Below are 72,089 nucleotides of genomic sequence, written 5' to 3'. Positions count from 1 at the left end.
ATTTCTTGGAACTGAGTTTTGGGGCCTGTATCCAAATACTGTATGGACTTGGCATTTATATGCTTTTTTGTGTGGGTTTTCCTTTTTTTCTTTTTCCTTGCTTTCTATTGAGACTGTATTCAGAACAGACTGTAAAAGCAGATTATTTCTTGTTTGCTTTTTCTCTTTCAGAGTCTTAAAAGTTTTGACCCAGGTGAAAAACACTTTTGTAGCACTTCATGGAGTGATGTCTCTCCTTGGGAGTCTGCGGGCAAAAGGAAGGTATGTATAGTTGTGATAGAGATTCTGGGTAGATGTGTATGTGGAGTTGCTGAATTTTATTACTTTGAGAAGTCCTGGGAAAGTTAAAATACACCTTTTTATGGTAAAAAAAAAATCTAGCTTTAATGTCTGTTTTCTAAGTACTATTAGGAATAGTCTTCCATTTCCTCTGTATTCTTCTCTGTAATGCAGCTGGTTATAAGGACTATGTATACTGTTTGCCATCTTTAAGGATGCAACCTTGAACGTCAGTGTTTAAGATGTCATACTAATGTTCTGCCTTTTTAGCCTATTCTGATGTGTAGTCTTCACATGCTCTTGCATACAGCTTGTTTCTTGTTTCTTTGGAAGGGTGCAGATGTGGTTGTTTAGATGAAAATGGATTAAGGTGAAAGTGGCTTGGGATAGGGTTGCAGTGGAAAACATGTTCCATTTAGATTGGTGTATGTGGAACAGCTTTAGTTCTCTATGGCTGGAATCTTGTGTGGAGCTAATATCTGCAAGAAAGGCAGGGTTGAGATGAACAAACCAGTATAATTTTATATTCTAGCAAGTTTGTAAGATGCTGTTGTAGAGCAAAGGAATATATCTAGAGGAAAAGGTAGGCTTTTCTCAGTCTTGCTGAAGAGTCTTGGGGTTCCTGATTGCTACCATGAGGAAGGCCTGTCAACAGCATGTGAAGAGCAGTGGGTCTGTACTTTTCATCCTGAGTCCAAAGGAAATGGTTTAGAACAATATGGTGGCTGTTTGTCAGGGTTTTGGGGGCTTTGTGTGTTGTGTGATTATTTTTTTTCTTTTTTCTTTTTTAATTTTATTTTTTTTTTATTTTTAAATGTGGCATGACCATCTTTGAAACAAGCAGAGGCTGCCACATGCAGTAGCTGTATGTTTTAAAAAAGCCTGACCAAACAAAGCCATTCAGTCTTTGTCAAACTATCATTCAGTAGAAGGCAACTCTTCCTTCCCTTTAGGACCTTTGTCTGCTTTGTCTCCTAGTTCTCCTTTCCTGCACTTGGGTTAACACATTTGAGAGGGGAAGTTCATCTGTTCACATGAATTTGTGGATAAGAGTCAAATGTGACTTGTTCGGCTGAGTCTGCAGAGACTTGGGCACTAGCTTCTTAGTGCCTCTTCGGTTAAGGCTTACAGTTACCTTCAGTAAAGACTACCTTTAGTTTAGCTGAATGGAATAAATCCTGTTAATGGTTGCACTGGTTCCCTCCCCCACTTCTTATTTATTCTTTATGCACATGGAAAATGTCTCCTTTTATCAGGTCTCCTGGCTCCAGTCAGCGTATTTTGAGCTCTAGCCTTGCTGATTCTGTCTTTTTTTTTTTTTTGCCTTTTCTCTTAGTCAGTGGACAAAGAAATTAGTGTTGGGAAACCTTCTGTGTCAGATAAGCAGGATAGATTCTCCCTCCTCCCCAGACACAAAACAGGGAAGAGGAGGATGAAGACAGAGAAAGTAAAGCTTCTTGTTTAAAACTTAAAAAAAAGTTGGGCTTTGGGTGGTGTGTGGGTGGTGCTGGTGTTTTTGTTGGTGTTTTTTTATTTTTTTTTCTTTTTTGTGTGTGTCCACAGTCCTTTAGGAAAAAAATTAGCCATTTCAGTGACAATGGAAAAGAACTAAAAATCATGCACTAGAGTGGGAATCTTTCATCCCTATTGTCTGGAGAAAGACCAGGCAGAGAGACCTGATTCCTTACCAGAAGGGAGAATGTCCTGGGTTCAGCTGTAACAGTTATTTTTCTCCTTCGTAGTGGCTGGTGCAGAGCTATGTTTTTGTCTTTACTCTGAGAACAATGCTGATAACACACTGCTGCTTTAGTTGTTGCTCAGTAGCACTTACTCTGATTGAGAACTCCTCAGTCTGTTACGCTCTACTGGTGTGGAGGGGCACAAGAAGCTGGGAGGGAGCAGAGGCAGGACACCTGTCCCAAACTGGCCAAAGGGGTATTCCATACCACAGCACATCATGCCCAGTATAGAAACTGGGGGGAGTCACCTGGAAGGGCACATTGCTACTCCAGTCAGGCTGGGTATTGGTCAGCAGTTGGTGAGCAGTTGTATTGTGCATCACTTTCGTTTGGGTTTTTTTTCTTTCCCCTTTTAGTTTTATATTCTCTCCTCTTGTTATTTCCCTTATTATTGGTGGTGGTAGTAGTGGTTTTGTATTATACTTTAGTTATTGGACTGTTCTTATCTCAACCTGTGGGATTTACATTCTTCTGATTCTCCTCCTCATCCTTCTGGGAGCGGGGGGGATAAGGGGGAGGTGTGAGTGAGTGGCTGCATGGTTTTGAGTTACTGGCTGGGCTTCAACTATGACAGAGAAATACAGATCCTGACTCAGCTAATCAGCATGACCAGTTGTATCTGTATCTGTCCAAAAAAAACAAAGATGAACTTCAGTGTAGAGTTTGTAATCTGTTGCTGTGGAACAGATTTGCCAAGCTATGTCTTGTGCATGCTAAAGCTGCTCCTATCTGTTTTCTTTAAACAACCATGGTTCCTTGAAATACACTACTCGCCTATCTCTGCATCATGCTGCCTAGATTTGGGAGAAAAGAAGTTGGTCCTTCAGGATGTTCTAGAAGTTCTTGCCATAGGGGATAATAAGTTGTTTGAACTACATTGGAGACTCAGTAGGCTGGAGATAATGTTTATTTAGATGAGTTGGTGGTTTTACCATTAGTAAGGGAGACATTGATAATTATGGAAGAACTTACGTTTTTTGGAGGCTATTGTGTCTTTCTGCTTGTCTCTAGGTTGTGGGGAATGTGAGACTGCACAACGGAAAGTGTTACTGCATTATGGGGTATGTTCTTTGGAGTGGCACTCATCGAGTTTTCCTGAATGCCTCTAATAAGCCTTGTTGAATTCCATTTGTACAGTTTAGGGTTGTGTTGGTCAATCTCCTAGATGCTGCTTTTGGGGTTTTTTTTCTGGGTGGCCTAGAATTCTGTAAAATTATCTATAAAGCTGAGATACTTTTAGTTGCACTTATGAACATATAAAGCAGCTTAAAGCGTATGCAAGGAGCATGTGCTGATGAAATTATTTTCCAATAACACCTATTTTCTAATGTGCCTGTGTGGAAGAGTTCTGTTTCATACAGAAACAACATGAAAGTAGCAGGCTTTCACATACTTCTGCTGAAGCAGAATTTTTGGGATTTTTTTTTTTTTTTTGGTTGGATTTTTTTTTTTTGGTTAAGTAATAGAATTGGAGGTACAGGTGTTTTTTGTTTTTGTTTTTTTTTATTTTGTTTGCTTAAGTGTCATGATTCTTACCTCCATCAAAAAATAAATGATCTAAGAAGGCATGGAACTTTATTTCCCCATGACCTACCAATATGCAGGTACTGGGGTGGTTTCTTAGTAGTATACTGCAGTGCTTGTTTGTGTAAGAATAAGAACATCGTTACTACGGAACAGTAGATCAATTCAGCACTTGGGCCACTTACTTGTAGAGCGGAGTGTTCTCACTGTACCTAACAACAGTTCAGACTTGGCAGCAAAGAAATATTGCCAGTGTATTGCACTATGATATAAATTTATGGATACAGAAAGACCCAAACCATAGATGGGGTAAGGGGAAAGTAAAAGGCAGTATGGGCCCAGTATTTAAAAGCATACAAGCTTTTCTAAGCCTCGGACAACAGATTAAAATAAGCAGTCACCTGCCTTCTTCAGAAGTAAGATTAAGGAGGTGCAGCTTTTAATAATGTTCTGTATGCTTCATTAGTGCAGTGGTGCCAGTGGCCTTTTTCTATGCAGTATACTTTAAAAGTAAGATTGAGGCTTCTTCTAACTTGCTGTAGTGCTGTTTACTAGTAGCTGAGACCAGACACCTAAAGAGTGTAAGTAGGGGATAATTCTCTGATAGCTTCACAGTGTACTCTTTATGTGACCCAATCTTTTGAATTTGGAGGTTAGGTTTTGGTTTTCATCAGGAGCTAGTAGATGACACCTTCATGGCTATATGAAATGACAAAAAAAAAACTGCACAAATTTTTGCTACAGTTCTTCATAGTGTGTCTCTGACATATATGTGGGTGATGTAGGTAGGCTGGATGCTGTGGTGGTGGAACAGCTTGTTCCCTTTGTGTTTCAGAAGGGGCAGCAATAAGGTGAAAAACACATCTGAAGGAACAGACAAGTTTTACTAGATATTTCAGAGTGCAGCTTTGTCACCTGGATGCTGCTGTGACTGATGCTGTATGTTTTGGCAGGAGCGAGGCTTAACTTTGTAGGAAGATGGTAAGAAAAAATGGTTGACAGGTCTATCAGCTTTTCAGGAAGAGCAAATAGTGTGCATGTGGATATGGAAAGTAATGCTGTCAAGTGACATGTAATCAAGGCAGCAAACTGCTGTTTAGTGGAGGATAATTAGGTTTATTTTTTTATAATTAAAATATTTTTATGAGAGAATCTGTATGTTCTGTAGTGAATGTACTAGAAGAAATTTCTTAAAGAAATTACAGTGATGGGATGTGCAGATGTTGAGATAAATCAAAGAGGTCATTGCTACTTTATCATAAAAGGGGTTTCATTCATTTTTATTATTAGTATGACTCCAAAAGAATGTTCTGAAAAAAAATTAATCTTTTGTGGCTTTTGGAGAGCTTTCAGTGAAGGTAGGGTATTGAAATACACAAAAAACCCTCACCCCTTCTCTCTTTTTGTCCATTAGATAGAGGTGGTTTTGACCTAAATAATGCTTTAAAAGTGTCATATTTAAAGGGCTGCTATTCCTAATAGTTAAGGCTTCACCTCCTGTGTACAAGTGGCATTCAAATTCTTCTTAGCTTGTTTTGTGATTCCCATCTTTAAAAATGGGCTTCAGAATTACATCTAGTGAACTGGAGTAGAAACTAACTCATTTAAGGCTTCTTAGTAAATTATAAAGAAGCAAAAGGGCACAAATGTTTCTCCCTTTAAGTGTGTCGTCTTTAAGTCTGCTTTTCAGAGACAGAAGAAACTGAGCAGTTACATGCTATACATCCAGTGAAGGCATTTTTGACAGTTGATAGTGCAGGCTTACTTTCAAACAGATAACAGGGATTTAGGAACTGGCAGTTTCTAAGTGGATGTTTTTGTTTTCTTTGCAGAGGTACAGAACAAAGCCTTACTGCTGTAGCTTATGCAAGTTCTCATCAAAATTGCTTACTTCATTCAAGAATCACTTGCACCGCTACCATGAGGATGAAGTGGACCAAGAGCTGGTGGTTCCTTGCCCGAAATGTGCATTTGCTTCTGATCCCAAAATAGTGGGAAAACATATCCGTATGTTTCATTCGTCTAATAGAAGAATACAGAACTACACAGTCAGTATTTTGGATGGCATGAAACAATTCAGGAGTGACATCATAAACTTTACGTGTCTAAAATGTCACTTCACAGACACATTGTATTACAATATGAAGAAACATGTGCTGATGAATCATTTTCAGAACTTAATTAGTACGTATTTTGGCCAGAAACCTGATGAAAGTAAAGAGAATTCTGCGGAGCACTACTGTAAAAAATGTAATGCTTCTGCAAACAGCCAAGATTCTTTAATGTATCATGTCTTGACAGCTGAAACACACAGAGATCTGGAGAACAAACTTCGGTCAGTGATTTCAGAGCATATTAAGAAACCAGGACTTGTGAAACAAATGCAAATTGCTCCAAAGCCTCTCCAAAGTGTGGCAGTGACTTCTCCATCTGCAACACCTGCCGCTGCCACAGCAGGTTCTGTCACGGCTCCACCTTGCATCCAGTTTGCATTTCCACAGAATAATCAAAACCAGAGTGTGGTGCAGCCAAAAGCCATTCAAAACACAGTTGGATCACTGACTGTTCCAAGTGCCTCTGGTAGCCTTCCACATACAACTTCTGCTCCAGTTGTTACCCCCTCACATGTTACTCTTGTATCTAATAATCTTTTTGTAGGTCAGAATAACATGAATATTCAGCCATCACCTTCCCAGTCTATCATTGTTTCTCATACACTCCCCCTTAATCAGCCTGTGGGGACTGTGGCCCCTGCAGTTCTTCCTCTTAATCAACCTGTCAGGCCTGGGCTCTTTCCTATTAATCAACCCATTGGTACCATAAATGGTACGGTTGCAAGTGGAACACTACCTGTTACTCAGCCTGTCAGCCCTGTCAATCAACCAGTTGCACCAGGAGTTCTCTCTGTCAACCAGTCGTTTGGGAATGTGAGTAGTCCCATTAGTCCCAGGGTCCTTCCTGTGGCACAGACGGTTGCGTCAGGTGTTCTCCAGCTTAACCAGCCTGTTGCTTCTGGGCTTGTTCCTGTCAGGCAGTCTGTCAGACCTGGTTTTTTTCAGCTTAATCAACCTGTTGCCCCAGCAGTTATCCCAGTAAACCATCCAGTTCAGCCGGCAGTTTCTCAAAATGCAACTTTTTTGACTCCGGGTTCTATACTTCGGCAGTTGATTCCAACTGGTAAGCAGGTTAATGGGATACCTACGTACACACTTGCCCCAGTTTCAGTTACTTTGCCTGTACCTCCTGGTGGGGGAGTAGCAACTGTTACACCACCACAAGTACCCCTCCAGCTAATGCAGGCTGGGACAATAACTCAGTTGTCCCAGTCACCGGCTAGTGCACCCTCTCCTCCAGTGGTTTTAACATCTCAGAATATATCATTACAAGCCTCCCTCCTTGGTCTTGGAACAAGTCAGGATATCAGACAGGCTAAGCAGTGGAAGACTTGCCCTGTTTGCAATGAACTTTTCCCATCAAATGTCTACCAGGTGCACATGGAGGTGGCCCACAAACAGTGTGAATTAAAAACGGAGAAAACCCCAGCACCTGACAAGCTTGCAGCTTGCGCACCCTTTCTGAGGTGGATGACAGAAAAGACGGTCCGGTGTTTCTCTTGTAAATCATTTCTCTGTGAGGAAGAGCTCATGAAACATCTCTTGATGCATGGCTTAGCTTGCTTGTTTTGCACAGTTACTTTCCATGACTTAAAAAGCCTTGTGGAGCACAATAAAACCACACACAAGGGGAAAAAGCAGTTACATGCAGATTACAGCAACAGAGGATTTCAACTAGGTAATGATGCTCAGGGTGACCTTGTATTTCCTCACTTTGATTTCAGTACGGTGTTACCAAAAGAAGACATTGGTGAAAGAGAAGTACATTTGGCAGTGCTTGCTGGACTAAATTCAAGGACACTTGTCCCCGTTTACATCAAAGTAACAGCTCAAACAGCAGAAACGAACAGCAGATGCATCAAAAAAGCATTAACCTGTCCCTTTTGCTATGGTACGTTTCCTGGTAAAGAAACCTATGAAATGCATTTGAAAGAGAGGCATCATATAATGCCAACTGTACATACTATTTTAAAGACTCCTGCTTTCAAGTGCATCCACTGTTGTGGTGTGTACACTGGAAATATGACTCTAGCAGCTATCGCTGTACATTTGCTCCGTTGTAGAAGTGCTCCCAAAGACAGCAACTCAAGTGTGAAGATGCAGCTTGAGCTTACTGAGAAGAAAGAGCTACTGTTTGTAAATGGTGAAAAGCATGATTCTGTGACACTGAAAAGAAAACAATCGGATTCCTGCTTTGTTGCAGAAGACCAAAGGAATAAGGAACAGCAGCCTCTGAGCTTAAGTACTGGCATAGCTCTATCTGCAGAAAAAGAAGTGAATTCAGGGGTAGTGCCTTTTAAACGACAGAAGATTAGGACTGATATGAAGAAGCTTCCTTCTAGTGAGGATCTTCGTCTTCTAGCAGTGGATCCTAAGCAGTATGATCACAATTCGTATGAGGCTCAAAAGCAGTTTTTGACAGACTACTTTCACAAGAGACCATATCCTTCTAAGAAAGAGATGGAATTACTTTCCTCGCTGCTGTATGCATGGAAAATTGATGTTGCATCATTCTTTGGAAAAAAGAGGAATATATGCTTAAAGGCGATGAATAATCACAAACCATCTGTGCTGCTGGGTTTCAGTATGTCTGAACTAAAAAATCTTAAGCACAGTTTGAACCTAAAAGACAAAGCATTAGATATGTAAACAAGCTTTTTGTAACAGCTAAAAGCAACCCATAATTGCATAATTATTGATTTAGCCATTTCTTGTATTATTTGTTTTGACTTGCAGACTGGCCTGTCAAAGGGTGCAGTAGTACAAACAGTCTTGTTCAGTTGCGACTTACTGTGAAAGGCACACGTAGTTGTGTATTTGAAAAGCTAAAACCTTCAGACTTACACATCTGGAATTTATTTTAGCTTTTTACTTTTTATGGAGTAGGTTTTTTATTTTCATTTCTCCTGTTCCCTTTCTTCCCCTCCAGGCTCCCATTACACTTTTTATACCACCATGTAAAACATTTGTCCTGTTAAAAACAAATTTGATTTTATTTTTCTGCAATGTCATCATCTTTTCTAAACAATAAAATGTATAATGTTGGTTAAAATACAGAGGTAAACTATGTGAAAACATATATTTGATCATTTGGGGGTTTAAGTCCTAATTCTTTTAACCTATTTTTGTTTCATCTGCTGAAGAAGTGATTGTAACCTTTACGTCCATTGCCTTTTCAGATTCCCGATGCACTGGTAGCAATAAAATAGACGGCAATCTTTATTTTCCCTCAGCCAAAATATCTGTGCCAGTTAAATCTGGTGACTTGTAGTATCTAGCTAGTACTAACTTGGTGGGGATTGAGTGACTTGGTGGTGCCCACTGAAGTGTTATCATTAACTGACTTGAAATGGTTGTGTGTTATCTGTTAAATAGATCTTGCTAACCAGAAGTGTTTTTTCTTTGGTGTTGAAGCCTGGTTGTTTAAATACCTGTTGTTCAAAGCTTGTGCAGCTATTGTAGCAGCGTTTGGTTTATTTTCTTTTTCAAAAAGCAAAACCGCATTGGAGGGAGTCAGATTGCTCTGATACATGGAATGCATGACTTCGGTGCACATCACTTACCTGTAGAAGCCCTATCCAAATATCAGCAAAGCTTGGTGAAAAATGCGTTTTTTATTTTAAATGGCTGTTACATGAGGTTAGTAGGAGGAGGCATTGCACCGAGCAGTGCCTCCTCCCCAGCAAATTAGATATATGGCTTGGAGTCTTTTGAGTCAGAAATTGTACAAACTGCAACTGGATGAATTGGTAGCATCAAGACTTTAAACTGTTGAGTACTTGAACCAGTGATACTCATGTAGTAATTGTTCTTTTTTGTCCTCTAGAGAGCATAAGAATAGTATAAAACCCAAATAGACCAGCTTGTTCAATATAAACTACCATCCCTATTACAGATTATGGAAGAGCTGTTGGGAAGTTCACTTGAGCTGAAGAACAAGTAGTATTGGTGGCCACATTGAGGCTTTGTTTGGTACTGTTCTTCCTTTCCGGATGTGCTTGGTTTCATCTTGCTTGTCAAACAGTGACTCCAATATTCATTAATGGCCAGTTATATAATAAATAACTTGAAATATGCATTATTTTTTCCCTACTCTTCATCCCCTTCTCCCCACTTGTCTTTCCCAGAAGAGGAAAAAAAAAAAAGAGCAGGCTCTCCTGTCAGTTCACTTGTGCCAGTGTTACAAGGAAAGGGTGATGTGCAAGCTTATTTCTATTTTTTTAAGCAATAAGTGTACTTTTGCCCTGTGCAGTAGTTTTTAAAGTAGACACAGAATGTTTTTGGTGCAGTTTCTAAAATGGCATGGCATTTTTAGCAGAATTTGGTGACTGCCCACCTGAGGTTCTATAAGCTGTTCGAAATTCTATTTTGGATACAATCTTGATATTTTCATATTGATCACTTCAGAGAGTTTTGATGTATATGCAACATATGGTTACTTAAACTGGTAGAATCTGCTATTTGGAAAAACCTAGTTATTTAATAGCAGTGCTGAGCAAATGTGAACACCATTTCTGGGAATGTCCACACATCTCAGCGCAAAGAGTGATGGTGAATAAGAACCAGTGTGGTGTTCTAGCTTAACAATAGCTCATTAAAAATAAAAATATGATATTTGGGCATAGCACAGTTCATCAATCAGTTTGAAGGGCTGTGAGTGAGGAAGGAGGATGGATGCTGTATAGAAGTTCTGAAATCTAGGCACTAAGTTTCACTCTTTAAAACCTCAGTACTGTGAGCTCTGTCATGTTTGGGGTGGTTTATGCTGTTATCAGTGTAACTCCAGCAGGGAGGAATTTGGCAGCATGCATACAGGGAAGGCTTGCCGTGAATGGTAAAAGATTGTTCTTGAGATAAGAATGTGGCTTGGAGTAGGCAGCTGGGAAGTCATTTCAGGATTCAGCCATGCTGGGAACTCCAAGGGAACAGTCCAGTCTTACCAGAGTTTTCCTGCATAGCCTCCAGTGGTGATGTTAAGCATTTTCTTTATTGGACTTCGATTTCACAGTTTCGAATAAACCAGCTTTCTAACTTTCTCTTAGATGTGTGTGCAAATGACTACCTATCTCACTGCTCCCCTCCCTCTGCTTTAATATATTCAGGGAACTTGGTGTGAAAGCTTCTTTTTGCTGCAAAATAGCTGTTAAAAGACAAAAAAGGTAAGTCTGACCTTAAAACATTGATCCAGGTGCTTTAGGTAGACCTTAGTGCATTATATTAATATCTTTTATTATCTCAACTGACAGTTACATATTTTCCTAGAGACTGATGTTCTTACATCTTGGTACTAATTTGCTGTCACTAAATGCTTCTGCTCTTACTAAGTAAGGACTGTAGAAATAAACCAGGTGAATTTTGTTATGGGATAATGACTGAGACATAGTCATGGTTTTCAGGAAAGCCAAGGAGCCTGAAAACAGACAAATTACATCGGTGACTTTAACTACATTAGGCTTTTGCGGTAGGCTTCTCATGTGTGAAGTCACTTGGTTAGGAAGCGTTAGTCTGGAAAGATGCTGCTGCCCCTGTCTAGGGCTACATGTGGGCAGTGTGGTAAATGTCTCTCTGTCACTTTTAAAAGGGCTGAGCCTGACACAGCTGGTATAAGCTGTGGGGGAAACAAGTCTTCCAAAGCAGCTGCCCTCTGCAGCAGACTTTCTGAATGCAGGTCCGTAAATCACATGAGTGAAGCTCTGGTCCACTGTAGACAAAGTCCAGTTGGGAATACTAGTTGGTTTGCAGGATGGCTGTATCAAGTACTTGTTCCTTATGAGAATCATTAAAAATATCTGTATGTATTCTGCTTCTGAAATCTGTTGGTCTGGAGAAGTCTCTTTGTGTTTGAGAAATACGTTGTTGTGGTGTCTTCAGTTTTTGAGCAGAAAAATTTGCTTCTGAAATAGTGTGACAATTTATTATTTGAATATATAGTAGGAAGGGTTATTATTATAATGTAATTTGGTCATGTTTCTTCTGTATACGTTTATGTGGTGGGATTTATGTTAACATTTTTTGGTGAACCCAAACCACCCTTGTGATTGGTTTTCAGTACTGCATTCTTGTGTAGATTACTGCAGTTCACCATTGCATCAGACTTTTTTTCCCCCCCTTCACTGTTCTTAGTTGCTCAGGAAAGCTCAGGGGCTTATTTAAGTAGCTGTTGAATATAACCTTGGGTGTGCAATTCCCAACAAATATCTCTGTAAAACTACACTGCAGCTGGCTGTGCCATTTTCAAACATAAGCGTGTCAAACTTAACTGTGGACACATTTTCTAGGAAGAATACTTGACGCTAACTAGCAAAGTACAGATACATGGAAAAAAGCTGCAGTCTAATAGCAAGAGAAAAAAAAACACCCCCCAAGAAAAGCCTTCATAAAATGTGTGTAGCTTATGTTAAGGGTCAGAAGAATTTTCACTCCTTCCTTTGCAAAATGTATGTGAAAAAGATAAATTGGGGGTATTTGTGATTGAAGCAGAACTTTGCGGTGCTGCATTTAAAGTTCAACACTTTGCTTTAGTGCCCCTGTATCTCATTTCAGCTGTTCTGACTTGACAGGCAAGCTGCAGTTGGGACAGTTTCTCATTTTACTTAGGTACTAGATCCCAAAACATGAAACATGTGGAAGACTGTCTCTTGTGGACTGGGCTTGTTAGCTGTCCTGTCATGCATGTGGTATGCCAGCTGCATCACCTGTTGGAAAAAGTGATGCAGAAAGGATGCTAATATATTGAGCCTCTGTGAGATACTGTCTTTGGCACATAAGTATCTAGTTCCAGAACATGCATTGTGAAATAATTTCTAGGTCATGAAGGACAAGTGCCATAACTTCATTTACTGAGTCATCTTGCGTAGCAAATGCATGCAACATCATCCATCTGCCACAGGACTGGCATCATGCTATGCTTAGAGACAGGACCAAGTCAAGCTTTTCAGAGCGCTCAGAACAGTCTCCTCTCCTGAACTCGGCAGAGAATTATGGTTGCAAGGGCATTACTAACCTGAAAACAGATAGTTACCTTTGAAAGCACTGCCAGTGCTGTATGTGTGGCCATCCATGTGGTTGAGTTCTGTCTGGTTAATGCTACAGTGGCCTCACGTGATCCTCAATAGAGCTAATAGGGTAAGGTGGGCTGGTTAGCAATGATCCTACATGTAGCATTGTGTGTAGGCAGAGATAGAAGGCAGAGTGTAAGCTGTACAGCTGAACCTCCTCTGTCTTGGCTTGCTTATTTTGGAATAAGCGCTCATTTTAAAGTAGCTTTTGGGACTGATCTTCTTAATGTTATAAATGATGTGAAAAATGCGAGTCTATTAACCAAACTTGTTAATGGAAGAAAAGCTGTCAGGCAGCATTGGTGTAGAGAAGAGCCAGTATCGTATTTGAAGAACTTGTATGCTGGGAGTTAATACAACATCATGATTTATAAACACACATGCATAAGGGTCAGCCAGCATAGATTCTCCTACTTGGCTGCTGCTGCTGCTCAAGGCCAAGGATAACCTTGGCACAAACAGAGGTTGGAATGTGACCACATGTGTGTTCAGTGTGGGATCGTACAAAACCAGAGCTAGGGTCAGGGCCATAAGATTCAGAATCAATGGGTGCAGTTTGAGCAAAAACCCAATTTTGAGGTGAACACAAGCACTTCAGCTGAGGGGAACTGTGTGAGGTGGCTGCCCCTGGTAGAAAGGAGGTGGCTGCCCAGGGCTCAGGACTTGGCTGCCTGTGTTCTCGTGAGTGAGTTGCCAGCGTTACCGCTGGCAGGAGCATGCGACATCCCTGGCAGTGTTCAAGGCCAGGTTGTTGGATGGGGCTTGGAGCAACCTGGTCTAGTGGAAGGTTTCAGTTGGTAGCAAGCACAGCACAGTGCTGGGCAGTGTCCGTAGGGACAATTGCCTGCTGATTCCTGGAAAAGGATCTTGGTGGCAGGCTGAAAGTGCAGCTAAATGAGGGCAGGGCACTTGCTGTGGTGGTTTTGAAGTGGAGTGAGAGCTCCCTGATAAAAACTCTGCGAGGGATGGCTACTGCAGGCGAATTCCCAAAAGGCCTGTCTGTGAGGGTAGGGGGCTGTGCCTCATGCTTGCTTTTACTTTCTGGGATGTGTTTGGAAGGGCCCGGGTTTTGCTGGCTGCGGCCTTGACGGGAGGCAGGTTTAAGCAGGTCCCTGCAGAAGTGAGGAGTGTGACAAGGAGCTGAGGTTCCTAGATGCCACAAGGGAGCCTCTTCAGAGCCACTCTGAGGCATGAGACTGACTTAGTCAGTGCTGCTATACTGAAGAGGTCTCGGGCCATCAGGACCATGTCTTCACAGGTCCTTGCAAGTGAGACCTCTGCCACTGGATTTTTCTGATACTGTTTCTGTTCTTTATCAGGTGTATTAGAAATGTTGGACTAGAGGCTTTCTAGTAAAAATTATTCCAAAATGATATTCTTCTAACAAATAAAATGTGAAATATTTATTAAATATAAACCTTAAAAATATTCCAATAAAAATATTCAAAAAATTGCATGTACAGTTCTGAATGCTTTAGTTTGGGGGAGGAGGGGATGAACAACCACAGCAGCAATGAACTCCTCTTAATACTTCAAGGCTCCTGAGGGAATAGAACTTAGAAAAAAGATGTATTTAAAAAGAAAAAAGCCTTCATTTTCTCCAAAGCAGATGCTTCTGTGTGCTTCTTACATTTTCTGTTGCTCTGATGCACATATATCTCTGGGGTAAGGAGGTCAACTGCTCACAGAAATAACCTGAAAGTATTGCTGTCGGTTTCACACTTCGTATCCACTTTCTGTCTGGTTTTGGAGTAGGCAGAAGAGAAGTGGAAACTATGCCAGATAGTTGTTATTTGCCTAAAACTGTTGCTTTGTATTACTTTGTTACTGAGCACTGTCAGATATACTTGTGCTTTTGCTGGCCAGGTTTTCATGCTGTAGATGGAGTATTTGCATCATGCTGAGAAGTAGAGATTTCTCTTTTGGAATGTGCAGCTATAAAAACATTTGATTACAGTGGTGTTACTATTACAAGATGTTTAGCTGCTGGAGCCAGCTCTCTTCCCTTTCTGTGGATGAGAGGTGGATTTTTAGAGGAATTAGAAGGGCAAAGATTTGCATAGGCAGTTTTAGAACAATTGGCAGACCCAGCTGGATAGGAGGAGTAAGTTGTCCTGGAAATACTATGTTGGTGACAAGCCCTGAGCAGGGCCATAAACCCTGCAAGGATGAGTTTTTAAGCTTGCTTTCCCTTCATGCTAAATAAAAATACACTATTTCTGCTTGCATGACAAGTCAGCTTTGCCTCACCTACCCTGTGTCCGTGCAGGTTGTGAGCTGCAGTCTGTGACACTGGAGGCGTCAGTCTGAGGCCTCCTGAAGTTGGGCTGGGGTCAGGCATCCAGTCGAGGCTCAGCCCAGGAATGTCCATACCTCAACTTAATCCTTTTCAACAGCAGATCACATACATTGTGCCCAGGTGGCTGCACATCAAACAGTTCAACATTGCTGTCACTGGAATGAGAAGTGCTGTGCCTCGACAGTCAGGGATGTTCAGTTCCTGAACCAGGGCTGGATCCTGTGCACCTTGGCTCCTCACCATTCCTCCCAGTCCTCCCCTTGTGGAGGCGCCCTGATATCAGAGAAGAAATGGTGCTGACATCTGGTTATTACTCAGATGTTGATATACCAGTAACATGTAATGTTCTTTCTGATGATAGACAAATGGTCCAATAGCTCCTGACATTGTCAAACACACTGTGCAAGGTTTATCTTCTCTCGTCTTTCCTGGTCTTTCCTGGTGACATCTCCAGCTATAACTTGGTTCCTCGTTTGCTGGTTTTCCCTCTTCTGAATTAAGACAGTAGTGGAGAATTTACTGTAATTTGTGATATTTTTGTGTCTGTGCACATGATGAACAACCAGGGGTTTCTTAAAAAATCTTAGAAATACTTCTTTACTCAAAAGGATTGGAACCTTGAGAGAGAGAGTGTGTGTCTACATCTGATTAGCCTCTTGAAATGCTAATTGTAGATGGCTAGTGACAAAAATTACTGACATGGGTTTGGCTCACTTCCGTGTGAACAATTGAATACATCCATACATGTCCTTGATGTCACATGTGCTTCTCAAAAGGCATTCAAAAGCAACATGCTAGTTTAGGTACTGGAGGGCAGTCCTGAATTCAAGGCAGAGCTAAAGCTGTAGAAAAGTGCTAGCTTAAGAAAAAAATTCCCCAAACGGTTGCATTCCTTCTAAATTAAAAGCAGAAGCCTATGCTGTGATGCCACCTGTGGGATTTCTGTGGGGAGCCCTGGCCACAGTGTTTATATTTTTAATCTTAGGGTTGCAGTTTGGTTTTAAATCCACAAGAACACGATGTCCCCCAGAGTCTACTAAAATAAATGTTTGCCACACTGTACCTAGCTATTTCTGTATGTAATTTAAGGGAAGTTATATTCCTTCTCGGAAACTCTGGTATACTGCCTTCAGCAAATATAAACCTGAGCCAAACACCTCATACAACTTGTAAATGGCTTTCAGTTCCTCTTAACAGTCCACAGAAGCATTTCTAAAAAGATCCTTAGCACAAACTGGATGTTTTGTTTAAAAAAAAAATAAAAATCAAATTAATACAATCTTTTGAGCTCCTGAAGACGTAACAGCAGGAATTCTGAACCTGTGAAACTGATTTATGTTCTGGAGAGGATTTCTGTGTTATTTTTATAATGCATTTTCAACTCACTTTCTTCAGTCACAGAACTACTGTTGCTAAAATTTGGTTTGCATTCCCCAAGTAATACACAGAGCTTCTGTTCAAGTCAAGACCACTGCTGGATGTGTAGCCACTTTCATTCTGGCAAGTAGGGACTGGACAAATTCAACCTTCTTGCTGAGCGAGTGCCTTTTTTTTTTCCCTAAGGTGTCAAATACCTGCGTGGTGGATGTGGCCCAGCGCTGTGGAAGGGCTGCAGGTGGGTTGGGTGCACGGAGAAAAACATGTCAAAGATATTTCGTATTGGTTAACTGGTATGTGTTGCTGCAATGGGATTAGTTGATCTGGAATTAACTTGCTAAGAGAAAATATGGCACGGTTTAGAGCTTCAAATACTGGAAATAGCCACATTTAAAAAATGCAAAATAATCAAGGAGACCAGCAAAATTATTAACATGTATAGTGCTACTTTTCAGCTGCTCAAAGCTTTATTACGGAGTCATTTAATGGGGGAGGTGGGAATAGACCTCTTGGTCAGATCATGCTGCCAATACCTTTATCTTCATCTGGATTGGTTCATGTCTGACATATATCACTGCTGTACACAGGAAACTCAGGTGACCTATTCAGTTTTGGAAATTTTACTGTGGTGTTGAGAACAAGTACTGAATAGTTATTTCATTTCCAGAGTTTCCAAGTGATGTTCACAGAATCATAGAATAGTTTGGGTTGGAAGGGACCTTCAAAGATCATCTAATCCAACCCTCCCCCAATGAGCAGGGACATCTTCAACTAAATCAGGTTGCCCAGAACTGCATCCACCTGCACCAGGTCCTGCAGCACCTCCATTTTGACAGTGAATCCTTCAGTAACCATCCTTTGATAATTACAAGGATTTCCAACCAGTTTCCTACCCACTCACAACAGTTTCATCTTAACCAAGCATCCCTAACCTGCTTACAACAATGCCATGTGTAAGAGGGCCAAAGAGACTTACTCAAACCAAGACGCATGGCATACGATGCTTCTCTTACTCCAAAAGGCCTGCTATCCTCTTGCAGAAGGAAAATGGGTTGGTCCAACATTACCTTCTCTTGACAAATCCCCCTGCTGACTCACTGTCTTCAGGCACTTACACGTGGTTGGATGGACACAGCACACCAACAGAAAAGGTAGAGCCAGGAGGCATCGAATGTGATTATAAGAAGCCTAAATCATTGTGTGGACAGATGATAAGCAGATTCAAAAAGGCACTGAGAGACAACGCAGTCTCCTTATTAATGTGGGTATTTTCTAGTTTATCTTCTTTGTTGAGTGTCAGTGTGAGTATGTTCCCAACTGTGTAACAGAAAATGAATACGAGGTATAATGGATCATGAGTTACACCATCGGAGCAAGAAGGGGCACAGTAACTGGTAACAGTTTGTGCTTCAAGCAGTGCTTCTGTACTCGCATATCCTTGATGTGGCAACAACGATACGAGAAGTTCAAAGAGAATTTCCAATTGTTTGGCCCTTGCCTGCACCTTTGTTATTTGCCTCTGAAGTTTTTTAAACACTTGCCAAGAGAAACTCTCCGTGAATGTGACGGATGCGTGTTACCAGATTGCAATCAGGCCCTTGCATATTTTTGAGTATGCTTAAGCCTGGCTAAGAATTGTTCTAAGAATAATGAAAAGCATCATGATAGATTAGATAGATAGACAGACAGACAGACGTGCACTGGAGATGCAGAGTGCATTATTTCTTAGGTTGGTGAGAGCAGCTCTCCTCCGGCCAGATGACCAGACAGGCATTCCCAGAGTGCAGTCTTTCTTACCATGTAACACGTCTTTAAAATACATCAGATGACTCATCCTGAAAATGCTTATTTCTCTCCATGGGCAGTGTTGGAACCATAGGTGGCTCGTTCAGCCCCAGGCCTTTGTGGTTTGAATAGCTAAACAGTAAGCAGGTTAATCCAACTTCAGGTTCAGCTATGCTACTAGAAAGCATTTGATGACTAAAAGAGAAATTCACCTCAGACTTGCAGAATGGCAACTGTTATGAAAGGAAGTAATGACAAAATAATGGAGTAACATAATTTGGTATTTACAGTCAAGAATGTTAGCAGTTTTGGCATCACAACTAACTAACCTGGGAGACTTGTAACTTAGCTCCCCATTGCACCCCACTGCTTGCTGTGTTACTAAAGCTACAGACTTCTGCTGTTATCAGTGCTGTTATCAGTGCTGCTTCATTCTTCTGTCTCCCAGAACAGGGCCGAGAAGTCCCTGCTTGACCTTGCTGGTGATGGTGCACCTCCATTACATCACATATGGATGGAAATAGTTTCTATTTCTCTTTTCTGTTGGCCTTCGTAGTAAGCATTGTGCTTTAGGGTTTCATTAGTCTGACTCTTTCTGCTTGTACAGTTTCTCCTGTTGCAACCCTCTAAAGCTAGGAAGGCAATCTTTCATAATTAATACATTTTGTGATATGATTAGGGACTATAATTACACTGGCTTTGACTGAAGAGCTAAACAACATGAGTGAGATTGTGCTTGAGGTGCTCAGGCAGTCACAACTCTATATCCTGTTAATACCATGGTGGTCATTAGTTGTAAAATAACGAGAGCAAACCTTGTACTACAATAGAAGAGTAGGTATCTGTTACTGCGATACCATGTTTTAAATATGTTATGACTTGCTAGCTCGGTTGGGCTAAACACTGGAAAAGAGTTTGGATATCTAACAGAATTCCTTTTTTTTTTTTTTTTTTACACAGTATTGTAAGCACGGGAAGTCTGCATCTGGGATCAGAATTCAAACAATGTTGTGAAACCACGGCAGTTGTTTCACTTGGGGGAAGAGAAGAAAACCAACAACAAAAAGACAAAACTTGGAGAACTTCATTTGTGACTTGGAATGTGGGATTCAACAGTGGAATATGCCGTGCCACGCAACCAAGTACCTTAACAGTGCTAACTTTGCAGTTTGGAGGTAAGACAGGTATTTTACTTCTAGTTTAATATTCTACAATTTTCAAATCAATGTGACATAGGAAAAGAACTGCTGTCGTAACAAAACACTTCTATATACACTAGCATGAACCCAGTTAAAAAGTTGTTGCCCATACATGCCAGATACATAAGGCATGTCCATTAATTATGCTGTAACATCAGGTTAGTTAACTCAGGTACGATAAATTAATGGAGCACACAGACTTGTATTTTCATCGGAGGAGTGCCCTCTGTTGAGGAGGAGATGAGCAACTTCTGTTTTTAAAGAACAGGTTTTTCTAAATTGCTGTTAAACCCACATAGCCAAAGTTTTTGTAATTATTAGTGCTGTGTAAGAAAGGTTCATTGGTACTGGCAAGGAAATGTTCAAGTTGCAGCTGCTGCAACTAATGAAAAAATAAAAGCTGGAAATGATGGTGGGGATCTATGTGCTCATGGAAGTTGTGGGAAGCTTTGAAGAGTATGGAAAATGAGAGATCCGCCAATCTTCATATTCTTAAAATGACTGTAATGAACCCTATGAATGAACTTTCCAGACTTTTCCAGCTGTGCCCATAGTCTTCGCTGTGCTGCAGCAAAGCACACAGCAACAAGGAGCAGCGATTAAGGGACATGGCGTATGATTTACTTTCACGTAGCGCCAAGTGCGTAACTGTGTTAACCTTAAGCTGAAGGAACAATCAGCAATTCCAAGTAATGTTTTTCTTTTGGGAAATAAAAAAATCAGCAAACTATCCTAGAAAATTCAGTTATAAAAGCTTTGTAAGTACCAACTTCTGGTTCTGTGGTGGTATCCTGTGCTTTTACGAAAATCAAGTTTCAATCAAAGGAGATTTGTGAAAACAGGGAAACTAAACCTACTGGTTTTCCATTGCACAGAGAAGGCCAGATCTGATAATATTTTAAAGACAATATTTTACCCAACACTATGGTTACTTCACCACTGACAATTTCTATGCTGAGAACTGCAGAGGGTGCTACTGTTGATAAAATCTGTGTAGCACAGCACTGGATTTAAGGATCCATGTTGTCTTAGACTGTACTAGAAGCATTCAGAGATCAAAGACAAATTCACTTCATATTTTTGGGGAAGGTTAAAAACTAAGTAAGTTACTTTGTCGTCATGACTGTTCTAATATGAGTTAAAAATACCATAGGTTTTTCTTTTTTTTTTTTTCCCCACCTCTAGTTTTGAAATGTGCATTTGCATTTCTCACATCTTCTTTGATTCTTCTGGGTCTTGAGTGAGGTCTTAAAGCTGTGGCTCAGGGCCACAATAAGTCCATCATTATGGGTGTGAGCAGCCTTTAAGAAAACATTCAGCTGTGAGATACCGATCCAGAGTTTACATTGCCGCTTCAAATGTGTTAAAAAATCAAAATGCACACAGCCTAACAGATTTAACACATGCTCAGAGAATGTGATTATGACAGCATTTGTTTTCCAGCATAAAAACCAGACAGGCTGCTCCCTGTATCTTGTATTGTGGCCAAGTCATGTGCCTACTTCTGATCCGGATGAAGTTGGTGCTCAGATCAGCTGGGGATGCTAATGACAGTACAGCCACAGCCTTGCTGGCAGCAGCTCTGTTTCTGTATGGAACTAATGGCTGCAAATATTTAAACTTACTTTCTCATGCCAGGGGAACTGAACTGTTCCTGATCAATGTCAGCACTTGTGCTGGTACTTGGAAGCTGCTCTTGTTCTGACCAGGAGGGACTGGAGTGTTGCTAACTCAGGGCAAAATGAACTACTGCTGATGGGTGCACCTTAGAACACAGAAACCCAGAGATACCTTTTTAATCTTTTTGTGCTCCTATAGCTAGACAATGCCATGTGTACATGACAGAAATCAAACAGTTTGATCCTGCATCTTTGATGGTAATTTGTACTTGAAATCCAAACTGAAAAGTATTATTACCTGCTAATTTAATGATTTAACCCTCTAGGGTTGTTCGTAAGTGTTTTAGAAGACTGCTAGCTTAGAAGGAGAATCAGAACTGGAAAAACAGATTGAAAACCTGTGCATTTATTGCAGCTGATGCTGAGATCCAAGCACAAAGTAGTAAACTGAAGAACCTTGCCAAATACAACAGAAAGCCTGCGCCAGAACACAAGGGTGGCTCTTTACAGCAAGAATCTATAGGGTTATTAAGTACTGTCAGAGCTACAGAACCATCAAAAGCCTTTGGCTCAGGTTCCTCTCCTTACTGGACCTGGCCAAATGAAGCAGAAACCAGCTTTTAAAGAAGGCAAACCGGAAAATATTTTGGGGAAAGAATAAACATACTCTGTTTTAAGAAGGGACAGGTAGCAATACAACAAATTGGAAGGTCATTTAATGGTTTTACATATACCTGGATTTAATAATCAGCATAGTTCTGATCATCTAATGAAAAATTTAAGGTGACAATCTTTCTTTATATAAGCGATGATAAGGTTTCTGCATTATTGCATGAGTTTTTGCATCCTGAATGGGTTGCCCAAGGAAGTTGTGAATGCTCCATCCCTGGCGGTGTTCAAGGCCAGGTTGGATAGAGTCTTGGGAGACATGGTTTAGTTCAAGATGTCCCTGTCCCTGGCAGGAGGGTTGGAACTAGATGACCTTAAGGTCCTTTCCAACCCAAACCATTCTATGATCCTCCGGAAAAGGCTATCCTTTATTTTTTATTCTCCTTTATGTCCTAGGAACTGCAAGGAGAAACCCGACCCTTTTACATGAGTTTTCACTTTTAAACATTTTACTGCTGCCCTTTGGGTAAGTCTCCTTCAAGATGTCTAGCATGAGTATGTTTTTGAATATGTAATTTTGTTCATGTTGAAGAATGCAGAAGGGGGAATGTCAGTGCACAGGAATTTGTAGCAGTGATGTGCTAAAGCTACATGTACTAAAAATACATGGATCTATTTCTAAATAACATTAGCCCATGGTTTGAGAATAATGGACTAATGTAAAGGTTTGACCTCCTCCCCTCTCCCCCAGAGAGCACTGGAGAACATAAGTAGAAGAGAAAGAACTTACTGATTATAGAAGCTGTTGCTATGTTATGCTTGCTGAAGTCTATTTTAAATCATTCACAATTTAAATAAAACTTAATGTGTTTCAATATATTCTAAAGGCTTTAATGTATGTATTATGAAGAAGGTTGTCTGAAGTAGGAAATATTAATTATTTTATATGTCATTTTGAAAATGATAAATGAATCAGTGTTTGTAAGAACTGAAAATGATTTAATAAGCTAAAAATTTCCATGTACTGCAATTAGAAGTATTTCTTTAATCACAGAACCTTAGCCTAGGTTGGAAGGGACCTCAGATCATCTGGTCCAACCTCTCGGTGCTTTATAGAATCATAGAATCATTATCTAGCACTGTGTCCAGTCACATCATGAAAAACTCAGCTATGGGGGACTCCACCACATCCCTGGTGACTGATTGTTCTCATTGTAAAAAGTTTCTTTCTTATGTCGAGATGAAATGCACATCCTTTTTTCCATCTAACAGTGTATGTACAAAGCCCACTAAAATGAAGAAAGGTCTTGCACTATTATTTCATACCATACTGGTCATACACAACCAGTCTCCATTAATACAAACGTTGGTAGTATTAAATCTGTACAGAACTGATCAGCTTCAAATATAATAACTGAAACCTTCAGCAAAAGTTGATGTACTACATAATGCTAAAAGCGTATTGTTTTTACTGTAGTAAAAGGGTCATAAAACTGAGTGAGGATAAAAACACTTCACTTTTCAATCAAGATACACACCTGCAAATCTCCAAGTTATGACCCTGGATAAAGTAGCATAAAGTTAGAGCATAAAGAGGAGTGGGCGATAAAGTGACTGTATGGTTCCAAGTGATGATTTCATGGCCTCTCACAGAACTGACTGACCAGCATCACATGAGCAGAAAGCGTAAGCCAGAAATCTCTTGTTCTTATTTGCTCTGACATTTGCCCTTATGGCTGATCCACTCCTAAGGGTGTACAAGCAAGCACTGCCGGCATCTCCGCTTTGCTGTCACCCTGTTGAAAAGAGCCAAACTAAACAAACTGAAGCAGAACTGAAGCATCTCTCTGGAGCCAGTTATTGACATGAACTCGGGTTTTCAGTAGACAAGAAAATAATGTTTTGTAAATGTTTCAGCTGGGTTCTTTTATAAAAGCAACAAACAGGCTTGTGCTGCTTTGAAGTGCCCTTGTGCTGTCTTCATTCCTTCTTAAGTGAACCCAGATTTCCACACAGATGGTGACAGAACATCATGAGGACTTAAAGGAAAAACGCATCTGGAACCTCTTTCAAATTTGCCACCATTTGGTTCAAATTTCATAACTTGCAAATAAAACTCCTTTGAGAGGTAGTCTAAGGTCTTGATAAAACCTAGATAATACCGAAGTACTTCTGTTCATCCAGCAAAAAGAACCTTAGCCTTCTACACTGTGGATGCTGAACTTAACTTACATCCAAGAACTTACAATTATATGAAATTTCACTGTACGGAACGTACATACTTAATATAACCACTCAAAATTTTCACTCTTCTAGCAAGTACTGGACACTCACATGTGAATTCAGAAATCTCTGGGCTTAAATTCTGCTTGTTCCAGATTCATTATACAAACAGAAGCAACTTTTTTCGGCACCATTTTTCTTTGAAGAAAATCTTCACAGACATAAAAAGATAAAAATCGCTATATATTTTCCCACAAAAAGTATGATTTTAAGCTTTTAACTAATTTTTCTAGTGTGGCCTATATATATGTGTGTGTATATATTAACACATCTATAATTCCTTTCATTTTAATAAGCATCACATTGCTTCAGTTAAATGCTAAGCAAGCTAACAGACTACATGTTGAAGCTATGTACATTAGCTACATACTTGCTAATGATTTGGAAAAAAATAAGGAATTCAATAAACCATCTGAATTGCTTGCAGTTTCTGGGGAAATGATCTAAGCTATTTAAGCTCAAAAAGCTTTTTTGATGCATTCATTATACTCTTGTATCCAGGTTTCTAAAGAATTCACAGAAGAAAATTCAGAAACAGATGGATTATCAGCATATTCAACAAGTATTTTCTGTCTGGACTTTGATGAGTATGTATGTGAGTCTTCCTGGAGTTATTTGGCAAGTACACTTCCAAAGATTGTCTGCATTTGTACTCATCTACCAAAAGCACTCAGAAACGATATTTAGAGTAGAACTGTACCTCAAATATAAAACTGCTCTTGACTCATTAAAAGACAAAAAACAACAGAGATATACTTAGAAAAGCAGCTGATGGAGGGTTCAAGGAAACTCAATCTGTCATCTTGCAATTATATACATCTAGTCTCTCAATTTGCTTTGGAGGAGGTTGAGCCTTAAAGTCTCAGTACAAGTAAGGTAGTAATTCTGTCCATAACAGTTGTGCAGATTTCCAGCTGTAGATGAGAAAAGTATCTTCCAAATCAAAACAGAGGATGACTGTTACCTTACCCAAGAAGGTTCCATAAAGACATCTACGTTCTTCTTCTGTAGCTAATTGAGTCTGACACTTATAGCATAAACATACTTGCATGTGACACAGATTTGGTTAAACAAACAAAAAAAACCCCAATCAGCAAAACCCTAAAAACCTAACCCCAACCCCCTCCTTTGAAATATACTTTATTTGAAAACATTAAACTGTGTGTCACACACGTATGTAATTGCAGTTTTGTAATTGCAGTTTTAAGTGTTGATTTGAGAAAGTACAATACACGCTGTATTGCAGAATTCTCCAAAATTACTTTCATTCGTATACAAGGATACATGACAAAGTGTTTTTATTAAAATAAAAAGCTTTAATACTTTTGCATTTAAAAGATTTAGCAGAAAATAATTGCTACAAACATGCTACAACAACATACATGTTCAAAAAGTTTTCAGTGCTTTCTTTCAAAAAGTTCAGCATTTTGGTAAAAATAAGTTTTTCTGTATATACTTCAAAAGTAGGCTATCATAATACTGATATAAAATACTTCATGTAGACTAAGGTCAGGTGCATAAAATACAGTAAGTAATAAAATATACTGTTTGTATAAACATTTAAAGTATAAATTTCATTAGATAACATGCAAATACTGCAATATTTTAAATGGCACTTAAATATAGATACTGAGATTCTTCATAATTTTGCATCCAATATGAGTTTCTGAAATGTACAAAACTATAAAAAGAACATATTTCTTCATTGAAGTCAGGTACTAGTATAGAGCTTGATTGTCATTTTACAAGCATTGAGCCCAATGTCCTGCAAATCTTCACTAGTCCAAGTAAAGATGTCTACTGAAATAGGCCCAAGGCTAGTTAGTTTTCTTCATTATAAAATATGAAAGCATATTTACATGAGAACAAACTCTTAAATTTTTGGTAAGGTAATTAAGTAGCAGCGATTTGTTTCTTCCAAAAAATGATGTTTAAAATAGGTGTGTGTTCTTCGTTGTCACTGTTATGCATCTAAATAATACAGAATTAACATTCTTCAATAAACTCAAAACACTGTTTTCTTCATTGCTGAGAAAACCCCCTGTAAGATTGCTTCTTGCACAAACCATAAATCCATAATGTCAGAACCTTCCAAAGTATTTTTGTTTCCAAGATGAATGGAAAACAATCTAATTGTGCTGAAACAGCCATCTGACTAATAACAAATAAAAGAATAATCTTTTCAACATTATTCCAAATACAACAGTTCTTCATTGAAAAATATTAGTTCATCAAATCTTCTACAATTTTTGTTTCCTGGTTTAGTGACCAACAGTTCTGAAAGTCCTTCACAAGATAAAATCCTGCCATATTCATGCATCAAACAGTTATATATAATATATTAATGCTGACAAAGTAAATAGAAGGCTTATGAACAGGGAGCGCAGAACTGGCACCACTTTAACAGAAGGAGAAGAAATGCTAAACGAAACTTGTACTTGAGACGCAATTAGAGCTGACAGTGGCACATGTGATGCTAATGTTGGACTGTCTGAATTTATCAGTGACTCTATCTTTTCTGCTTCCTTATTGCAGGCTTCAATCTAAGGGGAAAAAGAAAAGGTTATTATTTCTCTTCCTGCCATGGAAGAAGACATCCTCACTGGTTTTGCACAGGTTAACAAGCAGAAAGTAAAAAAACTGATCAACAGCTCCAGGATGATAATAATGCAATACATAGCCAAAATCGTCCTTCTATTGCTTGTAACTGCTCCTAAGGAAATACTCTTGAGAACTCTGAGCTGCATTGGTTGGTTTACCTTTAGAGTTTAGTAGTGTGAACATTAAGTTTTTGTTTGCTAGAATGAACTAGCTATGACACAGCAAGCTGGGCAGCTTATCAGAACGTTACTTCCTTTTTAAGGTTGCAACAGCATTTTGGGATCTCCCAGCACATTTTACTGTAAGTTGGAAAGGAATATTAAATCCAGAATGGTTTCAGGATAGTATTAACAGATCCTCTTTGGTATGAAGTACTGCTTGACATCAAGATGCTCACTATGTATTAATATGATCAGTATGTATGATGTGCTTCAGCCTAATATCACATATGCTTGAATCTACTTTTAACCGTGACACCAGAGACAACCATTTCATATGCAAGTATACATTTAACATGCAATTAATATTGATTTAAGAGGCCAGTAAGTGTATTTTATTTTCATCAGTTTATATTTTCTGTTATTTTAGCCATAGAAAGTTGAGAGTTCTGCATTTATTGATTTTACAACAAAAATCATACTACTTTACCCTTGGCCTTCTTTCACCTCTCCCCTCTAATTACCCACACTCAAAAGCCTCTTATGAGAAAAGCAGAATTTTCAAGACACATTTTACCATCCATAATAGCAGATACTCAGATTTGGGTCACTCAGATTCAGTACACAGAAAAATGCACAATTTAAAACCTCCTATACTGAAAAACAGTGAAGTGTACAGACATAAAAATGAAGTCCATGCTGGGTGAACAAAATACCATGGTCTACCTGCAGTGGTTTGGGGTTCTGATCCACAGGAATGATGAGAATCACAATTTCGGATTCTATGCTTAAGTATCCAAACACATCGCACTGTGGCACTGAGACATGCAGGCGGATTTTTTCAAGTATGTCAAGTACTGTTATAGGCTTTTTATTTGTTACCTGGAACAAAACAAATTACTTCATGCGTGATGTGATAGTATGGAAGATTACATTTCTCCTCTTCAGTTTTAATAACTTGATGTCATGCCAGAAAATTTGTTTCAGCCATTAAATGACTCAGTTCTAATCTCTAGCAAAAACCCTAAATAATGCAATGATTCTAAAAATACCCCAAACCTAAACCCAAACCAAACCCCTCCAAACCCATAAAGAAGTGAAAGGAAGAAGGGGAAAATGTATTTACTTCTTAAATTAACCATGGTTTTGGTATGTATTATTCTCCACCTTCACAGTGTGTATATATATCACGTACCTCAAAACAGTGTAAATGGTGTCTGTTAAAGCCGCCTGTACTCCCATGTTGGGAAACAAGAGGCAGAGCAGCCCTACCAGCTGGCATTTCTTTACCATCACAGAACCCATTCCAAGAGCCACCAGAAATGAAGAGATATGACATTGTAAAGTTATATATATGTCTATATATATGGGAACATGTGACATTTCAAGATCACTACATAAGTACTGAGTAAACACAGTTTCTTCTTATAATTCTCATCTCTGTTGTGCTGTCTGTATCTGGCAAACACTTTGATGGTCGATGCTCAGTCTGTTCAAGGAATGCCAACACCTTAAAGATTCTTCACCTTTTTTCCAGGTCATTTCTGGATATGTTGAACAGTGTACACATCAACACAAATACTTGTGACTTCTGGTCCTTCTGTTGTGTTCTGTTTTCTAGCTTCAGCTGCAAGAATTCCATTCTTCTTACCCTACTGTGTTTCTTTTAAGACCACTGGTACAGGACCTTCACAAATGGCAAACTGGGAAATCCGATTAGACTACATGAATCAAATTTGCAAGGTGTCACGCAACACGTTTTTTACCACATCTCTGAAGGATTTGTGTGTCACAGCCCCATTAAAATGTAGTCTGACATATTGATTGATTAGCAATCCCTGTTCAAACAATCTTAAAACAGAAGCACAGTGTCGAACTTAGATTTTAATGTCTTAGATTAGAAATCTAGTAGATCATATTATCATTTTAGCAATCTCTATTTTTTTTTTTCTCTGTATTGATGCTGTATTTTGTTTCCTGCTATCTTTACAAAAAAGGCCAGAAAAGGGGGGTATGTATGGGTGGTGGGAGGGAAGGGAAAAAAAGTCAGATTTATGTAACTATGTAACTCTGCAGTAATTGAAGCAGGTTTTTTCTCTCCTGAACCACCTGTCTGAACTAAAATAGGCATACAATGCTACTCCTTGCCTCCTTGGTTTGGTTAAACTGTATGCTAGCATTTCTAGCAGTGATTTCATCTATCTAAAACTTAAAGCATCTCCAGTACAATGGACGTATATGCTATATGTGTACGTACACTGTCAAAAGCAAGAGCTGCACACCAGTCCTATAGCTTTATTGATGAAATCAGAGGAGATAATGTTATTAACATTAATTTAATGTAGATGAAATATGTATCAAATCTAGTCAAATACACAGCTGAGCATTCTCTATGGTATTATTAGGAGATATTAGCTGGCCGGAGTAACAAAGGCACAGAGCTTCTAACTCTCTATGCTCAGGCTAGTGCCACACAAGGCAGTCTCCAGGTGGCTGTGACCAGTTAAAGATGGTCTCTCGGGGCTTACTGGACGACCTCTGAATGAAGTTTCCAAAGGAGAAAGCTTCAGTCGAACTTCTGTAATTTCCAGTATGTGCCAAGAGAATGCCGATTTCAATGTTTGAGAGATCACATATTTTAAATGTGAAGAGATGTGTATGTTTATATATATGAGTTCTGATAACTTAAAGACTGTATTGTGGTGTTAGGTGAGCAAGAGAAGAGAAAGTCAGCAAGACTGCCCTGCCTCCCCTCCTTGAACTAGAGTCCAGCAGCATTCAGCTTGTGGAAACTACACGCCTGGGGTGTTAAAAAGTCGGCTGAACAAGCTGATCTAACTGGAGTTAACCTTGCTCTGAGCAGGCGGATGGACTAGATGATCACCAGGGATCATGCTCAAGTTAAATTTTTCAGTGTTTTGACAATTATCTCTATTTCTAAACATACAAACAAATTAATGTAATTTTATACTGTTTTGGTGAAATTCTTTCTTGATATTTAAAAACCATAAATTGTGCAGATGAAAGCATGAATTGTTTTGCTTCACTAAGCATGATTGTCATATTATTCTATTTTGTTGTGATCTCATGCCAAAAACCCAAGAATTCTGCTCTGTTCTATATACTGAAGCATAATAGCAGGGGCCAGTGAAGTACAATCCTTTCATACACCACATGAGGAGTCTGCTGTGTAGCATATTGTATTCACTAATCAACATGAAAAGATCCATCTTACGCTGGCGGTTTTCAAAAAGCAGCAATGAAGGATGCTGGTGCCTAACTTAGGGAGGTGTTAAATTAAAATCCAACATTTTAGCTGATGAGCAACAAAATGAGTGGCAGCTATGTAGATAACCTAAAGAGTGTAAAACAATCCCACAGACAATGTCAAAACTACGTTACCTACATTAGGAAATAGTGAGGTAGCAGAATAATCTTAACAGGAAGGTCTTAAATAACAAATATACACCTTATTTTACAACCACGAGATAGATGCATTTCCCATCTCATTTGTCTTTACTACTACAAGTCATTTAAATTGCAAACCTGAATGGGCTCATCTGTGCCTACTCTGTTTTGCTTTGCATTCTAAGTCAATTTCTATACCTCACACTGGGAAATAAAGGAAAGTATGAACAGTATAAAGAAAAAAAAACCAACCCCAACAAGCCACACACTACCTACTGAAAAATAACTGGTTTTATAATGTGTTAACTCTCCAGGAGAGAGTATACAGTAACTAGACTTTTCCATGTACCATTTAACATAAGGCATGATAAACTGTTTACCCTTGCGAAAGTATCCAGCTTGTCTTTGTCATATAAGATTCTCAGCATTCCAGCACACAGTGGACAGCAGGCTCCTATGTGAATGAACAAAAATATCGGGGGGTGGGGGGGAGGAAGCAAACAGACTTTTCACTTTCAAGTAAGCAGAGGTCAATAATTAAATGTTAACTGAGAATGAAAATAGCAAAACTACCAAAGCAAAGTAAATGTTTCAATTTGATAGCAGAATTGCACTATTTCTAAGATTTTTTTAATGTTGAAGGCATAATACAAAAACAGTCACCTTTCAACACACAATTACTACCATCAATATGCAGCAACAGGATGAATTTTCATTTGTTTAAACATGATACATTACTGTGAGCTAAGAACCACAGGCACTTGGTGTACAAGACAAGGATTTATACGGATGCATGCATGTGCAGCTACAGAAATGATGCAAGATCTGAAATACGTAGGACATGACAGAAACAACTAAGCACATTGCAAGCATTAATTTATGCAATGATACCATGTTGGAGATTAGAATTTTTATAAAATAAGGAGGGAAAAACATCTTGTCTGACAGATTTAACACAAAAGTGTGTCATTTCTTCTACTGTCTTTTCTCACCACCTCAGAAACCAAAGGGCTAATATTTCAACTTTCTATGACTATGTATTTGATTTACCCCCCCAACTATTACTATAAAGCAATTTTTATGCTATTAAACATAATACCAAACCACAAAGATCCCTTTTCAAACCGGTAAATGAGAAAAATGCATAAATCTTTTCAAAACCTAAGCTTTCTTTGCTCTGTATATTATGTGTTGATTAGTTACTGTTTCATAAAGGAAGTATTTGTGATAACAATTAAAAAAAACAGTTCAGAAAAGCACAACTGCAGAACTATTCATACTGTTCCTCTTTCACAGTACTGTAAATACATATGGTATCTTACTCTGTCTTCTAATTAAATATCATCTTAGTTCTTCTGGGAACTGTACTTTGATGACAGTTTGGCATTCCAATGTGGTATCTGTGCTGCCACTTCTTAAAAATTACTCATTTAATTCCCAGTGACATTCTTCCCTAGACACTACATACATCATTTGTTTTCCCCAAACCAGTCCTACGGGTACAGCTGCAAGTTTCTAGACTGAAGGAGCATGACTCCTAAAGCCGAAGCCTTTCCCCTTCAGAATTACTTGGCTGAGTCCTAATACTGGCTTGTTCTAGCTGTAAGTGAAGATCGCTATTTTATCTTCTCTCTTAGAAGTCTCAAAGACATTATGGAACATAATATTTTAAAGCGTAAGTTTTGTTCCAAATAATGCATCTATTTTTACACATAGCCTGGAGACTCCTACCTGCAGTAAACTTCAACAACAAATTAACATACCTGGCGCAATAACCGGTTTGCAGCCAGTAGCAGAAAGCTGGGGACATTTAACAAAAGCACACTCTGTATGAAAACTGTAGTCTGAGAGAACTCCTACAGCCTGACAGTGTCCATAATAGTCAACAGCTACACGGTCAGAATAGGCAGCACAGACACTGCTGTAGGTTTCGCCGTTATGTCCACATACAGGTTCCACTGATTTGCAAAATGGCTGAAATACACAGAAATGTTTCAAAGCTCAATTTACTCATGCTACAGAAACTTCAGAGTAATTTTAACATTAGGAAAAACAAAGTTAATGGGAATTCGCTGCTAATATGTCTGCTAAACATTCAAAAAAGTAGGAAATCTAGTGCAAATAATCTGCCAGTTTATGAATGGGTAATAAATGCAAAGAATAAGTACTTAAAGAAGGTGACAGAAAAATGTAAGTTGGAATCTGAGAAACGTACAGTAAGACATGTTTTGGGAAACAACAATTTTTGTTCTGTGTTAATGCTTAAATAAAATGACCATGTCATCTACATTCACTTACTTAAGTTAATAAAAGATTATTATAATTCTAATATGCAATAGTGTATTTTATTAAAATGAACTTACCAATGAAACATTCATATTTTAACGTCTTATTAATAACTTACTTATTCCTTCTTCTCTGCGTGTTTTTGTGTTCTTAAAATCTAGTGTGCGCATGTATTTCTAACACATTATTTGAGAAGCTAATTTTACTTCAAAAGAATAAAATCCAAGACACCTGTCAAAATATTTCTTGTTGAGACCTTTACATCTAAAAAATACATTTATTATGTCTATTTTCTCTCAGAAAAACATATCTAGCATGTCATTTGATTCACACACATGTAAAAATCTAAGAAAATAGTCATATAGTTTCTTCCCCTCCTGCCTGTGCACATATATTAGTTCAACACATTCAGAAGGTCGAATGCCAATAAACTTAAGCTTTTAAACATGGACAGAAGCAAATGGATTGCTGACTCTTTGCAGACAAGTTATGACTAGTACTTTTGTCCAAAGCCTTATGACACAACTCATTCTGTAATTTCTTGCTAAGGTCTAAATATTTTGTTAAACTAACTAATATTTCAGTAAGTCACTATAGCTATTACAATTACTGTGTATCCTCTAAAATAGCAAGACAATTACAGTTTCTATGTTACACACCTAAGCTAACAACAAAACAGAGAGAGGACAAGTAACTGTGAGCACTTCAAATACTTTCATATCTTGCAGTCATCTTTCCTATAAAAGCAAGAGCGAAAACTTAAAGCTACCGGTGTCAAAAACTTTGTGAACATGATTACAACTAGACATACAGCTGCTGGAGAAAAAACACAGCCATGCAACATTCCTTTGATTCTTACTGTTCAAGGGCTGAACATTCTCTGAGTATCTCATGTGGTATCTGATGTGCAATGAGAAGAATTATCTGTACTTAACGAGGTTGCTGAAAAAGGGCAAGAAAAAGAAGGTATAAAGACAGAAAGGCAGAAACTAAAAGTGGGTTAAAAGAGCAATAGCATTTATAATACAGAAAAAGCCTGAGAAAATGTCCTGTACTTATAAGAATATCTATCAGTTGAGACCAAGAGAATGTCTCAAATTAATCTCCATAATTTGAGAAAAACCTGGAGACACACAGCCTATCAATAGTAAGGCCAGCAACTTTGAGAAGAGTAGTTTCTAACTTTTTATGTAAAGTGACAGAAATAGCTGTCTATTAACACTGTAGGAAGTGGTGGGATGGAAGAAGTATATCTAATCCTAATCTTTCTCAGGGATTAATATGAAGACTAATCCAATCCAGACTAAACAAAGTATTACAGATGGCTTAGTTTCCAAGAAAACTTAGGTGTAAATAGATCCTGAACAATGAACTTGATAAACCTGGGACACAATCACACATAATGCTAAAGACTTTCTATGACTAGGCATCAGAACTGCTCTAATTACTGCTAACATACCTCAGTGCAAGCTTTAGTAGTGAAAAATACAGGAAGACTTAATATAAATATCAGAGTATTATTCCTGAGAAAAATTAAGCAAAGATTGTGATTGATTCTGAGACAACTGTTAACTAAAGCAAAGAAACACCTGACAAAATTCTGAATATAATTTTGTAAGAGTATTTTTTATACTAGTCAAGGTTAAACTTCTAAAGTATTTCTTTCAATGAAAACATTTTGTAAGATATAAACCCCAGACTATTGCGAAGTTGAACATTAAAGAAAGATTTGATATTTTTTGCTAGAACCACTTCCTACCTGGCACGGTCCTCGGTATGCTAAAGTTTTTCCTTTTTGGTACAAAGTGCACAAATTATTGTATTCCACATTGTCTGTGTCACAAACAGGATCCCGTGTCTGGTCACAATTTAACTGCCTTGGCACACATTCATGCTGGCTACATTCGAACTTTCCAAAACTAGTCAGGCAAACTTGTTTCTTTGGTATGCACCTGCATAAAGTAATAATAATTTTATATTATGTTATAGGTTTGGATTTCTTTTTTAAGTCTCAAAACATTCAGGGAAAATATTTTCATTGAAATCTTCTCCAGTGATTTAGAGCTAACTATGGTTCAGCAAAGCTGCAGGAAATACAAATGATAAAACATTCTGAATAGCCAATGTCAGGTCTCACCACAATCCTGGAAATGGTTCATGCCATGATTAGTCAATGAATGTGAACACAACTACAGTTTCCACTAAAATTTAACTTTGACCAAGTATTTTTGAAAAAGGCTTGGATAAACTTCTTACCTACTCCCAAGTTTTATTCTGTAAATGCATATTTAAGGAAAACTACAGAAAACGTGAGAACACTGAATTGCAAGAGAAAGACATTATATTGCAGAGGTCCGGCCTCACACTGCCCTGAGAAGGTAGTGAAAACAAGACTTACAAGATTATATGCTTTCAGTTACAAATATTAATTGGATTCTAGCTTTATAGGTTCAGTATATTATATCACATCCAATCTTGGGGATGACTGCAAACAAACGGAAAAATCTAGTATTAACACCATTTTCTTTTTTGGCATGTCATCCCTCTCAAGCCTTCACAGATAAGAGCAATGAACAGCAGAAATTCTTTCCCCTTAGTCTTATCTGCAAAACATTTGCCATGTACACTGCAGGACGTCCCTCTGCTAGAGAAATGCCAGCCAATAGAGTTTGATGAATAGGCTGATTAAATGTCAAATGGCTTTTTTAACAATCTCCTTCTCTTGTATATGACAACAGTGCTACCACCGGATTATTTCCTCTGCACGCTGCTGGCCTATGTATTACACATATTCCTTTTATATTACGAAAGACTCAGAAATTCTGAGATTTAAACACTTTACAACAAGTGGAATGTAAGATCTTAAATAGATTCTAAGTGTTTCAGAGATGCTTTAAAATGAGCATGTTTAGTTTACGCTATGTTATCAGACTGAGCTAGTAAATGTGTACAGTCCCCTGTTGAACTACAAAATGAGGTTCTAAGCATAATGGTATTCTGCAACTGAAAAACCTCTCTGTTAACTTCCAAATTAAAAAAGATGAGACATCTATATCCACAATGCAGCTTTCAAATTCCAATTTTCAATGCCATAACAGCTACTAGAGCTATAAAACTACAGTGCTTTTGCTGCAGTTTTCTGCATCGAAGAATTTAAAATGCAGAAAAAGGGAAAAAGATTGCTACAATTGGTTTTCATGAAAGCACAGTATTACACAACTTCTTATGGTGGCTTTCTTTCAAAACAGAAAAATGTACAAATTCAAAGGAGACTGCAGTATTGCACAACAATGAGAAAATTGAAGACAGAGACCAAGATTATGAGCCACAGACTTTGATTTCTCTAAGAAAGGTCAGATTTTCTTTTCTCCAAGTACATTAGGAGACACTAGTGCAGAGCATTTTGTTTTAATATGTCTATACAGATTTTGCTTTTTCTGACATTAAAACCCCAGATGTTATCCAGACATAGTTTTCAAAAGGTATCAATCTAATTAAAAGAAACTCAAGTGTCCCAGAATGATAGGTATTTTCCTATTTTAGAGATAAGAAGCATGTATTATTGACTGAATAAGCAAGACTGACTCCAAGTCAGGTGTGGGTTTTTTGTTTTAAACTGTTAGAATGTGTGAACCAAAGGAGTAAAAAGATACAGCCATTTCAACAAAATTTGATTCTCCCACTTTTGAAAAGATACATCAATTATCTTTTGCTAAAACTGGTATCTGCATAATGAATTAAAATGATATAGCACTACAGAAATGGAACCAAGAACTAGCAGTCATTACAGTCCATTACTATGATAAATATAAAGTAGCTACTTCAAACAGTTATTTTTATTGGAGTATCCCAAAAATAGAACGTTACTGCAATATACAACACATTGAACGAAAAAGTAAATCTGCTTTACAAGTAGAAGATACCAAAGAAAAGATTAAAAACATTCTGCTTTTACCTCTGGTTTTTATTACAAGGGTTAGGGTTACAAGGATCCTTGGAAATACATGATCCAAACTCAAATTGATTGTCTTGGAGCCCAACACAACGAGCTATACATGCACTTGGATATGTGCGTCCATTCTGACCACATACTGGTACAAACTGATCTACGCAGTTACACGGTAAACCTGCAAAAGCAACACATAAAACAGGAATTTCATTCACACTTACTTTCTATGAAAGAAGATACACAAAGGGTCACTATGACATCTTTTCCTTCTAGCAAAAGGAAAGATGTGCTGTATCTTCAGCCAGTTTCTCCCTCCTGTAATTTAGCAATGCTGTAGCACATATACGCTTGTAAGTAGTGGGAAGGGAAGACTGTGTAGTGGAAAGGGAAGTCTGTGCCCTGCCTCCTTGATGATTCTACTCAGCTTTCTCCATTTTCTCCCTAAATTCCTTATCTCTTGTCCTGAGTGGCAGTACCTTGTCTCTATCTACTTTTAGATACTACCTGAAGTTTTATTTTTCAGTACTGTTTTTTTTTTTAGATGCGTGTTTTTTCTGCAGTGCAGGTTGGACATGAGACAAACAAACAGTTAAAAGAATGTAGTAAGTTATCAGGTATTTCCCATTAATACTGCAGATATAATTTAGAAGCTAATCCTTGCTCTAAGATTATTAAGCTTACAGTTTCCATAGTTTGGAAAGTTACCTGTAAACTTCCGACGTTCATCTTCTGAACTGTGCTCAGTTAGACACTGACGTGTAGAACATATCAAGTTTCCAGCAAAACATGAACAGACATTACAATCTATATTAAAGGATGTTCCATGGCCTTAAAATAAAAGAAATTAAGTAAAAGTGCATATAGTAAATGCAAATATACCAGAACACTATATACTCATATGTATTACATAGATATAACATTTTCATTATTAACTGTCCATGGGGTTTCCCTTATTCAGTTTATTTTACCACTACACTTTTTTTTTTAATTTCAAGTTTTACTTTATTCATTTAAAGTTTGTTCTCTGGTGTTTTTGATTAAATGAGCAAGCACTTTATCCTTTCAAAGCTTGTGAGTCAGGTTTTCTCTTCCTTTTTTAAGAACAATTTAAAGCTGCAAAAAGAAATACACTCAGAAAACAAAAAATGGTAGATAAATTCTGGCTAGCAAGCTCCATATTTTTTTAAGGCAAAGCTTTTGTAAAGATACATTCATCTCCTAAATTAATTTGATGTGAGACTGCTGAACTTTCAACCATAGTCTCATACATTATGCAGAACTCTGTGGTAGTGCTCATTTCTTCCCTTTGTGTGTACTTTTTGTCAAGAGGTAAAGAGTGCCAAGGCTTCATTCCAGTCTTCGTTGTTTTGCAATATCCATTAAAGTCGTCATTTCAGCCTCAACAAGCAGTACGAGTTATAATGCAGCTTTGTCCAAAGCAGGGAACAAGAAAGATTGTAGCAAAGCTGAACAGAAACCCAGATCTAGATTCAGCTCAAGACACGCACAAATACAGAGAGGTCTGTGTTCAACCATTGGCTTTCGGAAAGGAGCTCTTAATAATGCAACTAACACAACCACAGCTGCTTTTTAAGGATGGAGCAAACTGCCCAATTTCGCCTTTTATAAGTCGGTAACATTAACTTCTGACACTCTTCATTCAGATCCTCTGAGTCTTTATGTGTACCTCAAAATTCACTGTTATTAAGTTCTAATACTTACTTTTTCTCTGTCCTCCAACAATGCATGATTTTTGGAGGTCAACACAATGCATTTCCATGCAGTTTTCTAGCAATCCACTGTGTCCACAGGTGCAAATCTTGTAACAACCAACATCACCAGCTGAGGATGGTACCTGAATAAGTGTACCTTGACGGACAATAAAATCTGAGGCTTCTCCCAGTTTGCAACCTAAGTACAATGAGAAATTTTAACTCATATTTAGTAAATACTGTGACAAGCACCACTACCAAAAATAACTACTATTCTTAGACTTGTGAAAAAGATAAGGTGTTCCTAAAGCAGCCTTGCTCTTGCCCGTTAGACAAATTCACTCATTTCATAGAGGCAAGATGTAGCAGAAATAGAAGATAATTGCTTGAGACAATGTTCTGAAGTACATGTGAAAATGTCACTTTTGAAAGAAAGACTGGTAATTCCAACAATTCTGAAGTAATTTCATTTCCCACAGTTCTGTAGTAGTATGACGCATATGCGATATAACAAATACCACATATGCTTCACCCTCTCCAATACAGAATCTGAATTAAAGGGTCTCACAAGCAAACCCCAGCCATTTCTCTTCTCTCATGTATTTTATTGTGTCTTTCTTCCCTACTTGTATGTCTTATGTGAACACTGACAGACACTTATAAGGTAGACATGAAGAGAGGAGAAAGTGAGAAAAAGCAGGAAAAGTAGGTTAAAGAAACAAAAAAAAGACTAAAAAGAAAAATTGTTTTAAAAATTGCGAGGAAAAAGATTATGAAAGAAATAGTAGATTAAAATTACCCTAGAAGTGATGAACTACAACAAATTCCCCAAAGCTTTCAACCAAAGATTGAATTCAAACATAAAAGTCACCCTCCAACCTTTGAGGGAAGTAAACTGCCTCTTCAAAAGCTCTGAGTGAGCTTGTTTTCAGATCATTTTGAATTACTTTTTCAGCAAGTGAAGACAATACAACTGCTATAGTAATAATGCTTTTTCTAATAAAGATATTATGTTTCAGTGGGCAACAAAAACACAAATACATTGAGAAATGAAAAGGGCAAATAGGTAGGCTACAGCTTTTGAAAACACTTGATAATTGTGATAATCGTTCCTTTGGGATATCAGCAAAACTCACATTAAAACTTTCAACAAAATTTAGGTAACATATGTTTATCAATCAGCAAAACTTGGGTAAATAAAAATCCAAAACACTCCTTACCTGGCACACACAAATACGGAAGACACAGTTCTCCAGACTGACATCCTTTTCTATTTACTTCACATAACTGATTAGCTGCACATGGATTCGGATTACATGGATGCGTAACATCTTCTACAATGTTACCTAAAGAACTTGGGCCTGAAAAGAGAGTATACAGCATCTATATGGACTTAAATGAGGTTTATTTTTCTTCAGTGAAGTATGGCATTTCTTATATTCAGTAAAATAGCATTTTTACCAATTCTGTTGAATATTTTTTCTACCACTTTCAAAACGACCTTGCTACATACACCCAATACAAGAAGGAAGAAACTAATGAGCTATGGCAATTAGAATTTCCTCTACTACTTTAAAAGAAGTAACAACAATTATTAAAAGCAACTGCAAGCATTTAAAGTATCTTGGTTTCTAATTTTGTTTCATAGGTATGTTGGTACTTACTCAGGTATGTATCCAGTGGGATACAATTCTCCAAGTCATCTGTTGGAGATAAGAGCTCACAAATACTTTCAGCTGAGTGGCCTTCAGGGAATTTATTATGATCTCCACATTTCTTCAGTATTTCCACACAATCTGATCTTCAGATAAATAAAGAAACATAACTTCATGAATACTACTTGAATCCACAACTTTCCCCTTCTGCCTCACAAAGTTTATATATATATAAAATATATATACACACATATATATATTTATATATACACATAACATTTTACATACAGGGGAGGAACAAATTTGTGACACAGAGACAGGAACTAATGCTTATACTACTTTTCTTCTACTTTGGGCTTGGTGATCTTTATTATCTATGGCATCATATGCATTTATCTTTCAAGACTAAACATTTCCTTGATTTACTGATGTCTAATATGGGTTGAACTCTATCTCACTACCTGTACTAATTATTAACTGGCTTTTTTCTACCCAATCACTTACTTTCAAAATTTATTTAAAAGTACCCCAAAAACCAAACTTCATTTTTTTCAGACCTTTCTGTCAACTGAGAATCATCAGTAGGTCCCAAAACCAAAACAGACGGTAAGCTTTACACATACCACAGAGTCAAATACCCACCAACAATAAATCAACTTTACAATGGAAGCAAATACATCCGTCTCATTAACTGGCAAGCATCTTCTATTTACAGTGATGGAGATTCAAGCAATGTCAACTAAGCAAGCTCATATTCTGCTTGTGTTTGCCTTGCCATGTTTTCTTAACATAAGTCAAACACAGTCCTACTTCTCATTAATATCCTTAGCAGAACCTCAAAATTGTTTTTCCCCCACAGTACTTACTTGCAGATAATACTTCCTCTAGATTTGCTGTGGCAAGGTTTAATCTGCAGTGAGCAGGCAATTGCCTTCCACATTTCTGGTTGGCATTTTTTAATATCAAGCACAGGAATATTTATAAATGGCATCTTAATACTCCCTTTTTCCCATAGCTTCATGTCATTCATGGCTCCCTGGTCTGACTGTGTATTGCAGCTCCTAAAAAGTTCTGTTGGTCTTAAAAGAAGATGTTAAGATATGGCATGTATACAAGAAAAAGAAAATACCACACATTCTACCTTTCACTATATTAGTTCTGCAACCCTTATATGGCTTGCTTTTTGTGGCATAAAGGAAATAAATCCCTTCCACAGTGAAGTAAGATCAAAATCAACTTGAATTCTGTCTTTAAGGAAAATAAGCTCTTTAAAACTCAAGGCTGAAACTCCCTTCTCACTATACCTCTTAAATCAAACATTACTTAAATTTTTCTTACCTGAAGAAAGTTCATTTAATAGCAAGTATCTTACATATACTGAATATTTGTGCAAATGTTTCCTGGTGAATCACTAACATAAGGTGGTTTATCATTTATATTTGCCGAGGCTGTATCTATCACATATGTGATTCTGCTACTCGTGTAACACTCATGTCACTGTGTACTATTTCAAATAGAAGCCAGAGATCTCTAATAGCTAACAATTTTTTTTAAACTCAAACTATTTAATTTGTAACCTTGTAATTACTAATTCAGATATCACTTTTAAATCATCCATTTTACCCAACAGAGTATAAAACCACAGAAATATCTATGAAAGAAAAGGAATTTTGAAGAAGAGTAACATGTAAATTTAACAAGCATTTTAACCTTATTTATAATACACAACATTCCACCAATCATGGCTTACTTGTTTATACAGTACAACAGGGAAACATGCTGCTAATACATGATGACATTTTACAAGTTCAAGGGTTAGCTTTTATTCTTGTAAGTTTTGTTATGTCTGTTGTCAAATACATTTCCAAAAGTTTATTCTAAAGGAGAGCTATTTATTTTCAAAGTATTTAAAAAACAATATTTGCAGAAAGACAGCTACATATGATCTCAAAATATGCCTGAAAAACATTTTATTTCATGTTTTAAATCAAAGCACAGGTATTCCTTTATAAAATATTCAGTGTCTCTCTCCTACCTGTTATTAAAATTAGTGCAGTAAGTAAGATTTCTACAGCCCAGCTGACAAGGTTCTCGTACATCTGCTAAACAGGTCAACATGGAAACTTCAACTGCATTATACTCACAAAAGCGATCAAATTCTTGCCAGCTCTGTGAATTGCCCCAGCTCGTGCTATAAAGTTTAGTGCAGAGCTCCCTGGGGGAAAAAAAAAGCAGACAAAGAAAATAAAATTAAAAGAACAGGAGCCATTCAGATAGAGCAAAGCCTATTGTTTCTTAGCTGATTACAACAGCCTGTGCTCAGTGTAGAATATTGTGTTAGCACCCCCAAAATCTGCAAGGGAACAGGGTTCTTTATTTGCTCTATAAAGCAAGATTTGGGCAAAGACCTGATGCAAGACAAATTCTGAAGCATTTTCACAACTGGAAATGAGGGTAGGGAAACACTGACCTACATGTGGAAGAATTTGCTTTAGAACAGCAATGGAGCTTAGCTCCATCAAGACCTGTTGAAGGTGGAGGATGCACAGTGACTCCTGGGTGAACAGATCTTGAACTTTCAAGAAAACATTGCCAAAGTGGATCCTGAGGGAGAGGCATTGTTTTACAGCCTTCTATAAGTCCATCGACAATTTCAAGCTCTGTTTTCATTGACATTAGAATTCTTTTACAAGCAGCCTGACATGCATAGTCTTCTGCTCTATCACAGCAATACAAACCTGTTGAAAAATTAAAAATAGTTAATGATCGAGCATATGATAACAATCAAGATGCATGACATAATAGCCCTCACGGAAAAAAAAATGCTATAAGGAGGTTTCCCCCAACTAATCTCAAATAACATTGCTGCTTCTAAATGCAAAGCGAATCAACTCTGGAAAAAACCAGCACCAATATGCAGAATTAAAAAAAAGTATATATCAATAATGCACCTACAACCAAGAGTTACCATTATTTGAATTCATATAATTGCAATTACAATACAGAAACACATTAATACAATTTATACAACAGACTAATACAGTAACACATTTTATACAAAAAGTGTATACAATTCTCAAACATGTTCAGTATTTTTTATAACTTTTAGTACAGAAGGATTTCTTTACACTTACTATCTGTAGGATTTCTCATTGGGTATGACTGTGTATAGTTGTTCACACAGTGTATAAGCTGAGGGCTAATAGATGCACAGTAATTCTCAACTGCTTTAATTTGTGAAGGACCAGGAGAAGAGTCTGTCCGAAAAATTGCTTGACAATATTCCCGACAGTTTGTATGATGTCCTGCATAACTGCAACAGACTGACCCCACTGGGGAAACAAACAACAAACAACAGAAAATCTATGGGTTCCTACACAGAGAAATGAAGAAACAAGCATGTCTGTATCACACATGATGATCAAGGTATTATAACCTCTGTCTATGGAATGACTGGGAATATCTGTAACTGGACAAATTGTATTTGTTTGTTTGGCTGGAGAAAAAAGTCCCTAAAGCTGTCTTGAACTCAAGTTCACTAATTTCATTTTATATAGACAGACAACAGGCAACAAAAGACTTGCGAGATTTCACCTATGCACTTAGCACTCATTAAATAAATGAAGTAGAAGTTAAAAATGAGCTTCTAAGCAATTATCAAAATAGGACAGAAAAAAACAAATACAGATACACAAATTAAAAACTGATATAAACTATATGAACAGCCCAATCCCCATATCACTTGAGCAAGGAAATTTATGCATGTGGTTTGTTCTATGGAACTGAATCCATGTTATTTGCGTATATGTACATCCACAGAATTTCTTACATTTTAGAGAAAAAAGGATAGAACGATATAGAAGAAAAACAAAAAGACAAACTATTCATTACATACTTACTTTCATTTCTGTTAATACAACTAAAGAGAGCATTCTGAAATCAAAACAAAAATAGTGTTATAAGCCAGAAAACTTCAAATAAATATTTAAGTATCCAGTAATTTCTTAGAATGAGCTAATAACTTTATTATTATTTGTTCCAATTAGTGTTTTGGATTAAAACAAAAATGCTATACAAAACCACTGAAAGTAGGAAATTAAAAGATCAGGGGCGATCTGAGTTCTGTGTGCACTTGTAGTAAAATTGTTAAATATTCAAGCAAGTGGATAGGAAGACTTTCCTGGACTAACTTACAAACAGCACACTACAACAGAATGTCCCAAAATGTTGTTTTGGTTTTTTTTTTTCTTTTTAATTACAACAACTTCAAAGGGGGGGAAGGGGGGACGGGACAAAAAAACCAGAACAAAAAAAAACAAACCAAAACCCCACAAAAACTCTGCACAGCTGCACACATGCAAATAGAAAATCTCAACAAACTTACTCAACAACAATGCATCTTAAAAGCCAAATGATACTATCAACTCCTTCAAACTGTAGCCAAGAAGTACAGTTAGGGGATATCCACCATGTTAAATGACAGAAGAAGGGAAATACATACACCTGCTGTTTTGATACAGTTGGGTTGGAAGAGCCCGTCAAAGGTCATCTAGTCCAACTCCCCTGCAATGACCAGGAATATCTTCATCTAGATCAGGTTGCTCAGAACCACATTCAGCCTGGTCTAGAATGTCTCCAGGGATGGCGCATCTACCACCTTTCTGGGCGACCTGTACCAGGTTTCAACACTGTTCCAGTGTTTCATCACCCGCATCAGAAAAAAATCTCTTCCTTGTAAAGCCTGAACCTACACTTTTTACTTTAAAACTATTACCCTTTATTCTATTGCAACAGGCACTACGAAAAAAGTCTTACCCCATCTTTCTTATAAGTCTCCTTCAAATACTGAAAGCCATAATAAGGTCTCCTGGAGCCCTCTTCTCCAGGCTGAACAACCCCAACTCTCAGCCTGTCTCCAGAGAGGAGACAAACAAATAAAACCCAAACCAAAACCCCAACAGATACCACGTATAAGCTTTCTGGGACTCATGATGAAGAAGTCAAGAAGGTTGAAATCCCAAATGCAGTTGCCAATTATCAAAGACTTTTAAATTATAAAAAAAAAAAAAAAAAAAGAGAATTTGAAGCCCCTGCACACCTGACCTCCACACTTGTCAGAACACCAGGTTATAAGAAGTGATCAAATACTTTAACATAGTGACAAAACACAATCCTCATCTTCATAAAGTTCCTGATCTCCTTCATTTCCCTTATCCCCATCATTAAACAAATGTGTATTTTACACAGGATCTAGGAAGAAAACAGAAACACCCTCAGACTGATTCACAAACATAATGTGGGATTAAAATCTTGCTTCAGTACAGCAAAATATCAGATGTGCTACTACCTCTACATAAGAAAAGGAAGAAATCTCAAAACGCACACCTAACTTAAGCTCAGTAGTTCACTAGATTCTTCATCTAAGTTAGTTACTAGTATTTACTGCTCTGCAGAGAAGTGGGCATACCCAAGATTCTTTAGGCTATTCTTGTGAAGATTTGTGCTGCTGCAAACAGATGGAAGTGTTACATTTTTGAAGTGAAAGTAGAAATGTGTTAGAGATCATCTTGATGTTTTTATTTTTCTTTTTGTCTTAGAGATTGTTTAGACTGCAGGAGTTTGTTTTTCAATTCACATTCTCTACTTGCTTTCTTCTCAGAGATCATTTGAGTCAATCTGTTTTGGCAGTATCCTTATTTTCCCCCCTACAGTCTGGGTAGGACTACACAGAAAAGCAAAGTAAATACCAAAGTGATCAAAGCTCTCAGTGACTCATAAAACCACCAGTAACTACAACATCGGAATTCTGAGGATTTCTTCTTGAGCAGCTTGCTTGCGCTTGGTTATGCTGAACAGGGAAGGGTAAATACAGAACATCTCTGTTCACAGGAGCAGCAAAAACAGCCAGACTCATCTCTACTTGGTAACTTCGGTACATAACCCACCCCTTGCTTTACCTACTCACCATCAGACATCTTAAACCCTGTCACCTGATCAGTACACATTATAGAGTCCCAACTTCTTATTTTATTGAAGTGCCACTCATGTATTCCACTGGATAACCAGAGAATTCTACAATCCCATTTTCACTTTGTTAATTTCTTTTTTTCCTCATGAAAGTTTCACAAATACCCAAGTAAAACATGATTTTTAAAATGCTGTTCTTAGTTTTAACCTTCACCCTTTTTTGTTGTTCATTTAAGAGTGAGCACTTCAGAATACAGATCAGCTCTCTACGCATGAATTGGCAATCAAACGAATTAGCATTCCTGCATAGACAGTTCTGATAAATATCTGAAGAGCCAAAAGAATTATTTACTGTACCAAAAGATGGACAACTTACATTTTAACTCAGACTTGAAAAGCCCCAAGCCTTGGTGTTTCAGTTTGTACCATGCCATTAATGATTTTATTTTATGCTGTAATTTAAATCATAAGTTCCAACTTGCCAATTACTCTTTACGTCATGTAAATCATAGTGCCATAGTCCTGTTTTCTACTGTCTCACAATTATATCATCTTTTGGATAATATCTTTCTGGGTAGTGAAGTATGTTAACAGTCAAATCCAGTATTTTACACAGGACAGTCCCAATACTGTAGTGAGCAGCATTGCTTTCTTCTGATTACAGTCAGAAATGAATTTAAACTATGGTAAACCATGACAGATGTAGCACTGAAATATTGACCCTAAGAGAATAAACACAAATCTAACTCGGAAATGTAAGTTAGTTTCCCATGAAACATATAATTTTATTGCTCACAAATAAAAGCACAGGTCTATTGAGAATACCTCACACAAAAATTCAAGTCTGTCTCACAGACATGAGCCCAAAACCTCACAAAATCAAACATTTTATTTTCATTCTTCCAATATTCTCTATGAAATTTTAGATCTTTTCTCCCAAGAGCATAGATACTGCATAATTTCTCCGAGAGTGAGAATGAATTTGCAGCAACATTCCTAATCTAAGCAGGAAGTTGTCATCTGATTCACTTCAGATTTTCCTTCTTTACCACCTATCAAGCAAATCCTGTCACTCATTCATGTGTGTAACGCTGATGAGAATGTACAGAAACAGATCAGGTAGACAGAGCCACCATCCTACATCCATAAAGAACAGATTTCTACTGCTGCCTAAAGGCTCAGGTAGTTTTTATAGCACCATATATCCTTTTCTATGGATGCCAGACAAAGATTATCAGAAAGTCACTGTTTCAACATGGCCACCTGGTTTCTTTGGGACCTTCCATTTATGAAAAATGTCAAACAGGAACCATATACACCACCACTCTGATTCAAAACAGATTGTCAGAAGGTGCCGAAATTAGACTTCTCCACAGCCACCCTGGTGACATAAAAACCAGCCAGGTAGAAAGCAACACTAACTTTACTAATTAATGCATTTAGACAGTAGAGGGTCCTGAAAATGCTGAAGTTTGTCTGTCATGGTTATACTTAAGTACTTGACCATTCTGTTAGTACAAACAATACTTAGAATCATGATGTGATGCTGCTATAAACTTAGCTAAAAATTGACATGTTACTTAAAAGTTGAATGTTACAAAAAAGTTATTAAAAAGCAGTTCAGAGATAACAGTGTCACTAGCTCTGTCAGCTCAGACTGCAGTTTATGAAATAGAGAAGAATGTTGAGAAAATTATCGTGTTTACGGACATTCCTCATCTATAGATGGGCTCAAGTTGAGACAAAATTGTCTTCTTACAGCAGCTTTACACACCATTTTTATACAGGCAGAATGCTCTAACCAGATAAGTAGTTGTCTTCTTTCTACATTTTTAAATTACAGTTCCACAGACTACTGAATCTCGTATTTCTGTTAAGAGAAGGTGGTCTTCTCTTTTCCACCTTTTTTTCTCAACTCTTCTCTTCCTGTTCCCAGTTATATAGTCTTGTGTATGCCTTTACATGAGCTCTGGCACTAAGCATCTTCTCATGACCTGATTTTTCTCTGTAACCCTGCTGAAAACTCTTCCCAGGAATTTAAATCAGCATATAATACTAAGTTAGAATAGAACAGGATAGAACAGAAAGAACAGAACAGGACAGAACAAACCAGAACAGAACAATCTTTTAGACATTGTCTTTTAGATACAAGCTTTCAGAAGGACCTGCCAGATGCCAGAGGCAGAGTAAGGTAAGGAGAAGTGTTTTTGTATGGCTAGCAGTGAGAGGGAATGTGTGTGGAGAAAGGGCAGCTGCAGGAAGGAACAGGAAGGACTTCAGCTGCACAAAGCTGTTGAAGCAAGTCCCTGTATTTTATGAAATTATAGTACCTGTAGCCACCACAGAATACAGTACTAGTCAGGGTGCTGACTTTGCTCTTTGTGTAGGTCTGGATAACTGTTCAGTTTCCCAGAAAATACGTGGGTACATATGTGGGGAGTGTAGCTACAGAGACATGAGAGAACCTTAGATATTCGCTCACAAATAAAGCTGACAAAAGCATTAAACAGTCTGTCTGATCTGAATTATTAACCATAATTTCCAAATTATGGTAATTAACCATAAATTTAAATTTAAACGGGAAGTTTAGATTAGCTATAAGGAAGAAGCTCTTTACAGTGAGGGTGGTGAGGCACTGGAATAGGTTGCCCAAGGAAGTTGTGAATGCTCCAACCCTGGATGCGTTTAAGGCCAGGCTGGACAGAGCCTTGGGCAACATAGTTTAGTGTGTGGTGTCCCTGCTCCTGGTGAGGGAGTTGGAACTAGATGATCTTAAGGTCCTTTCCAACCCTAACTATTTGATTTCATTGCAGAACACGGGGTTAATGCCCATCTCTACTGAAGTAGCACTCGTGTTTAAGAAAGCAGCAGCTTTTCTGCCCACTCAAGCTTACCTTATGAATCTGCTAGGGAACTGGCAGAAGGAAAAGACAGAGAAAACAAAGCAAAAGATAGAACAGTGATATAGGTAAGAAAAATCAAAACAAACAAAACCACACAAAAAAATCCAGAAGAGCAAACAAATGGGTTCTCTTTAAAGGAAGAACTAAGTCATCAGGATCTGGGAAAATGAGGATAAAAAGGCAATACTCGGTACCTACACAGAATCTGATACTCCATTTTCAACTTGTGAATATTAAGTGAACAAAGATGGAAATATTGAAATTTATAAAACATACTGTTTTTATTTGTGCATTAATTTCATCTTTCAGACTTCTCTTTTTTTAAAGTCATATGTTGCGGAAACTGGTGATTAAAGCCAGTGAGACTACAAGCAGAAGGAATGGAAAGTGGCAGGCAGACACAGGCAACACAACCGTGTATGCCTTAAAGAAAACTGTCTCAAAGATCTTTTGGTGTTACAGAAATTGAAAAAGGTAGTTGAAGTTTATCCAGCAGAGAACACTGTCCAGTTTTCCTCACCAGAAGTTCCTTGAAGAAAGATTTTAGCCAGTACTGCAGGACCTAACTGGTTTCGCTCTTTTTGGAGCTCATCAGCTGCAGGTAACGGCTCAAAAAACCAAAATGCATGCACAGAAATACAAATAAAGCAGAACACTTTGCTAAAGGAGTAAGCCTTCCCCATTATAGGGCTTGCATTTATATTATAAGCGTTTTTTTCTAAATGGCTGCCTCTCGTGCCTTGAGTGAAAGGTGACGGAAGCTGTTTTCACACCAGAAATTAAGAGTATTCTGCTAAAAATCAAAGATAATTTTTCTCTGTAAAAACTATCATGGTATTTGTATTCTACTAACTCTGGCAGAAAACAAGTTTAGTACTGTCCTCTTTGGCAACCTAACCACATTCAGTATTTGAATATAGATCATACCCAATTAGGGCCATCTTAATTTAGAAGTATTAACCACAGTTAACAAATATGCTAGGATGCAAAATGCTTCACTCTATGCCATGAAAGTCCTGTTAATCTCTCCTTGACTTCACAGAATCATAGAATGGTCTGGGTTGGAAAGGACCTTAAGACCATCTAGTTCCAACCCCCCACACTAGCCTTCATTTAATCTTCAATTTGTCAACAGAAGATAAAAGTCAGAAGGTAACATACTAAGGTTTAGTGGAGTCAGATGAAGTTTCAAATGATAGTGGACATCTGTTAAGAACTTTGAAAACTTGCAGTAATTAACAACTGAGGCCAAAATTACCCTCAGTTACATAAACCACTACAGAAGTGATAATACTTGCATGGTAAGGTAGAACAAAATTACTGCAGCTGCAATTTTGGCAAGATCATTGAGTGTTCTATCAGCCTTCTTTGAACAGTAGAGAATAGAGACAAAAAGCACCACCAGATAAGATGCCAATAATATTAGCTACAATGTGTAGTATATGGTCAGAGTCCACCCTGAATTCATTAAATAGTACTTCCAGAGGCCACACCCAGCCATGTTCCTTAGGAGTTAATGAAAACTGTTTTGGAAACTTCTCCTAAACATCATCTTTGAGCTATAGTCTAGTTATAGCCTATTGTCTCTGAGTAATCCACACAATTAGATAAGACCTAAAAAGTGCTGACCACATTTTTCAGAAGAGGTAATAAGTAGGCAGCATTCACTAAAACCTCCGCATAAAGCAGGATCGTATGGCCCTAGAAGATAAACCAAGCCAATACTGAAGCACAGTGAATATTTTTCCTAATCCCTTCTACTGCACATTTAAGCTGCAGGCACTGCATTTGAAGTTTCTGTATTTAAAAACTGTAAGAAAACAAAGTCAGATTAAGCTAATCAGTGCTCAAATCTGGGAGAGTAAAAATACCTGTAAGCAGTCCAGGGACATCAAGGTGTTTACTACTGTGTGTCAAAAATAGTTTTCAGAGCAGAAGCTAAGTAACCAGCACCATTTCCAATTACATTTTGACTGCATGGCAGGTGTTAATAGTGCTCAGCTGTAGCAAAGCTCTCGATACCAATTAACTAGAGAAGTCTGAATGTCTCATTTAATAAACGAGATAAGAACTGGAGTTCTTAATGTAAAGAGGTATGCAGTGTAGAAACTGATGAGCTGCAATCTAATGGAAATTTTAGTACTACCCTTTCCATGCACAGAAGAAAGAATAGTGATCTTTCAGAAATAAAGCCTTTACAGCTTATTTCGAGCTTTATAAACTATTCTCAGTTACTCCTCTGAGCATCTATTCCATGTAGTCTTTTTTAAAAAAAGAACCTCCACTTTACACAAAACTTAAAAATAAGTAAATCCTACATAAAATTCATACAGTCTCCACTTCTCTTTTCTTCCTTGACTACTACCTACCTTCTTTTTAGAGGAAGATGAACAGGACAGCAGAAAGTTGAAAGAAGTACTGAAAGATAAGAGTTGAAATGCACAGAAGGAGAGGGAAAAAAAGAAGATGACAAAATGAATACCTGAGAAGCAGAAGATGGGAAAAAGGACTACCAGAATAAAATCTTTCAAAAGAAGGCAAGTGGAGTACATTTCAGTAACACTCAAAAATACTCAGCAAGTTGTGTTAATTTTTTAATTTCTGTATGTAGTGCTGTTTGAAGATAAAAACTATTTAATAGGACACACAATCTTCAAGGCAGTGATCAAAAATGAATAAGTTATTACAACGTGATTTATTCCTAAAATGTGTAAAATCTCTAAATTAGAAGCATCACAAACTTCATGAATATTTATAGTAAAAGTAATCCAGAAACATACGATGAGCAGAAAAAGCACATTCAATTAACCTTGTGAAAAGCTGGCACATCAATGTTACAGTGATTCTGCTACTCTACAAAGCTGAGACTGCGCTTAGCAACTTCAAACTTTGTGACATCTCCTGCTTCGAGACTGGGGTTTTTTCACTGCTCTGAACACTATGCCCTACCCTTGAAGACTTACCTTTTTCTTCGTGCTCACTAACTTAGTGGGAAACTGAAGGGTAATGCATGAAATTGCTTCCCCAGTCTCAAAAGATTAAAGAAAAATACTATGCACAGTTCAGTCAAGTATTGTATGAAGCTTGTGAAAATCCTCTGGGAAATCCTTAAGTAAGTATACTAAGTAAGCTAAGAAAGTTGGTAAGCTACTAGAGTATTCAAAAAAGGAGAATTATACTTTTATATTCTTGATTCAGTTAGTTTTTACTTACATATCATGTACTTATATATTCAATATCTCAATAACAGAGCTGATGAACAAGCCCTATCATCTATATTGTAAACTAATTCTCAAATTGGATCCTCATTTTTAGTAAATGAAGTGTGAATTCTTAAAATCAAAGGCAAACACAGTATGTATAATACTGCACTTATGTGATTGACAGGCTGGTTTTGATCTTATGTCACCTCTTTCAGTTTTAACTAACCACTCCCTCCCCAGTTACTCAGTTTCTTCCCCAGCCAACCTAACTGAATACGAAGCATGGTACAGGTCACAGACACAGAAGCTACCTACAGACTCCCCCCAGAAGTATTTTTTGGAATCTCCTACCTTATACAAAACTTCTTGGAATTTTATATAACCAATGGCTCTCTTGATAGCATTGTAAGTACTATTTTTTATGAGTACCTGTAAGCCTTGATACATAGGAAAACCTGTCATACAAAATTCTGTAATAACTGAAGATCATGCCAGATGCTTAATTTCTGTCCCTAACACAATACCTGTATCTACTACTCCAAGATCTCATTTAAAAAGTTCTTTCCTTCTTCACTAATCAAAAGACTGATTCCTTCTTCCACCACTTTTCTCCCTCTCCTCTTTTAGTGTTGGCACAGATAGAAAAAGTGTTGAGAGTTCTGTACAATAACGGTAAGATTATTCTTACATAACAGTAAAGGACTCACTTTCCAAAATTCCAGATAAAAATCAGAAAAAGAAGAACTAGGAAACACAAATAAGATGACTATCACCATTTTGTAGTCATTCTTTAATCTCTTACCTTTCCTCTCCCGTTCTCCTTCAACCCATATTGGCCAACTTCCTACAGCAATGCAGAAATCCAGAAAAAAAGAAGGAAACAGACCAGCATAATAGAGGAGAAGCTTACAGATGTTGACAGAAGAGCATATACATAGCACGAAAGGAGACAGAACTACTGAAAATGAAAATTCATTTTTTAAGAGAACAAGCTATGGTAACTTCAACAGTGAAGAGTCTAGAAAAATACTGCGTAGATTGTTTAGATAACAGGACCAAAGAAAGAGAAAACCGGAATTTAATGTTTCCTGGAAAAACAGGAAACCTGCTACACTTCTGCCCAAATCAAGAGAACAGAGAATTGTCCAATATCCTAAACAGCTGATCAGAATTTATGCAGGACTACCTAATTTAGGACAGGAGGAAATAAAATGAAAAAGGGGAGGAGGAATCTGACTTTTAATTAAGAAACAGATTGAAAGGAAAGAAGTCCTAGCAGAACAGCATTTCTACAAACTGTGTTATAGAAATATAGGTAAAGACAGACTCCTGAAAACATCCTGATGATTGATTTTAAGAGCAGAACAGCAACAATAATTGCAAGCATTAACAGTTTCACTGATGTTACAAAATCTATTAATTTGAAATTATTTACATTAGAATGGGATACTTAAAAGGTTACTCTTTCCTGAGTTTATGTCTTTAGGTCACTTTTAAGCTGACTCTTCCACTGCAGAAGCAGAAAAGTTTCTGCTGGAATGGATGCTCATATGCCAACTTTCATTAAACAAACTGTTTTGGAACTCGTCTTCATTTTGAAAGTTTCAATTCAAATTAAGATGTATGAAAGCCTAAGAAAAAAAAAGGCATTACCTTTTTGCAGAAAACATACTTTTACGGAAATTGTAGTGATGTAGAGATCCATTCACTTTTGGATGAAAATGAGTATACCCAGAAACATGAGTATAAGACGATTGGACTTTCCCTCTTCTCAGAATACTTTTTACAGAATTTCTAAACGAGTTGATTCCTAGTAATATATATGCAGATACATATACACATACCTCATATTCCTTCCTGCAGACCTTTAAAACATCATTCTTCGCAGAAGCCTGAAAGACAGACAGATTTCTGCATTTGTAGTAGAAAATAATAATAAAGATGATTCTACCTTCATATTAGATGTATTATTAAATGTGACTATATATTAAATGTATTATTTAATACAAGTATTTATATTAAGTATATATTAAATGTATTATTAAATGAGATAATAATGATTCATTATCTGTTTAAATGTTCCTTTTCAAGAACCTAATGATTCCATGTAAAACTGTAAGAAGAAAAAGCAGAAACCATGACCGTCAATCACAGAATCAACTACATTGGAAAAGACCTTTAAGAACATTAAGTACAACTGTACACCAGGACTTCCAAGTTCACCACTAACCAGGTCACTAAGGGCTTCATCTACGCTACATTCAATTAAAAAACAAAACCTCACATTTCCACACCAAGTTAGTCGATACTGGGAGCACACAAAGCAACCTCATTTTCATGAAAGTTTTACCAGATAGAGAAGAATACAGGAAATATTTACTAAATGGGAGAACTTGAACACAAACATCTCCCCATTTTGCATGCTCAGTACCACTTATGTGCCTCTTTCCCTCCTCCTCCCTCTTGCACATACTGTTCTCCAGTTCCTGTTGTCAAAGTTGCAGAAATTCTCCCTTCAAACTGCAGATCAGTTTCTTCTGTTGAGCACCTCTTGTTCCTTTTTCATATGATAGATGTTCAAAATTATTACTACTACTAACATACTACTAGGTACCTTCTCCTCCAGTGATTTAAAACACCAGGATAAAATCTGACCTTGGACCTATCATATCACCTTCTTCAAAATGCCTCCAAAAACCTTTCGAGTTTCAAGAATCAAAATTAAAATCCGAAGATCTCCTATAATCCCTAATATCTGGCAAGCATCTATATTTTAGTTTAAATGGAAATCATAGGAAATGTATCAACCAGAGTCAGCTAATGTACAAAATATAGCCAAGATACTGAGACAGTGTCTGCAATCAAAAATACATCAATCTGAGTCTAAGACTAATAAGAAATGATGTAACAATAAGATTAAATTAACAGAATTTCACAGGACAGTACAATAAGTGAAATTTTTATCAGGTCTGGAAAACACTTACACATTAGAATAGATTTGAAAACTTGCTAGAATTCCATTTGGGAACAGATACAGGTACCTTATTTTCAGAACATCAAAAGTACATAGTTTGCTTACTCACTCCTCTTTTCCACACTACTCAGTTTGTGTAGTCATTGCTCACCTCTTGCCAAATATTTTAAACTATATGCTTTTGGGTGAAGGTAGCATCTTTATTTTTTTGCATGACAACAATCTGCAGTAGGCTGCTGGTCCAAGATTAAGATTACACAGGTAACATGCAAGATACTACACTGAACTTTTAAGTACATTTGTGCTCCAGAACTGAGTTACAAGGATGATGATAATAATTATATGCTCTTTGAATCTCAAGATGTTTTTGACGTTACAAGCCTTTTTTTTTTTTCTTCTGGGGCGGGGGGGAGAGAGGGGAGGGAAAAATCATGAAATGCTTCACAGATTTCTTAATAAAAAGGTCATTGCTAAATTTATGTATTATGCTTCAATTGTCACTTGACAAAAATAGTGATATACTGAGACTAATACCACCTTTGTTCCATCTGATGATTAAAAACCTCTGTGAAGAGGCACAAAAATCTATTTAGGGCTGTAACCACAATGCTGCATCACTAAACATTACACTGCAAAGAAAGAAAGCAAGCTTAGAAACAGCCATATGTTGTCTTCCACTCAGCATTATTTTAAAATAACTTTAATGTAGAGATTGTGACCAAAAAATTTCAAGAAGTTCAGCATAACCAAAGAAAGCTTCAGAATCTTTACTGATTCATTCAATAAATGACTACAAAGTAAGAAACTAGAGCAATAATCACATGCCTACTACTTGCAGACATGAAGTGGATTAGCTCCATTTGCCAAGTGCAGTAGTGCTAGGACAAGACTGCAGCCAAGGACCGGAACTTCTGTGTTGTCAAAGTTACAAACACAGTAAGATTTAATCTTATCTTCATTACTGAGTAATTAAATGTGGCATCAGAATGGATAAAAAAGGCGAAGCTAACTCTAAGGTCTTTGAATTTCTTCTTCAGGCTCATCAAGTCATAGCAAGCAGCCTAGTCCTACAGCACAGTTGAAAATACCTCAAAAAATCCCTCCCCAGCCCACCACTAATTTTAAATTAGATTTTCATTTCAGTAAACTTAACTTTTACTTTTTTTTTTAATGAAAAATTCCCTTAAAAAATATAAATTATTTTGGGTTTAGGAATTTGATTGCCAGCATTTATCACCAGTAAAGCAGTACTTCTGGGCTGTGTATAATCATATGTTGTAATCTGAAAAAGAGTTTATGTGATAATTTAATTTTGCTGTAAAAATTACATTAAGGCTGAAGTTCATAAACAGTAATACAAAAATTAATTCAACATGACATCATTTGACATTAACCATAGAAAAACAATGAGAAAGCCTTACCTGTTTACAAGCTTGCCGACATTCCACAGCAATAGCTAGCTCACAGCAACCTAGACCAACCCACCCATCAGACTTCTTCAAAACTCCTTTGAAAATAAGATGACAGTACGTATAAGAGTAGAAAGAGGAACTATGCCATCATTTTCCCTTCCCTCCCTAGGAGCCAGTTACTTTTCAAATTTAATAATCCTGTTCTCATTAAAGAAGCCTATTTACAGATTACATTTTAATTGGAATATATGAAGTAATTCCAAGCCAACTTTAAGCAAGAAAAGAGCAAGACTGTGCTTTAATAAATGCTGAACTTTGCAATTATGGAGCAACTTCTATACACTGAGTTTAAAGATGCTTTATGCAAACTGTTTTATACGTTCACTGGAAGTACCAAGAGTTTGATAATATGATTTACTTTATCTGAAATTCAAGTCAACAGAAACAAATAAGAACACCACCACCCCCCATTATCTCCTACAGACACATCCTCTTGTTGGTTTCAATAGTATAATCTTTCTACGAAATATTTCAATGCAGAATATGTTTCTCGCTTTTTCTTCAAGCTTCCTGTACTGGTTTTGGTTGGGATATAGTTAAATTTCTTCATAGTAGCTGGTATGGGGCTATGTTTTGGATTTGTGACGAAAACAAGTATTGATACTACACAGATGGCTTTATTATTGCTGAGCAGTGCTTATGCAGAGTGGAGGCCTTTCCTGCATCCTATATCACACCACAGAGTAGGTTGGGGATGCACAAGTCGGGCAGCAACACAGCCGGGACTGCTGATCCAAGGGATACCTCAGACTATCAGACAGCATGCTCAGTAATATAACTGGGGGTGGAGGTTGGTGGGAGCTGTTGCTTGTGGACTGGTTGGGCAGTGGTTGACTGTTGGTGAGCAACTGTTTTCTCTTGCATATTTTTTTTTTGTTGTTGTGGTTTTGTTTTGTGGTGTGGTTCCGCCTCCCCCCTTCCATTTTTTAAATGGTCTTTATCTCAACCCATTAGTTTTCTTTCTCGCTTTTATCCTTCTGATTCTGCCCCCTATCTCATTGATGGGGGAGTAAGCAAATGGCTGCGTAGTGCTTAGCAGCCTACTGTAGTTAAAACACGACACTTCCCCTGTGGTCCCCATAACAATATTGTTTCATACACAGAATTATCTTCAATAAAAGTTTCCCATGCCTCTGTCTCTTTTCCCCCCTTTATTTTACTATTCCCATTATCCTAGCTTCTTACTATAAAGTTACAAAGAAAAGCAAAGTGCTACCCTAAATTGTTTCACCCTCTTAATCTATTCACAAATACAGAATTTCTGATGTTTTCAAGACATCAGAAATCAAGTAAAAGAATAATGTATGCCTGTACCTATTTCTCTTTAAATATGGAAATAATTAAAGGGAAGTCTTAACCTATGCAGCTGCCCAGCAGCTGTGGCAAATTTGTAATCCTTTTTTCTTAGGGCATGAAGTGGAATTCTTCAGCTTAAAAGAACCACTCATATTTGTTATAAATATTATAAAAATAAATCTTTTAGGACATGCGCAAATTATATCCTTCACATAGAAATAAAAAGTATGAAGTAAAAGAATCAACCACTTAATGCTCTTAAGCCTACTAGCAATGCCTATTCAGGAAAGTCACATGAGATGTCAAGCTTTAGAAAAGGGAAGTGAAAGAACTAGGAATGAGACCAGTGAGCTTGAATACAAACGCTAAGAAAATGGTGGAAAAAAGTAATTAAAAATCACTGCAACTAATGGAAAAAAATCACCAGTAGGTATTTATGATGAACAAAATTGCCTTTAAAATATGCTTTGCTGGCTTTACAAAGACAGGTGGCATAGAAAGTCTTAAAAGTACGAGGCTTTCATGGCATTCTGATGGGCAAATTAAGAAAACACTAATAATAAATTTATAAAGAAGGAACAAAATCTTTTAACTAAATCAGTACATTTTCCCAGCAAATTAAAATATTAATGACATTTATTAAAATGCAAATTAAAACCTTAATGCTTGACACATGTAAGGTAGCAGGATTGCTCAGAGGGTGGAGGGAGCAAAGAGGCAAAGTTGAAGAACAGCTTTTGGCTGCAGCCTGCATCCTGTTAGTTTGAAGGGGCCATGCACCATCTGAATGGTCCAGACCTTTTGGAAACACCGCAGGCCAGTGATTTAAACTAGTTCAAAGAAGCTGTGAAGGCCATGTACAATTACAAACTCAGCTCACCTTCCACTTCCAAAACTTGGGTACAGAATTAGATTTTCAGAGATTGAGCATCTTTTTGAAAGTGTTGAAGAGATGGCTGTTGTGCACACATCAGTAGTTTGTAATCAATGTTAAAAAAATTCAGAAATTGATGCATTGTTTTAAACTAATTCCAAAAGTAAATGCATGTCTACATGGAAGTTATGCACGTATGTTTAACTATGTATGTACAGTTAATTGCTAAATCAACTTCTCACTATATTCTGTTTTAGGCCTAAAATAATGTAGCAGTTGTTTCTGCACAACTTTCGTATGTGAAGCCATACAGAGACTACTTACAAGCAAAACAGTTACGTTTGGTAGAATATTTATTTAGTAGGAGTGATGTTTAAGGGTATAAGCAACCTAAAACCTAAAAGAAATACAATGTGCAGTACGAAAACAAGATTTCCAGAAATCTCTGCTGCAATAACCAGCTATATCCAGGAGAAACACATGACAAATACAGCTGTACAGCTTTAAGGACAACGTCACCACTGAATAGTCACCAGTGAATCACTACTGAATAATCAAACACCCGTATTTTGTGCAATACAGAGCCTGTGGTTTCCAGAAACACTGTTACTGGAACTAAACTGTGCTAAAAGAATGAAATACAAGCCAGTAAGAACACTGGTAAGCTTCAGTCATAGCATTTTCTTGTCAAGTGGCCATATCCCCAGGTTATTTATGAGTAGCAGACAAGCTTCCTAACAAAAAAATAGGTGTCACATCTTCAAAAGATTTAAACTGCAAGTTTAATGCAGCAACTTATAAATTAATCTTGTAGTCAAGGTAATTAAAATGTATGTTACACTTTCAGTGCACAATTAATTGAACCAAGTCCATAGTTCTGATTATTCACCAAATTAACTGCTACAATACAGATCTATGAATTATAACACAGACCCTTTCCCATGTCTCCCAGAAGTTTCCAGAAGCCACATCACATTAGCAAGCTGACTTACAACACACACACATTTTTCTTATTATAAATATTTCACTGCAGTCTCCACAAGAGTTTTGAAGTCAGAAACAGAGGTAAAAAGCTGCATAAACATGAAAAATTAGAACATCATCTGATACATGTATCACCATGATCCCAAGGAAGTGGGAGCAAAACCAAAAGGAAAATGGAAAGTTAAAACCAACTCGGCTTCTCATGTTCCAGACCTGCATGTGTCAAGAAGCATGCAAGAAAGCACAAGTCAGAATTTTGTTGTCTTTTTGAAGTCTTCTACAAGTCTGCTTACAGAAAATGATAAAGCTTAAAATCAGAACTTAGTTATCATCTAGAATTATAGGCTGCTGGGTCCCTGAATCATTTTTATAAGCAGTTTCTTATCATTTATTCATGGTCATAAAGAAACTTCAGGTTTTAGATGAAACAGAAGCACTGCAACTCCAAAAGATACTATTGGTTAAGTAGAACTAGCAAAATATAAGACAGCAAATCTCTTTGCATGCAGTGGAATCAACAGTTTGCCTGTGAAACCAGGGTCGGGGGGAGTCTGAACAGATGCCACAAAACTGTCACAGCCTCCTCTTTCCTCACTACCACTTTTTCAACCATAGCATGCTAATTTCACTCAAAGTCTTTTAGTAATCACATATGATGATACAATTAGTACTAGTTTAGTCCAATTTAATCTATTTTTGCTCTCTCCTTCTAATGTAATAGTCCTGCCTTGTGATTTATGCTTTAACTTTCTAAATCCACCTGTACCAAGCAGTTTGGTTTTTTATCTGATCCTCTGTACTTCTTTAACTCTTTGTCTAGTTCTTACTATTTCCCCTTGTTACTCAGTTTTCTACTGAATTATACTGCATCTAGAGCAAAGTTGCAATAATCCAGGCTAAAGCATATTGAAACTAAAACCAACAGAAAACCTTAAAAGGAAAGAAACTTTGCTATTTCTTGGATGTGTCACAGAAGCACATGTGTTTAATCAAACAAACGTATTAAACATTTTCTAACTAGAAAAAGAAATGTTGAAAAAGGCACAGGTAACTCAGTTTAGACTAAACCAAACTAGACACCAAATACAGTTTATAAAGGAAACATAATGAAAGTTACTACAGAATGGTGCAGGTGGTAGACAACATCAAAACATGCATATAGTGAAAAAGCAATATGATTCAATAGTAAACTAGTATTTCTTACCTGGCAAAGAAGAATTTATACAACCCCACACCTCTCCCTAGAAGTAAAACGCAATTAAGCAAAAGTTAGTCTAGAGAAGAAAAGAATTTCTAGCAGACACAAACCACCATTTTTAGCATTTTTGACCCAGCTTTTAAATATCCTACCGGAAGAATTACATCTAAACATCTTTTGAAGAGGTGCTATGAGATATAAGTTGAGTACCACTTGCTTTGATAAGAAGGCTGCCATCTAAAGAATATGGAATCAACAGCAGCGTTTTTGGAGATGTAGAATATAATGTGATTACCTGGAACTTTCTAAAGTTGCAATGGATCTGTATCTAAAGATCTAAAACTGTCCTCCTCTGCATCTGCAGCAATTTCCCACTTAGGTAAGAGCCAAAGTCAGCCCAAAAGAAAAGGGTAAAAAGCTGCTACTTCTACTAGTTCTGCCCCACTGATTCAGTTGACAGTTGCTGTATTACTTACTAGCAGGCAATACCCTTTCCCTCATGTTACCTGAAGGAATACAGACAACACAATGTCTGTAAGTAGTGCTTCAGAAAATAGACCATCCAATTAAATTTATAATCTATCTGCTCATCTATGCAATGTCACTATAATACCTCTCCAAAGACAGGTGGTATCTGAAAACAGCAAATATGGTATTAGGTTGAATTGTTTACTATTTTGTATCAGGATGTCTTTTCCAAAAGTTTATAAATATTACCAGTTCAGTGATGTTAATATAATATAACAATCACTGGACAGTAAACTTGCCATTTATAGAGATGGTAATTGGAAGTTTAAAAAACCATTTCCCCCCTTTCAGATACTCTCCAATCCTGTCCTCTAAAAATGCACTCCTCTACTATACAGATAAACTCTACTCTTCCTGTAGGGGAATAAAAGATAAAGAAACCAGTATCAGAACAAAGGCTATTCACCACTTTGATAAGTTTTTATGTCACAGGTTTTACTCCTACTCATAGCTGTCTATAACTTTCCAAGACCTTAGAGGTGATAATCGACAGAAACAAAACATTGAAAAAACATACTTTTGACACACAGGAGGAGAGGATCTATAAGCAAAGACACTCTTTGAAAGCTGCTTATAAAATGCTATTCTGTTATTCTCAGATTTACTATTTATACATACTGCCCATTTGAGCAATAGTGTTTTGGGATAGCTGGAAACAGTACTGATATTGTTTAGAGGTAACAAAAATGACAAGAAAAAAGCAGACCCTTCTGAGGACAAATGTGTTGAGATATTCTAAGCTGCCAAGAGGTAAAAACTGCAGAATTTACAATCTGAGTAACAGTGCTTATCTCTTCCCCAATTAGATAATGTCTAAGATAGGGAGCAGATTACTTCATATTTATATTTTAGTGACACACTACAGAACATTTAGGAAACTATAATCTTACTTAACCAATAAAAGCATTACTTCAGTTTGTCAGATATGGCCATAAACCACTCAGAGCAGCTATGAGGGTCTCCTTGCTTTAGCCCAAACAAGACCTTACAGCTTTGTGCCATACACAAGCTGGAACACGTGATCTAAAGTCCCAGCCATCAACATCCAAGTGTCAATCGCTCAGCATATTTTTTTACAACACAGGTCAGATTTTCAACACATTTCTTAGCTTACACAACCAGGACACCTAGCAAAATTGTCAGGTCCCAAATTGTTGCAAGTAGCACAGTATAAGACAGCTTTATAATAAAAAAAATTCTTACTTCAAGGATCAAATCTCATTATCAGAATTTTTCTAGTCCTTATAACAAGGAAGAAAAAGCTTGAAGACATACACACATGTTCTACCAGCTCAAAACTCAGTGAGTAAATAAAAGCAAGTAATTTTAAAACCTTAATTTTGCAAGCAAAGCTTAATATAAGATTAGTTGTTCGCTTTCTTCGATTAAAAACTAGTAAGCTTTACCATTGATTCTGGACAATACTCAGGTGCTCGCTGCAGTAAGTGCTTCAAACGGGAATCGCTTTTAGAAGACAAAATCTGTTGGAAAAAAACCCCACACCTTAAACCACACATAATGTAACTACACATTGAATACTTTTTTCAACTGATTCAGTAGTTTTAGTTTCACTACTCTCTACCCTTTGACAACTTTGGCTAACAGATAATATATAAACAATGAAAAGTTAAAATTCTCTTTTATATATCTATATTCTTTCAAATACATTGCATTTTTTAACGAAGAAATTAATTTTTATATTTAGAAGTGAGTGAGAATTTTCTTCCTCAAACATTCCAATCGGAAAGTTTCTGCTGAATAGGCAGTGTGAAAAACAGTGGATTTCTGCCCCACATATCAAAATATTATACAGCTGTTAATTACCCTTCTGCTACATGTTACATCACCTCAGGCAACTAAACTCCTTCCAAAACAAACCTTGAAACAAGACGTTTTTGTGGAACAAAGATAAACAAAACCTAGACTAGTTAAGGAGACAACCAAAACTAACTGACCAAGTTAAGCACCACCTGAGCAAACTGAACACCCAGCAGTTCTTGAGACTGAACCGGATGCAACTGAGGATGTTGAGAAGCTTGCCACTGTTATTGCAAGGAAGCTTTGCCACCATTTTTGAAAGACCATCGTGATTGGACGAGGTTCCTGATGACTGAAGAAGAGACAGACATCATATCTATTAGAAAGACAAGAAGGACAATCTGGGGAATTACAGGCTGTTCAGCCTAACCTTGCCCTGCAGGAAGATTGTGGAACAAATCCTCACAGAAGGCATGTCAGGGTACACGAAGGACAAGGAGGTGTCTGGGAACAGTCATACCAAGGGCAGATTTAGTCTGAGAGCGTTCCATAACTAAAATATTGATTTAGTAAAAAAGTGGAGAACACTATGTTGCCTACTTTGACTTTAAAAAGGTTTTTGCATGGTCCCACACCATCTTTATCTTTTGGCGTCTTTAGAGCCAAACCGGTGAAAAATGGATAGGATGGGTGGATTACAAGGTGGACAACAAACTGCCTGGGCAGTAGGACTCAAAGATTAGCAGTTCCACATCTAAGTGCTGGCCACTTAGAAGTGGTATGAGTCAAACCAGTACTGTAAATGGCTTTACTCGTGAGTCAGAGAATGGGACAGAAAAAAATCCTGAGCAGGTATGCAGATGAGTCTAAACTGGGATCTGCTATCCATATACTGGAGGGTGGAGCTGCCACTCGGATTTCAACAGGCTGCAGCAATGGGCTGACAGGAAACGGAAGCAGTTCAGCAAAGGTAAACACAGAATTTTGCAGCTGAAATGGATTAACCCCATGCAACAGTATAGGCTGGGTGCTCTCTGTCTAGAAACCAGCTTTGCAACAAAGGGTGTTGGGTCCTGGTGGATGACAAGTTGAACATGGGTCAGCAGTGTACCAATGCAGCACTGAGAGCTAACAGAATACTGCTCTTCATTAGCAGTCACACTACCAGCAGGTTAATATTAGGCACTGACGAGGCTACTGTAATACCAAACCTAGTTTTGTGCCACCCCCGTGGCAAGGAACGTTACTGATGAACTGCAGAGTCCAGCAGAAGGCCACAAAAGATGCTGGACTCTATGATATAACAAGACAGGCCAAGAGAAAAGAATCTGTTCAAACTAAAGAATGGTTAAGGGTGGGGGACCACTAAATTCTTGTCTTCTAGTACCTGAAGATGGATTATAGAAAAAACAATTCAGACTGTTCTCAGAGTTGCACAGTGGAAGATGAGCTGCAAAAGTAACAAGGTGCAGTAAGAGAAATTCTGACTGGATGTAAACAAAAAAAAACCCCCCAAAAAAACCCAACCAAAAAACCACAACCCAAAAAACCCTTCACCATTAGAGTAAGTGCTGGAACAGATTCCCCTGAGGCACTGTGGAAAGCTCATCCCTGAGGATGTTCAAGGCATGACTAACAAGATTCTGATGAACCCGATTTAATGTTGAAGCTAGGATCTCTCTGAGCAAGAAGTTAGACAAAATGACTCTTCCAACTTAAATTACTTTGCACAGCTATACTTAGGAAGAAATCTTGCCTTACCTCATAGACTTTCATACACAATTCTGAATCATGTAATTTTATCTTTTTTCCCCAGGTGTCCTTCAGACCATTTTGTAGGGTTGCTCATCTCAGTTCCTTGTAACAGTAGCAATATTTTCACAGTTTATTACAAGATACCTTTACCTCATCAATCCTTCTGGTGTTGTTTTGGTTTTGTTTTTTTAAAGTTTCATGGAAGTGTTAATGTAAGTTGAGCTCTCAGCACAATTTAAATGGTTTCCTGGTCCCACACTAATGTTAGTTCTTGTTCTTTTAGCAGTCCAATTAAGAAAAACACTTACTAAAACAAGAAACTGGACAACAAAAGGGATGGAAACAGACCTATTAATGTGGGATATGAAACTGCAAACTACAGGAATAACTGAATCATGGATGCATTTCAGATCTGTCAAAAGCATAAAATATATTACAGTTCTATTCTAAATTTGCAACACAATAAACTCATGAAACGAAAACGAGATCAAGAGTGTTGGTTTCAGAAATGAGAGCAAGAAAAGAACTGCAGTAATATTTGGGGTATTCTGCAGTCATCAAATAACAAAATAATTTGGGTTAGAAGGGATCACAGAAGATCACTGATTGCAACCTCCTGCTCAAAGCAAGGTCAACTATGAAGCCAAGCCATATTGTTCATGGTTTTATCCAGTCAGGTAATGAAAACCCCTAAGAATGGAGAATGCACAGCTTCTGTTTTCATGGTGGAAAAGTTCCTGTGTATAGCTATCTAGAAGTCTCTAGTTTCAATTTATGACTGCTTTCTCTTGTCCTCCCACTATGAAAAGCAAAGTTTGTAAATTCTTCTTTTATAACACTTCCCTGCTTCTACCTTCTTTATACTGCCTTTCTGCATTGAGGCTTGTTCATGATTTCTCTGTTTAGCCAAACCAGCCTTCTGAAACATTAACATGTTTTCCTGAGGATCGGGATGGACTATTCTTATGCTTGCAGGAGGATCTTGACATATATCACTGGCGTGGTACAGAGATGAATGCTTCCAGGAACCTTATCATTGTGTAACTTCCCAGAAATAAACTTAGGAAAAACGCAACAATTAAAGAAAGACAGGTCCACTTATTCCTTTTATGGTATCTGACAGCCTCAATCAAATAATCAAAAAAAGGAGATGATACTGAAACTAAGCTTGGAATAATATTTATGAAGAATGCAAAATAATTAATGTTTGTATCATGTTAGTTGATGAAAAAAACTGTAATCCTAGTTTTCTTTTTCAAAGGGCTCACTTAAAGTATCTGAAACTAATTTAAAGTTAGCAGAAATCCTTACTCTTAATCAAGCTTTTTTCCTTAACTGACAGGATCAAGAACACCATCTGGTTCTCCTGTGCCCTTCACCCTTTTACCCATGCAAGGCTTCCCTCAAGAGTACCACTGGTGTCCATGTAGATGAGCAGCCAATGGGTGATAGTCTGAGGGTCAAAAAAAACTTGCAATTTCTGCAACATTCTAGATCTGAGCCCCTAAAAACCAAAACATCCCAGACAGCTAGTCTCATTTGCAGATGAGGGCCTCCATCCTTTGCAGAAGGGATTCAGTCTCCTGATGGCACTGTTTACGACCAGTTGATTAGGCCAAGATGGCTCCCTGATGGAGCTTGTTCCTCTTTGCCTGTTCTGAGCCTCCGAATCTATTCTGTAAGTGCATATCCAAAAACAGGCAAAAAACCTTCTTCCTACTGTCAGGGGCCACAGACTTTCAGTCTCCACTAAGCATAGCCTCTAGCGATCCTTCTTGCCATGCAATGCATAATTCAGGCTATTGCCCTTGCTGGTTCTCCACAGAAAGCTCATCTGGCTCCTGTGTACACTGAGGCAATCCTTCTAACCTCAGCTTCTTTAACTGACAGTTCAGGAAGCTGACCAGAGCATGACTCCCACAATTTAAACACCACTGATTCAAGGACAGACTTGGCCATCCCTTCCCTGCAGCCCAAGACTTGGATGGATATATTCTTCCTCAAGAGCTCCTTCTGGGTCAAGACCTCCAACATATCATGAGCCAGTGCCATAGACTGTCCTCCTGGACTTAATAGGTGCACACAGTCTCAAGCAGTACATATGCACCTCCTGCTTGGCCGTCTCCACAAGAATTGGCTCTGTTAACACCCAAATACCTGTCTGAAAACCCTGGTTGCTGGCATTCCCTAAGCATTAGCTAAACAGAAGTATGGGGCACAAGCCTGCTCTCTTCCCCTGCCGTCCACGGCAAGCAACTTCAGTTTTATGGCTCAAACTACCAAGACTAGGAGGAAAATATTTTTTCTTTAATTATTAAGTATATTATGCCAGGATGGTACAGTGTGGTGGTACAGACAAGATAACAAGTGCATGGCACATATTTTAGAAAACATGTTTAGAAAGAAAGAAAAAGGCAAATCATTCAGCCAACTCTGTTCCCTTACAGTAGCCCTCCCATGTATGCAAACCTACAAATTTTATGTTTAAGACAAGGGCATATCTATCAAATAATACATTCCAAAATGGTTTCAACAAAGACAAAGCATTTCAGTTGTGCTGCACAAAATGGTTAAGCTACAGAACATGAAAATGAGTAGAAAAATAGTAGACAGCCAGTTTGTTGGCCTATATCAAAGAATCATTCAGAAAATGATGCTACCAGTCTGATGTGAGGTAAGCCAGCTCCTTATAGAACTATTTCCAGGGTGCCAGTCTTGCTTTAGACTTGTTCTAGACCTCTCACCACAAAGACTTTGAATACGCTGATTATATGAGTAGAGATAAATCATCCAGATGAGGAAAGATACAAATATCTTACAAAAGCCACATAAAATTCTACACAATAATTAGAACCAATATAACAGAGATGGGATGAAATTTGACAGTAAAAAGCCCAAGACCTCTCATGAATGGCTAACAACTAACAGGAATTCAAGTGATAAACTGGGAATTTCAAACCAATGGAACAAAAGAAAGAATTGGTCAGATTATTCCAAATGCAGCTACTAAACCTGCCAGTTAAATTTGTTTATATATGGATATCTTTCTCTAACTTACACATAAGTTTTAACACAGTTTTTAAGACTGAGTGCTATACTTCTGGTTTTAATACCGTGTACAGTTTTGCTTACCTGTATTCAAAGAGAAACTTATGCTGGAGGGGCTGCAACAATAATTATAGGAATTGAGAGAGTATGTTATGCAAAGAGACTGTAAGACTTTTCCTTGTTTGGCCTAACAATAGGAAAGCTGAAAGGGAATTTGGTTGTGTTCTACAAATATATCAGGAAGGGAGAAGGGCAATTTAAACTAAAAGTTTTGTTAGTACAATCACAGATAAACATAAACTTGATCATAATCAGGTTTAGCACTTGAATAGCCCCAAAATGGGCAATAAAGACAAGAAAAGGGAGCAGGTATGATGTAAGGATAAAAATTGTATATATGTGTATGTATGCTTCACTGATGTAAAAATTTTATGGATATAAATTTATATAAATTCATACACACAAAGCTGTACAACATACTATCCAAAGGTAGAAATCTAAACAGAAGTTACGGAAAAATATTTTCCAAGCTTGAATCCAGCACAAACAGCTCTTTCTTACCGCCTTATGAACAGAGTAAGCAAGCAGTTTTTTGCTGGATTCACGAAGCTGTGTATCATAATAAGCATCTTAGATACTTAGCTAAGAAACAAGAACTGACAGGAAGAACGAACAGTACCAACATCTTGTTCTTCATTTTAAATTCCCCAAAACTTGGAAACATAAAAGATCCAGAAATGGGGTAAAAAACCTTCACCCCTCCCATTTCCTTACGTGCTTAGCACTTCTTGTCCAAATCCTGACTTCAGATTTTTATGTCAATTTCTCCTCAACTTCAGCAGAACCTGTTTTCCACTATGAAAGGAAAGTTGACTATAGTTTTAAACCTTTCTAATTTAAATAACGATAATATTACATCTCTTGATTCACTCACAGTATTCACACACGAAGCATTTGCTTATAAGCCTAAACTTGCTACATCATTGTCTAAGGCATAATTTTAACTCTTGGGGAGAACCCAAATTTAAAACAAGCTTACCTGTTCACAGACATCACGGCACATTAAGTTGTCCTTTGCATGGTAACAACAAGATAAGCCTATGGAAAAGCAGGGGGAGGGAAAAAGATATTTTAAAGACTTGAAGCACTGAGCTATCACTTTGGAACAGAATTGTCCACTTGATTGCCTATCAGGATGATTTGTCTGGTCCATAAGCATTTTTCCTTCCAAGAAGGCAAAAAAGAACAAGAGAAACTTTTGTTCCAAAGGTGCTGCAGATCCATTCATGGAGTCTCACAGAATTACCCCTGAACACTGCCACTCCCCTTCCTTCTGCTTCTAGCCCTACTTCTGCTGCTTAACTTGAACTAGCTTGGCATCTGCCAAATTTCTTCATGAGGCAATTCAATTTATTAACTGGGGGGGCCGGGGGAAGAATAGAATAATAAAAAGTGAAAAAAACCCCCCACCAGAAATCTCCATAGACTCTATATGCCTTTGTAAATGGAATCACCTCACAGAATCTAGTCAGAGCAGGAACCCCTTTTCACACAGAGGTGAACACAGCTGCTCATTGAACTGTGGCTTCTTAAAAATTTGGAACACAACCGTAAATTTTTTCACTAGTGATGGATGATTAAGAGTGGTTCTGCCTAACTAGATGGAAGTCATAGAGCAAACAGAGATACGAACACATCAACAGGAGAATGAATGAGAACTGAAGCACTGAGATGTCATGAAACACTAAGGTTTAAAGTGGCATTTTTAACATTATACTTTCTTGTGCTCTGTCTCCCCTACCATCCCTTCATTCAGAGTTAAGCTTGGCAGTATAAAATGAACTGCAGAACTTCTTGATATTCATTTTCATCCTCGCTGCCCAGTATTTGGAACAGTCTATTAAAAACCAGACATGCAGAGGTTTCTTTGAAAGCTTTTACTTCCAGGCACATCTTCACACACATGGTCATTTAATGATTACAGATTTTTGCTCATCTGTATCTGAACTACACATCACACTGATACAACATAAAAGCAACATGTACAATGAAAAAAAAAGCCCAACTGTACAATGATACCACACATGAAGTTGTATTTCACAATACCTAGTTACTAAAGAGATTTTTACTGAAGTACTAAGGAGGATCTTGGCATGAATTCCTTGATAATTTCAGAACTTACACGTGTTCATCTGAAAGCTCATAGCTGTTATAAGAAGATACCCAATTCAAAACCTAAAAGATCCATCACCACCATAACTCTCCAATACTGAAACGCTATTAAAAAAGAAAAAAAAAACAACAACCAAACTTGAAAATGCCAAGGAACTTAGAAGAAAACAAAACATGTAAGACGTTGCCTGAAATAGTCATGCTTTAAAATGGCTATTACAGGATTGAGTTATATTTTAATGCAAAAATCTCTCATTCCCGAATAGGAAACAGGAAAAACCAAAGTAAGACTTGCAATTGGTGAATGTTCTCATTAGTAACTAGAAACAACACAGCAAAATGCATGTAATAAATGGGGAGAGCACCAAAATCCTGCTTTACAACACGACGAAAGAATGAAATTGTAAAATTGACTTTAATGGTTTTTTTGCCAATTTTCTACCATCTCAGAAAAGGATTGAGATATATGACACAGATGGCTTAAAAAATCTTTCTGATTTGAGGCTACATATGGGAACTTGTAGGTTTTCTGCACTACATTCAGTAAGCCAATGCCTTTTCTTAAGGCAATAGTTGCACTTGTTTTATGTTTCTAAATTTCAGTGCCTACGCAATCAAAGTGCAAGCATATGAACACAGTGCTGGGGAAAACAAGGTTCATAATGAGATGATATCCAGCAAATTAATTTCATAAGTAAAAAACCCCAACCAAACATGCTTAGGCATAGCTTACAAACAGAAACACTGGCTACTCAGTCATGGTGGTGGTGTTTTGTTTCACCACCCCAGAAATTTTTCATTAAATAAATTTTTACTGAGAGTAACTGCTACATTTAAGAGACCCAAGAATTCAGGAGTTCCCAGCCTATGAAAAGAATTTATACTGGCTTAGAAGACAATACAGATGTTTAATGGTGTATGTCACTATGATTTGAGTTCCTGAATAGCTTAGGCAACATTTTATTAAATGCTCCTTCACACAGATTATTTAATACTTTGTGGCCTTTTATCCATTACTTTTCAATGGCTTTCAACCCTCCTGTGATGAGCTAACACGCATCCAGGAAGTCTTATCTATTATACCAAACAATGAAGTAACAATATGCTACACCTCATGGTCATTTAATTCCTTTTATACAAAATCCTAATCAATTGATGGTATCTTGAATTAGCAGCAAATTAAACTGGCCCAGAGATCTTTCGTGCTTAAGTCAGAAATGGAATTTATTAACAATGGTTATTCCAAACACACTTCCTCAGTTCTCCTTCCAGCTAACCTCTTCTGAAATATCCTACGACATCTCTTTCAGTCTGTCCCTTACTTTCGCATTCCCATCTTCTCCTGTTCCACCACAGAATTTCCAGGTTGCACTTAAAAATTTGATTTATGTTCAAACTATGAAATATCTACATTTCCTTCTTTGATAAGATCTGCTGTCTCAGCAATGTAAGTAGGTTTATCCAGGGAAAGATGGACTAAATTATGCCACATTTCATTCCACTAGCTTTTTCCTGCCTTCTTCCTAAAACCATGCCTCACTAGAAATAGTACAGAAGAATGAAATGCCCATAAATGCTTCAGTATGATTGCAGTCTTCTGGTGTAAAGTATTACATATTTTCTATTTTCCATTCCGCGACGGCATTACCAGCATGATCTATTTATTAAAAGCTATTTGCCAACATCTATGCTTGTGCTGCCTTCTTTTCATTAGTCTTTTTTGGTCCTGTCAGTAAGTTATCTATTGTCACAACTTTAATGCAGGAAATTATTTTACCACCATCTTTCTCTCGATTAAAAGTCTTTTCTTCACTTAAAAAAAAAAAATCCAATACCCTGTTCAATACCATTTTTCTTATTGAAAGTGTTAGCAAAACCACAAGGAATACAAGCCCTGGAACACAAGACCTGTTCTGATATTTCTTACAGCAATCCATAAGTCAGGTTTTACTGATGTGGAGCAAGACACCAGATCTTCTCCATTTCAAACCACAAGCTTGGGTATTTACCCACTGCCAGTATGACAGCAGAAGACACAAATCCCGGTGCATCAAGTCACGTAACCCGGTGTAAAAGGTCTATCTATCCCATGACACTGCGAGGCAGGATGTGGTCAAGACGGCCGTATCCCTGCACCCCACTCCTCGCTATCTCAGCTATCAAAGCCCCTCTCCTCTCTCCGGTTGCCGGCCTTCACACCAGGGTTTCAGGGGGGTGCATTCCACGGGGATGCGGCGGGGGGACACGACACCGAGACAGCAGCAGCGGGAAAAGGACCGACACCAGGAAGGCGACGCTGTCCC

The 72,089-nt window shown here is 37.6% G+C and overlaps 2 protein-coding genes across 2 annotated transcripts in view; one reads left to right on the top strand and one right to left on the bottom strand.

Annotated features, from left to right (window-relative positions):
* Positions 1-8,305, top strand: part of ADNP2 (ADNP homeobox 2) — a 13,081-nt gene extending 4,776 nt beyond the window's left edge. Inside the window, exons 3-4 of the mRNA XM_010017393.1 lie at positions 172-261; positions 5,375-8,305. Coding sequence (XP_010015695.1) covers positions 172-261; positions 5,375-8,305 — 3,021 coding nt within the window. The remainder of the gene's footprint in view (positions 1-171; positions 262-5,374) is intronic.
* Positions 8,306-26,149: 17,844 nt separating this feature from the next.
* Positions 26,150-68,902, bottom strand: RECK (reversion-inducing-cysteine-rich protein with kazal motifs). Its single transcript, XM_010017394.1, has 20 exons — positions 68,654-68,902; positions 62,460-62,534; positions 60,532-60,568; positions 56,123-56,208; positions 53,572-53,619; positions 43,554-43,587; positions 42,789-42,986; positions 42,125-42,392; positions 41,690-41,869; positions 40,521-40,733; positions 39,664-39,800; positions 39,220-39,360; positions 38,010-38,198; positions 36,993-37,115; positions 36,294-36,465; positions 34,098-34,290; positions 31,816-32,026; positions 30,433-30,506; positions 27,371-27,526; positions 26,150-26,428 (listed from the first exon to the last, which is right to left on the bottom strand). The coding sequence occupies exons 1-20, from the start codon at positions 68,900-68,902 to the stop codon at positions 26,213-26,215; spliced, it is 3,000 nt and encodes a 999-aa protein (XP_010015696.1). The 3' UTR covers positions 26,150-26,212.
* Positions 68,903-72,089: the final 3,187 nt, after the last annotated feature.

The sequence above is a fragment of the Nestor notabilis genome, unplaced genomic scaffold, assembly GCF_000696875.1.
Source record: "Nestor notabilis isolate BGI_N333 unplaced genomic scaffold, ASM69687v1 scaffold21516, whole genome shotgun sequence".
Classification (NCBI taxonomy): domain Eukaryota; kingdom Metazoa; phylum Chordata; class Aves; order Psittaciformes; family Psittacidae; genus Nestor; species Nestor notabilis.
This window is presented reverse-complemented; position numbering and strand designations above follow the sequence as displayed.

Excerpts from the sequence above, each read along its gene's own strand:
- RECK (XM_010017394.1), bottom strand. The coding sequence starts at position 68,902 with ATGAATGGATCTGCAGCACCTTTGGAACAAAAGTTTCTCTTGTTCTTT. Across the intron at positions 32,027-34,097 it reads CATACCGAGGACCGTGCCAG|CCATTTTGCAAATCAGTGGA; the intron begins GTAGGAAGTGGT and ends TGTGTATTTCAG. Across the intron at positions 30,507-31,815 it reads CAAACCGGTTATTGCGCCAG|GAGCCTGCTGTCCACTGTGT; the intron begins GTATGTTAATTT and ends TCATTCACATAG.